General features: G+C 41.6%; 3 protein-coding genes across 5 annotated transcripts; 1 reads left to right on the forward strand and 2 right to left on the reverse strand.

Moving 5' to 3' along the window:
* Positions 1-5,779: 5,779 nt before the first annotated feature.
* Positions 5,780-29,576, reverse strand: LOC139449764 (RNA-binding protein 26-like). Of its 3 annotated transcripts, none has more exons than XM_071231293.1 (22): positions 28,991-29,576; positions 27,245-27,363; positions 26,698-26,879; positions 26,073-26,152; positions 22,717-22,931; positions 22,345-22,563; positions 21,523-21,633; positions 19,408-19,665; positions 19,050-19,223; positions 18,542-18,712; positions 16,023-16,147; positions 15,408-15,647; positions 14,632-14,769; positions 13,700-13,861; positions 11,479-11,553; positions 10,858-10,923; positions 9,944-10,036; positions 9,276-9,395; positions 8,383-8,601; positions 6,938-7,021; positions 6,512-6,640; positions 5,780-5,898 (listed from the first exon to the last, which is right to left on the reverse strand). In XM_071231293.1, exons 1-22 carry the CDS (start codon positions 29,047-29,049, stop codon positions 5,806-5,808), a joined length of 3,132 nt encoding a protein of 1,043 aa, XP_071087394.1. In that variant the 5' UTR covers positions 29,050-29,576; the 3' UTR covers positions 5,780-5,805. The 3 variants fall into 3 exon arrangements, with proteins under 3 accessions (XP_071087394.1, XP_071087395.1, XP_071087393.1); XM_071231294.1 differs by having other exon boundaries at positions 6,938-7,024; positions 9,276-9,380; positions 28,991-29,575; XM_071231292.1 differs by having other exon boundaries at positions 6,938-7,024; positions 28,991-29,575.
* LOC139449781 (ATPase family gene 2 protein homolog A-like) lies at positions 29,443-58,003 on the forward strand. Its single transcript, XM_071231309.1, has 15 exons — positions 29,443-29,681; positions 34,498-34,765; positions 37,284-37,342; positions 38,256-38,801; positions 40,382-40,511; positions 40,729-40,785; positions 42,555-42,675; positions 43,615-43,749; positions 45,756-45,873; positions 45,996-46,129; positions 48,742-48,951; positions 51,104-51,237; positions 51,860-51,986; positions 52,863-53,027; positions 57,490-58,003. Exons 1-15 carry the CDS (start codon positions 29,501-29,503, stop codon positions 57,664-57,666), a joined length of 2,562 nt encoding a protein of 853 aa, XP_071087410.1. The 5' UTR covers positions 29,443-29,500; the 3' UTR covers positions 57,667-58,003.
* A 5,127-nt stretch (positions 58,004-63,130) lies between these two features.
* Positions 63,131-64,276, reverse strand: LOC139449768 (zinc finger protein 726-like). Its single transcript, XM_071231297.1, has one exon. It carries the CDS (start codon positions 64,274-64,276, stop codon positions 63,131-63,133), a length of 1,146 nt encoding a protein of 381 aa, XP_071087398.1.
* Between the last annotated feature and the right edge of the window lie 7,813 nt (positions 64,277-72,089).

The raw sequence follows: 72,089 nt of genomic DNA on the forward strand, positions 1-72,089 counted from the left end.
GCTCACTGAGATACCATGCCGCAGTTTAACATGAATACCCCACTCAGACACAGTATACTGACTCCGAGCCGACCAGTCCTTGTTTTAGCCCCTTAATGCCGAGCGCCAGACAGGGTAACAACAAGTACAATCTTTTGACGTCTTTTTGTATGACGCGGCCCGGGATCGAACCCTGGACCTTCCGCTCTCCGGGCGGACGCTCTACCACAAGACCACGGAGGCGGTCTGTCATTAACAGAGACAACGGGCTACGTGGGGCAAAAAGGACGCCGTTATGTATTTTGGTTTAAAGGAAAATTTGAAACCAATATTGTACTACACAAGAAAATCGTGTTCAGGTAGATATTTATGTTTGTCCATAGGTCAATTCAATATCGGCGACGACGACCAATATTATTAAGCAAGAGAGGGAGGTCGGTTGGGGGTATCGCCGCTTCGAACGGGTAGTCAGTCGCAAGTGCGAGGTGTGGCCGTAACAAGAGGGTATGGTTTGTGGGACAGACAGTTGTTTCACTATTAGGTCACTGGCTCATAACTGTGTTTGTTTGTTTAACGCTACACTCGACGGTGAACTGTAAATAATAGTCTGGACCATACAATCCAGTGAATGACATACTGATCATCGATCTACGATTTGCAAGCCTGCCCAACGGATTCCGTTAGTCTCTTCTTACCACAAACATGGGCTGCTGAAGACAAATTCAAACCTTGACCTTCACAGGCAGCATAGGTGTGGAACGGAGAAGATGAGATCATACTCGGGGCTTTGAACCCGTGCTTCAATAATAACTAGAACTTAACTGATCCGTTTAACTCTTAACAATTGACGTGGTCATCTGCAGTCTCTGGCTAATACATTCTTACCGCATATGGGACCCATCATTTTATATTCTTGGGGCGGGGGGGATAGAATTTAAAAAAAATAATAATCGAAAAACATAACTACACTCCACTGTATCAATAATTTGGAACTTTATTTGTTTAGTTGCTTTTTATAGGACAATCTTGTGAATTCGTTCGCATACCTCGATTTACCTATTTAAGTGTCAGAAAACCGAGACAGTTGCAAAAGGGTCCGTAACTGAGTGAGTGAGAATGGTTTTACGCCGCTTTTAGCAATATTCCAGCAATATCACGGCGGGGGACACCAGAAATGGGCTTCACACATTGTACCCATGTCGGGATTCGAACCCGGGTCTTCGGCGTGACGAGCGAACGCTTTAACGACAAAGCTACCCGACCGCCCCCCGTAACTCAGGAATCGTTGGTTCAGGGACACCGATTTTCAATTCTTATCAACGTCATCTTTGGTACCGATACACTATTAACAGTGGTATAAGTATTTTTAGTATTCTGACATTACAGGGGTAGTAAGGAAGGATGTTATAGACAATCGTTTCATGCACGGGATTTAAACAGAAACTAGTTTATGATCGTACTGTTGACCACAGGAGGGAGACGGCCATGACAGCTGCAGGAGTCGACTCTCTAGTACAACCTATGCCGGTCTTAGATGCGACCAAACAGATCAGATGATCAGGCCCGGTGACATGGTCGATCGCATTTAATCGTACCCGACAACTAGGGTCGTGACTCAAAATGTCAATCACTGCCCAAGATTCTATCATTTGCAGCCAAAGGTTATATTGCTGCATGTGCCTACTTAAAAAAACAAAAACAAAAACAAAACCAAGCCATCAGGAAAAGTCATATCCACCCGACCTGGGGTAATTCGGAAATGGAATTTTACCTATTTATACCCCTCTTTGGGTTCATTGCCATTGGATACCTTTAGCTAAGTGAAGAAAATATGTTAGGTATCTCACAAATTATCAAAAGGCACCAGTTCACCACTAGATTGATCTGTTTAGCAAGTTTGATCAAGAAATATTAAATGGTTTTGTAGCTCTGCTCTGGAAAAAAAGCCCTCCCCTCCAAGTTGTCATCAAGACAAAAAAATATAAAATAAAATAAAAATGGCACAAGTTCACCACTAGACTGATCTGTATAGCAAGCTTCAACAAGAAATATTAACGGTTTTGGAGTTCTATTCTGGACAGGAAATCTGAAAGCAACCACTATTCCAAAAAGTGGGGATGACAATGAAACAAAACAAACCTGTCTCATGTAGCCAATTTTTCGGTTATGTCACCCTACCATGGCATGGTAGCTTAATGAGGGTGAAAGCCTTAACTGATTACACTCTTGACCACCTTATCAAAAACAATGAGAACCTGAAAGGTGCTTTCAGCGAAATCTGCTGATTCCGACGACTGTCTCTCAAACAAGCACATGTAGATCCTATGACAATGTATGTATAGTAGCACTGTAGCAGCATGCGATCTCCCATTCCCGACATCGTCACAGCATACAAGATGAAAGGTCTCTTCTCATTTCTTGTTCTGTATCCTGAGAGGGCTGTTGATATGATTTCATACCTACCTTTTTTTTTATTTTATTAAAAAAAACACCACTCTCTCATTCTTTCTGGTTTGTTTTCATCAAGTTTCAAATTTTCTTTTGGGAAAATTTGTTTTTTGGGTGGTGGTTTGTGTCCACATCTTTTCATTTATTATGATTTTATGAACAGTGTTTTCATTTTCCACATATATGTACATTACAATATTTTTTTTTCAACATTGTATGCATATTCTCATTTTTTCTTAGACTGGATATGTTTCTTTTTTGCCATCAACGTTTGTTTTCATTTTTTTTCTTTCCAGTCTTGGCTCATATTGATTTTCTTCTTTTCAAATGCAAACAATGTTGAAGAAATTTCACAGATGACAATTGTGTAGTTTTACAATGTACACATCAATGTAAATGTTAAATTACAAAACAAATGCACAATAGCTCAAGATGTCATACTCAATACTGCTCATATGAACAAAAATCAACAATTCAAAGAGTACACACTTGCTTCCTCCACTCACACACACAAACCTCATTTACAGTTACACAGCTGTACACAAAGAGGCGAATGGTATCAACAAGCAAAGCAACATATTACTTAAATAAAAACGTACAAAATCATATTACCTAAACATGCCCCACTAAAATCATACGGAAAGGGTTTAAGATATTTGTGTAACATTTCCTGCATAAAATACTTCAAACCTGTATAAAATAATTTTCTGATATTGTCTCAAAAAAGTGTTTTTTTACCAGTTTTGATTTCTCAGAAGACAGTCACATTTATATGTGTTCGTTAATATACAAAACATAAATTGGCATTAGTTGTACTGATAATAGTGTTCACATGATACGAACTTAATATGAAAACATCTCCACCAAACCCTGGCAGTTCACTAAACAACTCTGGCAGAATAAAAGACATTTGTGGTTGCAGTATCTCCTCAGTGTCTACATTACAAAAACAACCCTCTTGAAAGGCACTTGGAAACATTTACAAAATAAGCTAACAGTTTGAAAGCTTCTGCAATCAACCTGCACGTTGCCCCACTAAGGTTTCAACAACCTTGATTTATCACATTCAATCCGTTTTCTTTCTAAAATACATGTTAACCTTGCCAGCACACAGCACAAATTACAATGTCTATTTTCGTTGTAATTCATAAGTTACAGAGATCCCTTGAGCAGGCTAACTCTTGGTCCTGTACATCCCTTGACTGGGTTTACACAAAGTCCTGCACATCCCTTGACCAGGCTTACATGAGGTCTTGCGCATCCCTTGACTGGGCTTACACGAGGTCTTGCGCATCCCTTGACCGGGCTTACACGAAGTCTTGCGAATCCCTTGACCGGGCTTACACGAGGTCCTGTGCATCCCTTGACCGGGCTTACCCGAGGTCTTGCGCATCCCTTGACCGGGCTTACACGAGGTCTTGCGAATCCCTTGACCGTGCTAACACGAGGTCTTGCGCATCCCTTGACCAGGCTTACACAAGGTCCTGCACATACTTTGACCGGGCTTACAAGAGGTCCTGTGCATCCCTTGACTGGGGTTACACGAGGTCCTGCACATACTTTGACCGGGCTTACAAGAGGTCCTGTACATTCCTTGACCGGGGTTACACGAGGTCCTGCACATACTTTGACCGGGCTTACAAGAGGTCCTGTACATCCCTTGACCGGGCTTACAAGAGGTCCTGTGCATCCCTTGACCGGGCTTACACGAGGTCTTGCGCATCCCTTGACCAGGCTTACACGAGGTCTTGCGAATCCCTTGACCGGGCTTACACGAGGTCCTGCACATCCCTTGACCGTGCTAACACGAGGTCTTGCGCATCACTTGACCAGGCTTACAAAAGGTCCTGCACATACTTTGACCGGGCTTACAAGAGGTCCTGTACATCCCTTGACCGGGGTTACACGAGGTCTTGCGCATCCCTTGACCGGGGTTACACGAGGTCTTGCGCATCCCTTGACCGGGCTTACACGAGGTCCTGTACATACCTTGACCGGGCTTAAATGAAGTCCTGCACATACCTTGACCCGGGTTTACAAAAGGTCGTGGGCATACCTTGACTGGGCTTACATGAAGTCCTGCACATACCTTGACCGGGCTTACACAAAGTCTTGCGCGTACCTTGATCAGGCTTACACAAGGTCCTGCGCATACCTTGATCAGGCTTACACAAGGTTGTGGGCATACCTTGACCAAGCTTACACAAGGTCATGCGGATACATTGACCGGGCTTACACGAGGTCCTTGCACACCCTTTGACCCGGCCTACTCTGGGTGCTGCACATGCCTTGACCCAGCTTACACGAAGTCCTGCACATGCCTTGACCAGTTTTACCCTAGGCCTAGCTCATCCATTACCTGGCTTAGTATGGCTAATCACTTATGATTGTTAGGCCATTCTAATGTCACAGAGTTGAATGACACATTGAACTTGAAGTATGAGATGCAGGATCATGACTTTGTTGCCATCCTCTAGTCCAACATTAACTGAGACTACATATGAAAACATTTTGTCCATCCATTACTGATTCTATTCCAAACACTGAAAGGCACCTCACTCTTCAATCCTTACATACAAGAAACGGGACTATAATTTTCTTTTTCTCACAAATACAACCACATATCCCCCACACATTCAAATAATTTTGTGATACACAAATGAATCAAGACAGTGAAAATGAAAGCCTAGGTACTTCGTCATGCAAGAGATCCAAATAAAGTCACATAGTTTCTGTTACAGGTTTAATGAATGCAAATGATCTTATCATCCTTGCATGTATTATTACTGTTCAACCAGTATGTTAATGCAATGTTTAAGTCCATGTTGAGATGCTTATTAATGCAGCGAAACCCTATTTTCCCAAGTGTTCCATTCCCAGTTTGAATAACAAATTTTCTGAGTATCACGTCCCTTTGTACACACGTAGATGTTCCAGCAGTGATCATCATGAAAGCAGGGTTTCCAGAATACTGGGCTAAATGTACACTTGAATGCCTGTGGTTGCAGACACATCTGCATGTAGCTGTGTCAGGACACTCACATATGCATGTGTCCTTACATGAAAGCCAGAGTGTGAATGTGTCAGTGCATGACCACTCGTATCCTATTGAACTCTTCATAGGGTCATCCCTCTTGTTACGGCATACCCCAAACGCATAAAAAATATTACTATGAAAAATGACAGTGTCCCTGTCCAAAGCTGAGCAGTTTATAAGCAGGTGTCTTTGCATGCATGTAGTGTAGGTGTCCTTGTGTGCATGCATGTGGTCATGTGGTCTAGTACAAAACAGGACGCAGTAAGTAATAACAATTCAGCTGCACTTCTTCACCACCTCCTGATTCTTCTCTGACATTTGGCCTTGACCTTTCTTGAAGACTACCTCCTCCATGACCGAGACTCTTCATCCTCGTCCTCCTCATCGTCTGCCCCCAGCAGTCCCGCTTCATCCAGTTCTTCCTCAACCTGACTCTGGTAACAGCATAGAGTGAGTGAGTGAGTGACCTGGGTTTAACGCTACTTTGAACAGTGTTTCGACACTATCACAATGCATCAGGTAATGTGGTAGGATAGCTGAAAGTGATGTAGCCTCTTGATGCTCATAACTTACTTGAAACCCATGAGAATCATTACAAGGACGGATATGGTTCCAATCATCAGTTTGGGTTTGCCTAAAGGACAACTCCCACCAGCAAATTTCGATTCCTAAGACCACATTCAGAAAAACTAAAGGTGGACTCATGCTGGATTTTATTGCTCTAATAGATGAGCTGAATAATTACTCTTTGACCATGTGAGCAAAAGAATTGCCAATCACATTCAACATGATACACCCCAAGTGATTTATCTAGGAATTTTAACTTAGTGCTCCTGGAAGCCATCAAATTAGTGAGTGAGTGAGTGAGTGAGTATGGTAATATTCCAGCAATATCACAGTGGGGAACACCAGAAATGGGCTTCCCACATTGTGCCCATGTCGGGAATCGAACCCGGGTCTTCGGCATGATGAGCAAACGCTTTCACCACTAGTCTACCCGACTGCCCTATTCTACTATGAATATGACATGCAGTTGTATAGAAGTACCTCATCTTCATCATCTTCCTCCAAAGCTCCGGACAGACTGTCATCACTGACTACGCTGACAGTCCTCAGCAGTGGAGTGAACCACTGTATATTCAGAGGCTTCTGGTACTTGTTTCCTCGACTGATGGCCTGCAACACATTTATCTGTCAGACATGGCACAACACAGGATGTCATTTCAAGAATATTGTCAAACATGCATTGGCTTAGATGGAAACATCTGCTCTCTTTGTCTTCTTAAATTTCCGCTAAAATAGCTCAATATCTCAATATGAACTTTATCAAAATGAAATAATAGGACCAAATGGACCATGTAGTTTAACTGAATGTTTTTGAATATTATTAAAAAAATAAAGAGGGATAAGCTAAGAATTGACAAGTCTTTAAACATCTTGACAAAATGTTCATTAAATTACACAATGACTCACTTTCTCTGCATCCTTCCTGGTTGAGAACGTAATTATTGCACTTGGAATGTCATCATTGTAGTCCACTTTCTCGGTCATGCAGGTCTGCTGCAAGCAACATGCACATCAACATGAATCAATGAGTCCTTCTTTTAGCCCCTTAATGCAGAGCACCAGGCAGGGCAACAATAGGTACCATCTTTTAATGCCTTTTGGTATGACGAGGCTGGGGATCGAACACCCAGCCTTCCGCTCTCCGTGTGGCGCTCTACCACTAGACCATGGAGTGGTGCGACTATTTTGTGTGACTTTCAGCAGTATCCAAGCTAGATCACAGAGTCTTGTAATCATCAGTTTAGGGCAGGCAAAACCAGTGGTTGACAACATGAGCAACAATCCACACTACTGTGGTACGATGACACTCAATCAGCAAGGTCACACAATGTAACCATTTAATACACATTGGCGGTCTTAGGACCACCCGAAATTATTTGTGTTTTCTTTTTTTCTAGTTAACAGTGAGTGAGTGAGTGAGTGAGTGAGTGAGTGAGTGAGTGAGTGAGTTGGGTTTAACGCCACTTTTAACATTATTCCAGTTATATCACGGTTATATCAGAAAAGTCAAACTTGCTGCCATGGAAACAGGCAAAAAATGAATTCTTAAAATCCCTAAATAGCTAAAGGCATCTGTTGATAATCTGATCTTTGTGTGAGCACGGTTTCAAGAAGAGTACCTCTTGGCGAAGTTTAGGAGATATGGTGAGTGAGTGAGTTGGGTTTAACGCCGCTTTTAACAGTATTCCAGTTATATCACGGTTATATCAGAAAAGTCAAACTTGCTGCCATGGAAACAGGCAAAAAATGAATTCTTAAAATCCCTAAATAGCTAAAGGCATCTGTTGATAATCTGATCTTTGTGTGAGCACGGTTTCAAGAAGAGTACCTCTTGGCGAAGTTTAGGAGATATGGTGAGTGAGTGAGTTGGGTTTAACGCCGCTTTTAACAGTATTCCAGTTATATCGAGGCGTGTCAGCTTAATGTTGGATCAAAGCCCGAAGTGATGCAGGTCTCAGACGTTTACCACTTCGGTGAAACCCACGAGCATGGGTATGGTGCTAACAAATCTAGAGACATAATAGGAGTGAACCAGGATTCAGCACACAATCATAGGTTTCTGGCGTGCCCAAGGGACGCAACTCTGTGGCGAATCGTGGCGCCTCAGACGACTGGGGCACCTGTGCCCCCTTCTAGTTAACAAGTAATCCTGACATAAAACAAGAATAATGCCAAAGTCCAATATAAGCAATACGTGATTAAGCATTTGCTCTAGCAATATAAAAACAGGTGATCTGTACCCATGTGGCGTGAGTAGAAAACGTTTTCTCCTCTCGGCTACACAGCCACCCTGTCAACAGTAAGTAGTCAGTGATTAAATCTAAATCCTACTACACTGACGGAAGTCTTACACTGAAAAATTGTTTGATCTCTTCCTTTTCCTCCAGATCAAATCCCTTGATCTGAAGCGTCCTTGGGCGTTTGTCTAATGACAGACTGCCAGCAGCAGCTCCTCTCCCTCTCCCACGACCCATCCATGACCCTCGACCTCGACCAACTCCTCTTGTGACCATGCCGCGGCCTCGACCCCTTCCCCTTCCCTTGCTGTCCAGGAGACCCATGGCAGTTGCCTAGAAGACAAATGAAAGAATGTGTTTGTGGGTATTATCTAATGACTCTCAGCAATATCAAATGAAAGCCTGTAAATAACTGAGCCTCAAGATGCCTCTTATTGACATCATAATGCTTAAGTTTGACAACATTTAATCATGGGGTATCCTTAAATCACACAAGCAAAGTATCAACATCAGTTGAGGATTCAACAGAACTTAAAAACACTTGGCTGAAGGTTAACTCTGAATAGGTATTGTTCCATACTCTAGAGAGCACTTATTCTAATATTATTCTCATGGTGTTGATGAAACTCTACAATTGGTTAAATATTTTCTTATTTCAACAAAATGTTCAAAACAATTTAAGTTGCACATAAAGCTACAGTTTCATATTTGTTTGTTGGTTGGTTGTTTTAATGCCGCACTCAGCAATATTCCAGCTATATGACGGTGGTCTGTAAATAATCAAGTTTGGACCAGACAATCCAGTGCTTGACATCATGAGCATTGATCCATGCAATTGGAATATGTGGTCACCCAGCAGTGAAAGGGTACCTGTTAGGATGAGAAGGAGAAGCTGAGAATGAAAGTCTAGTGCACACTGATACATTGACCAGGGTATAAATAAATCTGTAAAGCACCTTTGAGCAATATTTTTTGTATTATTAAAACAACTGCTGGTGTCTACCTACCTCCCGGGTAAGTTCCATCAACTTCTTCTTCAGCAGTGTCGTGTCTTCTCCGTTCCCAGTCTTCGTCATCAGCTCCAGCTCAGTGTCTAGGATCTCACGCCGAGCCTGTTGTAAAGAATGCTTTGTAAGCAGAAAATTCTTAGTATGACTTGAATTGTTGCATAAAAACATCTTGGGTGCCAATACAAACGAGACGACAGATCAATCTGTGAGACCATATAGTCCACATCATTATAATTATCATTAAATATCAGTTAACAATGAATGCATACATAGAGACTATTATCATGATTATATGAGCATGTGTTATACCACTAGGCTTTAACCACTAGGCTACCCCACCACCCTACCTTTAGAAATCACAATTGTTGAAAGACATCAACTATCTTCAGCTGTGATGTAGTTTCTAGCCTTACCTCATTCTGACTTAATGTCACAATAAAGCTCGAATGACGTCAACAATACACTAATGCACATGAAGTGATATTTGCACTGGTGCACATATGATTTTTGAGAACTCTAACCTATCATGAATAATGGGAGTTATTCTTGCACTTGATGATGTATTAATGTATGTACAAACAAGTCCCCCCACTGGTGACAATTAAAACATGAATTGCCTGCGTGATGTTGAGATCAGCCAGTATCAGATTAAGAAGGCTAGCTACCTGCTCAGGGCTCTTCACCAGCGACATTCCCCCCATCTTGGGCATTAGCTCCATCTTCAGCTTGTCTATGCAGCCAGACACAGCTTTTAGAGTCTGAAACATTGTCATGGGGCAAATGGTCCATAAACAAATTATTCATCCATTATTTGCACATTTGATATGATACGATATGGGCCTGTTTGTTCTGTTAATAATAAACAAAACGAGTTTGTTATTTACAAAGAAACACATTTCCTCAAATCTTCTTACGTCTTAAAATACCACAGGTGAAATGTCCTAACTCATCTAAAAAACAGTACTTCCAGATCTTGACAACTTTAAATAAAAAATGTATGTCAAGTCTGGATTATTAAGTAAATATGTATTAGTAATGATGTTTCACAATATCCTAAGATGACCTTGACCTTTTATAGACACAGCAACAATATTACATGTGATAGGATTTTTAATGATACATGCAAACATAAAGTTACATAGCCGCAAAGGCAACCAGGCCTCAGAAACTGGCAATGAAAAAAAAACATGTTTCGCCGACCTTGACCTTTCACTAATCTTGACCAAACATTTTTAAAACAAGGCCCCATCCTAAAGAAGGTATACTAAGATAATCATAAACGCTAGAGTACTTTCTGGGAAAAGTCGTGACCTGGACCTTTTCATGACAGGTCCTAAAAGAATTCCCATTCCCAAGGGCAATTTTGGAAAAAGTCAAAGGAAGAATGATCTCTAATGTCAAAAACATTTGTGTGGTGGTCATTAGAAAAATCATTTGAACCTGCAGTCCAATTTTCCAACCAAGCCTACATGCAGTTCCCATTTCACGGGACTTTTAATAATCAGCTTGAATAATTTCACATCAACTAATGTCTGCTACTGTGAAGGAAAATCCATGTGGCAAATGGAGAAACTCTCACAGTCATGATAGCACTTTTGTCTTCAACGCTCATTGATTTGTTCTTCTCCATCTTTTCAATCAATTTCTGAAAAAGAAATTAGAACATTAACAACAACTGCATGTGATACCAGTTGCTGCAACAGATGACACCAACTTGCATATAAACAATGTGGAGACAAATCACAATTACATAAAAGCTTAAAACTTAGTGAAGACAACCAGCAAAGGTTCAGTGCGAGGTTATTATTTTGGTTTTCTTAAAATAATAGTGAGTGAGTGAGAATGGTTTTACGCCGCTTTTAGCAATATTCTAGCAATATCACGGCGGGGTACACCAGAAATGGGCTTCACACATTGTACCCATGTCATCAATCGAACCCGGGTCTTTAGCGTGACGAGTGAACGCTTTAACCACTAGGCTAACCGACCACCTCTCTTAAAATAATAATTCCAATTGATGTTTAACACCATATTCGATTTCAGAACATTTTCAATGAGATTACTCTGATCAAGCCATTACCAAATGTGAATGTAACTTGTATGGAAATTATACATCTAAAAGGACATGCAGAAATAAATGTACGAACACTTTCTGAAGTGTCAATTAAAGTTTCACTCCTATATTTATGTCTAGCATTACCTTCTGTTGCTCTATCTGCTTCTTCAGCAGCTCCTGCTTCTGTTGCTGAATCTCCAGCCGCTTCTTGGCAGCCTCCTGAGGGAAGATAAGGAGTTGGGTTTAACACCTCTTGCAACAAAACCATGATTATCGCGCAGATAATCATGTTGGTCAGCTTGATCATGTTGATGTGGCAGGAAAGCCTGACGGGATGCAGGTCTAACACCTTTAACATCTTGGTGAAGCCAAGGAGCACATACATGATGCTGACATACCAAGAAACACAATCATGGAGAACCGGGATTCAAACCCAAGATCATGGGAACAATAGATATCATTGTTAATAATTTCTACCTCTATGATGAAACCCAAGAGCATAGGTTTAATGTTGACAAGTATTTGTCACAGAGTGACGAAATATCCCCCGCCTGTACACCATAGTACCAAATATGAAGACAATCCAGCGATTAGTTCTTGAGATATTGTGGCAACACCGTTTTCCAACTCCAAAAACAGATTTGCCTGCTGTGACCTTGAAAATGGGGTCAAGGTCACCAAATCTGACAGGTGTCTGCGGTGTCTGTATATACACTATAGTTCCAAATATGAAGACAATCCAGCGATTAGTTCTTGAGATATCGCGGCAACACTGTTTTCTAACTCCAAAAGCAGATTTGCCTGCTGTGACCTTGAAAATGGGATCAAGGTGACCAAAACCGACTGGTGTCTGCGGAGTCTGTATATACACCATAGTTCCAAATATGAAGACAATCCAGTGTTTAGTTCTTGAGATATCGCGGCAACACCGTTTTCCAACTCTAAAAGCAGATTTGTCTGCTGTGACCTTGAAAATGGGATCAAGGTCACCAAAACCGACTGGTGTCTGAGAAGTCTGTATATACACCATAGTTCCAAATATGAAGACATTCCAGAGATTAGTTCTTGAGATATTGCGGCAACACCGTTTTCCAACTCCAAAAGCAGATATGCCTGCTGTGACCTTGAAAATGGGGTCAAGGTCACTAAAACCGACTGGTGTCTGCGGAGTCTGTATATACACCATAGTTCCAAATATGAAGACAATCCAGAGATTAGTTCTTGAGATATTGCGGCAACACCGTTTTCCAACTCCAAAAGCAGATATGCCTGCTGTGACCTTGAAAATGGGGTCAAGGTCACCAAAACCGACTGGTGTCTGCGGAGTCTGTATATACACCATAGTTCCAAATATGAAGACATTCCAGAGATCAGTTCTTGAGATATTGCGGCAACACCGTTTTCCAACTCCAAAAGCAGATATGCCTGCTGTGACCTTGAAAATGGGGTCAAGGTCACCAAAACCGACTGGTGTCTGCGGAGTCTGTATATACACCATAGTTCCAAATATGAAGACAATCCAGTGTTTAGTTCTTGAGATATCGCGGCAACAAACAGGTGGGACGTACGGACGGACGTACGGACGGACGTACTAATACTATATCCCCCGCTTCGCGCTTTCGCGCGGCGGGGGATAACAATCCACGAGATCATTATCAAGGACACTGAAATGGAACCCATCATCCTGGCATACCTGAGGTTTGCAACTCTGCAAGCTAACTGTGCCACCTTAGTCCCCTTGTAAAGGGACATGTGGTTAATTACACGGCAATAGTTCCGAATCTCAAATCTACTTCAAATAGAAGAGACTCAAACAACTGCAAAATAGGTGCATACTTACAAAGGAGCAAAATAATATTTCCAAAGCATTACAATTACTACAACAAAAATATGGGTCAGAAATGTACTCAAGGAGTATTACAGTCTTCAACTTTAGCCGCTAGCCTGAGTCAAATAAAATTTTGTTTCGTCTAGTAAGCTCAGCTAATAATAGTCCATGTGATAACTCAACTGCGTAGAGCCATGTTCAGTCTAGTGACTCAAAAAGTGAGTGAGTGAGTGAGTTTGGTTTCACGCCGCTTTTAACAGTATTCCAGTTATATCGCGGCGTGATGTGATGCAGGTCTCAGACGTTTACCACTTCAGGGAAACCCACGAGCACGGGTATGGGGCTGACAAACCTAGAAACATAATCGGGGCGAACCGGGATTCAAACCCGCAATCATAGGTTTCTGGCATGTTCAAGGGACGCAACTCTGCACAGCGAATCGTGGCACCTAAGACGACTGGGCCATCCGTGCCCCCTCGTGACTAAAAAAGAAATCCCACAGACTGAAAGTTCTTGCATCAAGTCTCTCCTTCACACCTTTTTTAACCCTTCTGCCTTCTTGATGGCCTCAATTTTGGTCACAAAGTCCGCAGTATTGACCGCTGTTGGACTTGAGAGAGAGGCCTTTGTGTGCTTCAGAGCTTCTGCATTGAATACTGTCTTCTTCAGGTTGCCCACGGATGATGTGTACACAATACCCTGTAGGAACAAAACGTTGCTTTTACCTCACACAAAAAGCCAGTTCAAAGGTTCTGATGTCTAGGACAAAGTAAATGAATGGAATCTACTTGAAACAACTCATAGCTGTAAAACAATTCATCAAAATATCAGTAATTTAGCTTGGGCATGTAAGCATGTAGCTTGCCATTTACTTGGCCATGGGCCAACATACAAAACGATATGGGCATCAGTGTTCTGCTGGGAGCATTACAGCATTGAATAACCTCACATGGGACACACACGAAATGCATAAAACACATCAGACTCAAATCATAGTATGTAATAAATGATTTGTTTGTTTGTTCATTGTTTTCACCGCACTCAGCAATATTCCAGCTATATGACGGTGGTCTGTAAATAACCGAGTCTGGACCAGACAATCCAGTGATTGACATCATGAGTATTGGCCCACGCAATTGGGATAAGATGACATGCATCAACCAAGTCAGCGAGTCTGACCGATCACGTTAGTCCTATTCTACCCTGGATCTTCATTGGTCATGTAATAAATGAATAGTTTCAAGACATGACATAGAACATGGTAGAATGGGATTATCATGTGAAGGCACCTAGCAAGCAGATTTGGTTGCATACTCCCCATGGAGTTGGGACTGCAATAGGAATGCACATTGATTAGAAAACCTCAATAAAATAAAGGCATGCGCTTATTCGTACATACTGTCAAATCTCTTGTCATGTTATTGGCCTATTAATATGATTTCACATGGAAAAAGCAATCGTGTCTCTACCTTGTCTGTTGGTGATTCAGGGTTTTTTGTCCCCGAGTTGTTCAACTTGAGTTTACTGGCTGGTGGTACACCGAGACGGGCTCGAGCTGGGATGCGGAGCTGGTCGGGAGTTGGCAAACTTTCTTGGGTGGTTGAGAACTGGAGAGAAAGAGGAATTATCAATTGATTTATGATTGCATTCCTTGTGTAGGGCCTACAAAAACATGTGGTCTCCATAATATATGCCTTGGCCTCCAGAATCATGTAACGTGGTCAATGTGAAGCTTGCTGAACACAAAATCAAGTTTGAAATTAATATTGAAACAAGAATAGCCTGATATTATGTTCTATTCATTTGTTGGATAAGGCCATGCTCAGCAATATTGGCCCAGATAATCCAGTGATTGACATCATGAGCATTGATCTGGGATACAATGACATGGTGTTGACCAAGTCACCAAGCCTGACCAGCCAATCCATTTATTCATCTCTTATGACAAGCATAGGTTGCTGGGGACCTATATCCTTACCAAACATTTTCAAAGTTATATCCTAATGATAAAGCTGAAAGATCTAGGGGGTTGGGTTATAAGATTTGTGAGTGAAATAATGTTCACTCTTTATCATGGCGACCTATAAATATACTGTCTGAGCCTATCAACCAGTAACTAAAGCATGATCAACGATCCACTCCTTCAGGGCAAACCTACAATCAACAAGATCGCAAACATCTAAAAGATGCAACACTGTAAACACCGAGTATTCACACATCTAAATACTGGACATTGGCCTGTTACCGTAACAAGGACCTTCTGCTTGAGATTCTCCTGCTGCTGCTGCTCATGCTTCTGTATGTTCTGAGCCTTGAGCACCTCCGGATCCGTCTCCACGGGTTTCTCCATCTCCTTCTTCTTGTGCCAGAACACCTTGATGAAACGATTGTTGAACACCGGCTCGCTGCTCTTATAGGCAGCATGGGCTTCACCATTGTTGCTGAACGTCACTAGAGCTCCCTCGGGGTCTCCCTCAAAGCAAATCTATAACCAGAGCACCATCATTCTCACACTGGGGCATGTAGCATCTTAGCATAGGAGATTCAGCAAATTCTGCATGAACGTCTATGCCTATACTGGAAGTGGCTGTGTCACAAAGCATGTAAACTAATGATGCCACACCAGTATTCTTCTTATATATTCCCAACAAATCTCATTGATGAGACTTGCCTGTTATGAAAGTTGCAGGCCCCGCATTACTCAAGCCTCATAAAAAAAAGAAGGTTTTTTCTTAAAGACCATAATTCCATACTGATTGTAGATAATAATTATTTATAGAGACTCCAGTAACTAAATGTGACCTCGTAGAAATAATCTTCTAAAGTTCTAAATCTGCTCCTACTACTTTGTGCACTGTACCTGAACATTAACAAGTGTTCCAAACTTTCCAAAATGCTCGTTCAGTTTGGCAATGTTGTTGAATTCCTGTGGGACTTTTCGTACTTCCAGTGTAGCATTTTCATTATTATATTGTCGTCTGAAACCTGCAGGAAAAAAAGATGACATTTATTACAACTACTCTTACATATTCTATCAGCAATATAATTAATTAACACTAAAAGAGCTTTATCACAATCCCCTGCCTAGTGCACATTGGGATTTTGTTTGTTCATATAGTAGTGAATATAAACTATAAAAAAAAAAGAGTCCTATAAAAGCCTTAAGAAGAAATAGGCACTTGGGTCGCTTTGTGTCATTAAAAAAAGTAATTAAATCTGAACTAACACACACAAAAGGTCCCTTCTCTGTAAAAACAACTCAGTCTTGATAAGTCTTAGATAAGGCTAAATAAAATAATAGTCTTGCTTCTCAGGCACCAACTGCATCATCATTAAGTCTTCTGCACGTTTTGTTTTTATTTCCATTTTCAAAAAAACATAAAAATCCTATTAATTAAACACAATGCACAAAAAAAATTGAAAATGGAAACAAAAACAAAACATGCAATTTACTTTATGATGATGTGGGCAGTGCCTGAGAACCAAGACTGTTATTTTATTAGCCTAAGCTAATTTCAGCACATGCAACAGTTTAGCATGCAAACTTTCATTCAAGTAACTTCAGTAGTTTCTGAGAAAACATGTCCCCATTGCACACACAATGCACAATGTAAATAACATGAATAAAGGGCAGTAACTCCGTAAAGAATAATTTAAGGCACAAACGACGGGAACACCAGAAATAGGCTTTCACATTGTACCCATGTGACGGCACGACTCGGAAAGCTTTAACCACTATCATAAACCTATTCATTGGGATCGCTATTAAGTAAGAGACTTCTTTCTATAGGCATTAAAACCTATTGAGGTTTTACTTTCCAGTCGGGTTAAATCTCATAAACAGGGACGTTCTAATGTCCCTGGGATTTTATATAATATCCCAGGAATTTTATAGGATATTCAAGTCATATTTGCTATAATATCACAGGGATTTTATATAATGTCCTGGGTATTTTATAAATATAACTTCAGTTCAGATTGTAACATGTAATGAAATGTAAAATCAAATGACAAATGTTTCCTTTATATTCCCGAGGATCGAACTCGCGACCTTCATATCTGTAGTCCAGTGAGTGTACCACGATCTGTACCCCAGCAACAGATATTTTACGCTCGCTTCCTAAGGTTCATGGAAAGTATGTTCGAAACATAAAAATGTTGATAAATGTTGTTTTAAGTTTCTATTTTCGCTTTATAAGTACATGTATGAGAAAACAATTTCCCTCGCCCCCTTGGTTTTTCCCTCTCCCCAGGGCATGCTCTGTCTACCAAAACCTCGTGAGCGTGTTTCCTCCAATACGAAAGCACGGAGGAAGGGCCATGACTCTGTAAAAACTATATCAACGACACAAATTTTCGAAATTATTCAAGATCATGACCAGTAAGAAAGGTGTGTAAAATTTCATTTCTCTGACTTAAATAGTTTTTGAGAACATTTGTCCCCTTTGTGAAGACGGACGAACAAACAGCATGGGATAATGATCAACTGTACTCAAGTCCCTGTGGGGATTCTGGATTAGAATAGGTTTCCAGCAATCTATGCTGGTTGTAAGAGGCAATTGTGACTTGTTCGATTGCATGCCTTCGTACCCAGACAGCATGGATAGTTGCTCAGACTATCGATCATTGGATTGTCTGGTCCAGTCTCAATATATGCAGGCCGCCATCATACAGCTAGAGTCTTTAATATCCATCAAACAACACACACAATAGATACAGGATCCATTGGAAAAGTGTTCATAAGGCTTGAATTCATTTTGCATATGCAATATTAATGACAAATGATAGAAAATATACATTGATTGATACAACATAAGCAAATTACAAACATAAATTTCAACAATGGTCATATTAGATTTGCTTCATTGGACATTCAGCAATATGCTAGCCATATGACGGTGGCCTGGAAAAAATAGTTTGGACAAGACAAACCAGTGATTACTGAGAGACATTCCACATCATCAGGTTAGTTGACATATTACCAAGTAAGTCACCAGACCTGACAACTGATCTATTAAGATGCCTCTTAGTCCGGACTATTAACGATTTTATAGTGCTAGCCTACTGAGATACAATGCTGCAATTTAACATGGCTACCCTACTCTGACACTGAAAACTGACTCCTGGACAATCAGTCCTTGTTTAAGCCCTTAAATGCTATGCACCAGGCAGTGTAACAACAGGTACTATCTTTTAACATAATGTGGTATGATGCAACCAGGGATTGAACCCACAACATTCCACTCTTTGGGCGGACACTCTACCACTAGGCCACTGAGCGGTCTCACCGCTTAAGACAAAAATAGGTCCGACAACTGTAGGACCAATTAACCTAAAATCCCCACATAGATGTGGACACAAACATTATATATGACATACCTCCTAGCCTTCCATAGTCAAATGGTTTCTTTGCTGGAGACATGTATCCTCTGCCCCGCCCCCGGCCCCGCCCATAACCCTCCATCATTCCATGAGTGCGCTTCTGAGGAATCACTACTCTTGATGACACAGTGGGATGTGGCGGGGAGTTGGACATCGTCTCATTCTTTCCTGAGATAAATACACACACACTGTCAAATATTTTCAAAAGCTACACAAGTTTGCTATGATGCATTCTTTATTCATGTAATTGAAATTGAAATCATATTAACTTCTAATTATGCACCTCACGAATTAGATACATTTGTATGAAGTATATGAAAATACATCTTCTTAAAAAATTTGATTTCAATATAAGGAAGTTAAGGATTAGTTTGATGTAAACATGCAAGTGTTTTGTTGTCATGGTGAGTTAACATGAAATACTGTAAATGTAAAAACTTATTTTGATAAATTCTATTGTAACAATCTTGGTATGGGACTTCAGAGTAAGACATGCAAACTTTACCTTCCAGTTCTTCTGGTGGGGACTCGGGGAGGGTGGGGACCTGGACAAGATCCCTCTGTCTCTGTGCCTGGGGGTTGAAGAAAGGTGCTTGGGAACGAGGACCCCGCTGGTTTCCCCAGAAACCTGGAGGTGGACGAGAAGTGAGTGCAGGAGCTTCTGGATTGTAACCCTCACCTACAACAGGTGGAAAACAATAATTAACTGACGATTTACTTTTTGCAAGACTACTGAACAGAGTCAGACCTTCTTATGCTTCAGCCATTATGCTAATCCATAAAACAAGTAAAATAAAATAAGAATTATCATAAGAATAGTGTATCAAATGTCTTGTTTCTCAAAAAGTAAAAGTGAGACTTACCACCAGGCCCTGTCCTTGGTGGATGGGACGGCATGTGTCTTGTCCCCATAGTTCCTGGGGGTGGGGGGCCGGGAGGGGGAGGGGGCCCTTGGCCCGGGGGAGGTGGGAACTGTGGGCCTCCAGGTACACCTGGTGGAGGTGGTGGTGGTGGTCCTGGAGGTGGTCCAGGTGGCGGTCCAGGCGGCGCCCCTCGACCTCCAGGTCCTGGGGGAGGGGGACGTGGGCCAGAGCCGGGTCCGGAAGTCGGTGGCGGTCCTCCTGGCACAATGATATACAATTGACAGAATTAGTGCTATCAACCAAGTCACCGAGTCCAACCAGCTGATCTATTAAGTTGCCCCTTACGACCAGTGTAGGTTTCTGGGGACCAATAAAACTTAATTTCCAACCCCGAATCTCAATGTTAACACTGGAGGAAGACTAAAATGTCCAAATATGCCTGATGGCAGAGTGAACACTGCCACATTTGTACAGTGACTTGAGTGTTACTACAATCAGCATTCTGTGCATTCACGCATGCCTGGAAAACCATGTCTGGGCCAAGCAAACCAGAAAATATTTCATGCTTTTCTGAAGGACATAACGACACAGCGAACTATCGATGTATTGCAACTGTTTTCCCTTAGATTGTACAATATATCAATAGGAATATTAAAAAAACACTGATGTTATTGTCGAAAGTATGCATAACAATTGGTTGCTTCAATAATCGCAATCAGTGATGATCAGTTACGAATAAAACATGAATTATAAGGAAACTCAAACTTTTGAATTTGAAACCTGCCATATCTTAATTAGCAAGAGTTACTTCCCTTTTTTTCTGAGTAGCAACAGGGAGGAAAATGCCTGACTTTGACATTGTCAGCAATACTTTATTCATTTCTATTACTTTGACTAATAAAAGTTTTAAGTATTTTTACTGCTATCATAATACTATTGTACTAGTTGACAACCATTGCAATACGATCACAGTAGTGAAAATAGCCCCAATAGTCATCCCTACCAACTGTTTATACAAAATAATCAGGCCAGATTACACATTGTTTGTTTGTTGTTTAACGCTGCACTCAGCAATATTCCACCTATAGGATGGGGGTCTGTCTGGACCAGACAATCCAGTGATGGACATCATGAGCATCAATCCATGCAATTGGGATATGATGACATGCGTCAACCAAGTCAGCAAGCCTGACCACCTGATCATATTAGTCATCTCTTATCTATGACAAGCATGGACCCGAGAAGATCCGGGGTAGAATAGGTCTTCAGCAACCCATACTTGCCGTAAAGGTGACTATGCTTGTCGTAAACGGCGACTGACAGGAGCAGGTGGTCAGGCTCGCTGACTTGGTTGATGCATGTCATCAATCCCAATTGTGTGGATCGATGCTCATGATGTCCATCAGTGGATTGTGTGGTCCAGACTTGATTATTTACAAACTGCCGTCATATAGCTGGAATATTGCTGAGTGTGGCGTTAAACAACAAACAAAACAAAACTATGACAAGCATAGTCACCTCTTATGGCAAGCATGGCTCGCTGAAGACCTATCCTCTAACCGGATCTTCATGAATCAGATTACACATTGTTACCCTCTGATTCTCATTATTGCTAACCCTTACAACAAGAATGGGGTAGAAGGATCTATTCTGCTCTTGAATCACAAAAGAGTTAAAAGATCTGCAAACACATTTTTTATCAGTTCCTGTCAAATCCCAGTGATAAAGAAATGAAAGGCCCTTTTATGCATAAAATGGGTAGAGGTGAGGTCAAGGCATAAACAGTTATTCATGATGTTTTTGTTCATTTTCTTTCATGATGGGAGTCCACAATGTCCCAGCTATATCAATGCGGCATGTAAATAGATCAGTCGGGCAAACCAGTGACTGATAGCATGATCACCTCCTAGGAAGTGGGGATACAATGACAAGCAATCAGCCAATCCACAAAGCCTGACTAATGATACCCATTTTAGATGGCACTTTAAGACAAGCATGAGTTACTGGAGACCTATTCATGATGTAACAAGGTCAACAGCCCTTGGAAAGTAACAGTAAAATACAATGGCTCTGTGTTTACACAACAAATAAGGTCCAACAAGCAAAACTTCCTACCGAGAGATGGTGGAGGAATGGACATGTTAGGTATAGCTATGTCCTCCACAACAACCGGGTCAAGGCCATGGTCAAACGGACAGAGGTCACCACGCATACAAAATCCCTTTTCTGAAACAACAAGATACAGTGCATTATGTACTGGCCAACAAACTAAGACATGGACATATCAATACAAGAAATGAATGCATGTCATCAATGATTAATGGAGGACTTTTGGATAATTAATGGACCCTGAGACTGTTTGTGGCATATAAGTTTGAAAGTAAAGTTCTGAGACCTAAGTTGGGATTTAAACAGTCAAACACTGATGTGTCAGAAGTTGACGTTCACCAAAAATGATGAATATTGAAGGAATATGCAGGGTCTAAGCTTTACTTGGAGACAACTGTATGTTCAACATATAGGTGTTTGACTGAATATACTACTCAACATTTCCTATGGATCACACCTTTGACTAAAGATGACTCTTTTGGTCCTTAGAAAATGTTGATAGGTATATTACATGCTCAAGTGTCCCCAGAATCCCCTAAGAGACGAACCAAGGGCCAACTGTGCCCTTTGAACCTCAAACATGGGACTTGCAATGGGTACTGGGTGAGTCCCCACAAGAATAAAACAAATGTTGATAGGTATATTACATGCATCTACATGGTTAGGAAGATCTGCCCCAGAATCCCCCAAAAGACTAGCCAAGGGACTAAAGCGTCCTTTGAATGATGTTATCCGGAGTCCCCAAAGGAATAAAACCATGGGGCACTAGGGACCTGACATTTTCTGTAGACCCAAGACAACAGTTGCAAGATTCATCAATAACTCTACCATCATAGTCTCTGCATCTAGGTCGGGACCCAGGTGGGCCAGGTGGGCCAGGTGGGCCGGGGGGTCCAGGCGGCCCGGAAGGAGGTGTGTCTCCTTGCTGCTGCTTGTCTGCATGGGCAATTGATGATGCTACACTCTGAATGGTTGGGATGGCACTTGCATTTGAGTATCGGCCATTGTCCAGGGTGGGAGTTGATCCACGACTGTCTGGCTGGCGGCCTGAAATGATAGTTCACCAGTGATGTCATGTATCTGATATTCCTCTTCCCCTAGCTGTTGAAACTATCCCTTTCTTCACATAATCTTGCTTAAGATAAATATTCCAAACTGCAAGTTATGTGATAAAAATTCTATAAAAGAAAATGATCCTACCCTTTGACCTTGACCGGGATCGAGATCTGTTTCTGCTCCAAGACCGTGACCTCGACCTTGGACTTCTAGACCTATCACGTGATCGGCCACGACCTCTCGGAGGTGACCGTCTGTCTCTTCTCCGAGGGCTGGGCGTTCTGCTGCGTCTTCTACTGTAGCGCCCTCTGTCAGGGGAGTATCTAGACCGGTCATAGCGATGTCTGCGATCATCTCGCCTAGACAAAAGAAAATGCGTACAAGTACCTACAACCTGTAAGCCAATGGTCCTCTGACCAATATCAAAGAGAAACCTTCTCGTGTCGCCTTAGTAATGATTAGTTGTCCATTAATTTCTAGTTCAGCAAATATTCCAGCCATATCACAGCAACTTGTAAATATCTGAGTCTGAGCCAAACAAATCAGTGGGTAGGGCACAATGACACCCAAGTCCAACCACATGGTTTATTTTAGTTAGACCATCCTGGAATAGGTAATAAGTAATTGAGGATAATTCTTCTCTAGTGTGACTCATTGCATTTAACTTCTTAAATTCTCTCCTCGTGACAGACCTGTATTAATAGTGATATTAATGAAGAGATTAACAAACAACAACAACCCTAGTGGTATTGTCATCTAATATAGCTTTGTGTGCACTGACCTACTTCCAGTATCAGTGAAGGTTCCACGTGACCCTGTGAAACAAGCTTGCCACAGCCTGGCTACAAGTCAATTAGCTTCTCATACACATCAAAAAGTAAACCATCAGATGTTCTCAAGACAAAATCACTGCTGGCATGTTGGAAAACAATTTAAAAACCTGCGGCAACTAAAGAGTGACGTAACCTTGCCTATGTTCGTGACGAGGGCGGCAAAAGAGAGGCGGGGAGCTCACTAGGCGCCGCGACATGGAAGGAGTGGGCAATTTTAGGTTGGTAGGTATCAGGTAACCTAATGGGTACTCTGTCCTTGTGGAATACTAGCATGTTCAGATCAGTTGAAAAGGCATGAATATCGCCTAGCCTGCGTTCTGAAGTAAGAGCCACAAGAAACACATTCACATGTCACTAACCTCAATGGAAGAGAAGAAAGAAGTTGCAATTGAGGGCCACAAGGCCAATCAAGTACAAGTGACATATCCAACCGCACGAATCCTGTCAACTTCCGCTAAAAAGCACTGTACAAGAGGGTGGTGACCCTTAGTAACACCACTGACCAGGTTGTGACACGAGGAAATAGCTGTCGAGTAGCCCTGAATGGTGGCGGGAGCTTATCCTTCATCCATAGAGGATTGGAGAAACTCAGAAACTTGGATAAATACAGCAGATCATACAGGGATCATCTATCCTCATACTGAATGTTAGTGTAGTCCTGCCTTGAAACCAATATACATGTTTGCAACTGCCAGCGAAATGCATTGATATTGCAAACGAGAGCAGAGAGCGGCCAAGCCACCCATTGAATCAGTGGCTTTGGGTGAGTGAACGAGCCTTGAGCCTCAGAGCTGAAGAACCTGAGAAAACCTCTCACCATAGATGGGTGATAAACAGGAGCTGTCAAGTCGGCTTGATGAGCAACGGAGTGAGAACCTTCGGAATTATGGGTTTCGGGAGGAGGAAACACCCATAGGGTCATCCCGATCCAGTTTAACAGAAAGGCATCTGTCTGTCTCCAGAGCCTGATCAGCTTGGATCCGAGAGCAAAACATCAGAATCTGACAGTTCACCTCTGAGGCCAAAGATCCACCTGAGATGGAGCTTACAATATCTGCAGAGAACAGAACATACTCCTGACCAATATCCACTCATGTGGAGCATAAGACACCAGACTGAGTGCATCCGCCCAACTCAGTGTCAGTCAGTGATTTTCAAACCACAGTGTCCAACCCAGAATTGAAAATCAAGGGGGACTTGTCCCCACATCATGTAGAAAATAGGAGGGATTTTGAAAAAGCAGGGGGATAATTGCTTTCTTCAAAAATGTCTTCTTTTGTATTATTTACTGGAACATCATCATATAAAAGTGTAACAGATCAGAATAAAGAACTGAAATGAATAACAATGCTTTGTGCTTTTTGATTTTGATTAAAAAAGTCTGTAATTCTTTTGTTTTGGCGCGACATGGTCATTCACTATTCAAAAGATCGTCTGCTATGACAGTCGGCGATTCATATTGTGTGATTTCAGAAACGAAACTAAAACGAATTAAAATGCTCAAAAATATTTTCAGAACTATTCAAGATAGAATATTTATTGTCTTTAAACATCTTGTCAAAGGTTTTTGATTACTAAACAACAACATACAACATAATTTTTATCAAAGTTTTGATACGTTTTCTACTAAAGTAAATAAATTTCGTTTCCTATGCCAATCCTATCAATAATTTATTCAGCAACCCAAGGGACATCACTCGTTCAAATTTCCGGTTGTTATCGATCGGTCTTCGACAGTTGTTTACAATTTTGCTGTGATCTGTCTTTCTTCATTAATTGATTAAAGATTTAGTGAGTATTGAATCTAATGGTAGGGATAAACAGCTGATAAAGTAAGTGACTATACAAGAAATTACTGTGCACTACAGATCACGCTTTGATTTTTTTATGAGGGGCGATTTGATTTTTTTTAGCGTGAATCGCGCAATCGTGCGGCCTGGGTTGAACACTGAACTATAGTTGCATGTGTTGTTATAGTTGACAAGGGAGATTGCAGTATAGTGTTTTTATCTAAGAGAACAAAATGGCTGGTGTATGTCTGCATTACTCAGTGTTGTCTCAACAACTTGACAAGATGTGGCTCCATGTCTCCATTTTGAAGGTGGGGATATATAGTTTTGCATTCAGTGGCTTCTGATTCAGTATGGGTCGGAAGCCTCCATCTTTTTTGGCCACCAGGAAGTATATCAAACAAGTTTCCTTGCTGACCCTGAGGTAATATCTCTATAGCTGCCTTTACCAAGAGCTCGGCAACCTCTGAACAAAGAACTTCTGCCTTTGTCTGCTCCACCAGATTGGGAGTAGAGCCAATGCCCTGAAAGGCAGGCGGATGACCTCGCCAAGTTGGCAAATGGTTGTCCCTGACCGTGGACGAGATCAAGGGATTGTTGGTATCCCTCTCCCATGCTGAGGCACAGAAGGAGAGATGACCACCAACTGGCACAGACTGAAGCAGACTCTGACATTCATAGTTTTGCCCGCACTCTATGAAGGTCATACTCCAATGAACTTACACAAAGTGAAAGTCAATTATTAATGAGTCTCCCTAGAAAATTACCAAAAAATGTTGCCATGTCAAAAGTTATGTGTTCTCTTGATACATTACTGACATACCATTCAACAAAATACATCATACATGCTTTACTCAAATCTGAAACCATTTCTTACATGTCTCTTCCTCTAGATCTAGGACTTGCTGATCGAGATCGTCTTCTCTTGGAATTGTCCCGACTGCCATCATCAGATATCTGGACAACAATATTGAAACATGGTCAATGGTCTTTCTCTGGCACCATACTATATCAATGTGACATTTGAAACAATCCTTGGGACACTTTTGGCAACAATGTAATTAATGTCCCACATATACACCGAGTATATATATATATATACACACACTACTTCTGTCTCTAAATCTAAGTAAAATAAAATCGAAATAATCATTTACTTCTAGCATTCCAAATTAAGTGCCCTTGGTAGACAAATTGGGGGAAAAACAGCATTGTTTTCATCATCTTCAATGTGCTTAGTTTCCTAAATTCAGATGTATCTTATCACTGCCATACCATATGACTACTTTTACTTGTTTACTGGTTCTGTTATCAGTGAAATGCAAGCAGTCTCTGCAAAGACATGACGTTAGTCTTAATAACTGTTATAATATGAATTGGGTCATTTTCAATTCAGGTTTGAGATTTGAGAAATGTGAATGCCATTTGCTGCAGATGGAGCAGGTGTAGAAAAAGCCTGAACAATGCAAATAACTAGGAACAAATTACTTAATCTGTGGTACCTGTTTTTCTGGCCTGTCTTTCTTCTTGTCAGCTTCTGGTGGTATGATCGGCAAGTTGTTGGTTGTCTGACTAGGGACTGTAATGACTGCAGGTGTGTTGTTGACAGTATCAGGCACTATAGATGCCAGGTAGGATTTTGATTTCAATGCAGTGAACAGTGTTTCTACAAATGCCTTTGTCTCTGAAAAATGTCAGTAAAATTGGGGTATGAAATTCAATCAATGACAATTACAGACAACAAAGTTCCATAAAACAAATTGCTGTGTGTAACAAGTATGATATGTATCCCGATGCTATGGATGCGATAAAATTTTATCCTGATACACTACATTTATTTTATAAATAGATATTCCATCTTATCGCAGGTGAATCACAACCCCCAAGCAATTGTTTTTAAATTTTAGAGATCAAAGATGGAATATTGTAGGAAAGAAACAAATAGGCTAGAAGACATTCTGAATGTTAATTGTTATGCTATTTATAGCCAATATAAAATATTAGTGAGTCAACGCAAGCTGGTTGTTGAACAGTTGACTGTTGACATACTTGACTGCAAAAAGACATCAAGCTGGTCCATACAGATGTCCTTGAGTTCATTTTCTGACTTTTCTTTCTTGACCAAAGCCAATACATAGCGAGATAAGGTGGATGGGTCTGCATCACAGCTGTTGAAAGAAATGGACACGATAATGATGGACAAGCATCATCATCAAAAGTCATAGGACTAGACAATTGCCCATGGGCAGTCCCACTATGTTTAAGTCAAGTCACACAGCTTACACAACTTAACTCTTTTTGTCTGTTCACTCAAAATTAAAGATATATATGTATTAACTATGATGTATATCACTATCGGAGACAACATAGCATTAGTTTATTAATTTCGATACACCATTTACTGTAAGACAAAGATTTGGTTGTATATGACGGTGTATCTAGAAATGGGCAATAGACTGGAGCACAGTGCCTCTAATCCCACCACATCCTTAAAAAATGTAGAGGCAGATTAACATGAAGGTCATCATGGTCAATATATAGTAAGAGTGTGAGGTATTACTGGTATATTGGTATAATGATGTTCACTCTTTTCACAATACGTATCACAATGTCATTTCTTAATGCTCAGTATATGGGGATATTTCAAACAGCAATTTTTATCATGTGTTTAATGATTAGAATTTCCCAATTATCCGGGTAGTGCATTCGGAGCGTGCATTCGTGCGTATTTATTGAATAAGTAAACATTATGTTGTTCTAGCAGCTTGTTTTGTTACATTTATGAACTTTAATTCATACAATGGTGTTTCAAATGGCTTCTCAATTCAAAAATTTAGAATTATACAATATACTGTGATGCGTACCACAATACGACCTTGTGCATCGTAAAATATTGTGATACACTTCCAACCTCAAATACCTATCTCTAATATATAGGTGGCTCAAAACAGTTGCTATGTACTGATCATGTTGATCCAATTCACTTTCAGTCATCCAACATCTGTTGATCACTAATACTACGTAATAGTAATACCTAGTTACGAACCCCTCCCAGATGGTTAGAATGCTATTTTATTTTCACTTGTCCACAAAACTAATTTGCATCTAACTAATGGTAAAGGAGGAGTCCACAAAGATATATAGCTGGTCATACATAAATAGGCTATTACCAGTCTCAGATTAGTGATCTAATGTTAAATGTCAAACCCTGTCCAGTAGTTTTTGTTCTTATGAAGCATGATGATAATTTTGCACCAGACTTTCCAAGCTGTAAGAACGACCGTGAACTTCCAAAACCAATGTATTTTATCAACAGTAATGTTCCTGTTTCTTGCAGCCACATTACCTCAGAATACTAACAGGATAAGAAAACCCATGTATATAGGTTGGGCATAACAGGTTCATAACTTTCAACGAAACATTCAGTCAAATAATGTGATGTACTTGATTCATGGTTTGGGAAGAAGAGGGTATAATTATTTATACACTATTCTTAAGATGCCCTCTAAACGAGCTTATAAAGCCAATTGCAAAAATAGATTCAAAATAAGAATGTTACTGCGGGAGGGATTCTTAGGGATGTAGTTGCGAGCAGTAAATGTTTTCGCAGTTGTACTTGTCGAAACATAAGACTGATTTTACATTTCTGCAACAAAATATGGACGTCTCGATGTTCCACGCGAATGTATAGTATAAACATACATGGAGTGACAACGTAGACCCCATTAAGTAAACAAATCCCTAGTTTCTAATATAACATGTTACAGTCACTATTTCGACTAGGCTAAAACTCACATTGGATCCAGTGTTTTCGATAGCCACACTTTGAAAGCATCCAGATTTTCTATAATCATTGTGATGTTCTGCTACGTTAACGCCTAAACTTGCACATGCGGGTCTAAAATATGGCGAATACACAACAATCGACAAGTTCCTCGTCAGGAGACGATTACATGTTTCCTCATACTCCAAATAACATTTTCCGAACGTTACAACTGCTGAAGAAACTCGCCGAATATGGCTGCTCACGAATCTCGTTTTAGGTCACGTGACAAATAACTGTTTTCTTCCATCCGTCTCCCCAGGGGGTAATTAGGTCATATTCTCATCTTGTCAGCTATAAAGGTACCGCCGATTTAATCAAGACAATACGAAAAAGTGACACGTACAGTATTTGTTTATATAACGGCCCGTAAATTAAAGGCGGTAAACGAGATTTCGTGAGATCATAAAAGTGTCATGGCTGCAACCATGTGTGTTTGGGATAATACGTTTTCTTTCACGTTTTTAACTTCATAAACAGAAATGTCGAAGAAACAGAAAGGTCGAAAGACCGAGTGGACCGAATGTGTGAAGTGTAAACTAATTGTCAGTGATCGTGATGTCAATATTCACAGAGAGCAATGCGGCGTCCAAAGTTGCAGTCATGGTTTTGTGAAAGACGGTATTTTGCATGGAGTTATCTCCCCCTTCTTGGCTTCAGCAGGTGGGCTCAATGAGTGAAACAAAAATGTGGAAGAATTACAAAACTGTTAAATAAAAAAATATATTTAGATTCATTTCAATGTTTCTGCTGATCCAAGTCAAGCAGCTTCCCACATATCATTTGACCTGTCAATATAGAAAACCAAACAAATTAATAGATCTATTAGAAATCCACCATAGATCTATATAAAAAAAATCAATATTAGAAATCCACACAGACAGCTTCATCAAGCATGGATGCATCGTTTTGAAACGGGTTGCATGTTGTAGTTTAATCATGAGTTTGCACACAATGCATAGAAAGATGAATGTCGGGAGGCAGTCAGAGTGTTGTGACCACTTCTTGCATTGGCCTGTAGTACAGGCTGTACTCTTAATAAGAATACCGTAGACATCAGCCACATTTGTCAATGGGATGTTAAATTATTTTGCTGTACTCCATTTATGTGCTGTACATTCATAAAACAATCAAACATCTCATACTTTGTCAGGTATGTGTATAATTATAGGCAGTGTTTGAAATTCAAGCAAAGTCTGTGTTTACAATTAATGATCAAGTGCCCACATTGTGGTAATGATGGAAGCTGAATACTTCATAAATGTCATCGTTATCATTGCCTCATTGTGGATGTTAAAGGGACACTGATCTCTGACAATTCACCAGGACTGGTTGTGGCCTTTGAATTGTTATTGTTTTTTTCCTGTGGATATCTGGATGATATACCATAAATCTTGACTTGTTCGTGACCTGTGCTGTGCCAACCCTAAGCACATTTATTGCTTTTATTGATAGTATAAGGGTATATCGTCACATTGATCAGCAAAATGAAATACATTTTTGTCTTGGAAATAATAAGGAAATGTAGGTAGCTTTTAGGGTAGCATCAGTAAAGGTGACAAAGGTTTAATAAGACACTTGCTTCGTACACAATTTTGACTTGTTATACAAACTAAATATTTCACCTGAGCATTGCTCATTTTATCGTGTATATGTTTATGTCAATGTGTTAAATGACTCAAATTTTCACCAAGGCAGTTTTGTTAACGCCTAAATGTACAGTTATTTTACTAATTGGCTATAGAAATGTGTTCATTAACAGTTCAAACATTTTGATGTTTGATTTCATCACCCAGTGACTGAAAATAATAGGATTAAAAGAAAATGAAAGACAAAGGTCATTTCTAATTGTTTTGGCTTCTAATCCTAGTATAATTAGTCCATTGTGATGTTTTTAAGCCCTGTTGAACATGTCAGTAGTTTTGAGTCAATCTGTTAAACAAATGGGCAGATTTTTCAGTCAATTTGTAAAATGTCTTAAATATTTAGACATTTTATGAATTGCCCGAGTGAATCACATTTTACACATTGACTGTAACATATACACACCTACAAAACAACAAAAAAACCTTCTGAAAACAACAACTTAGTGTTGTCTGTCTTGCGTCAAAGAACTTCCCAACAAAAACTGAATGATTATGTTTAATGCTACAGCATATGAATGAAAACAAATTGCAAATATCGTAATTTCAACCGACCAAAGTCATATATATGATATTGGGCAGTTACGTTGTTCGAGGAATGTATCCGTAAATATCCACATAAGGAATGATATCCCACATGTCTTCATCTGTACAAAGAAACTTGTTCGATGTCAAATGTTTTTTGAACAACCTAATATTTTAAAATATATATAGCGTTCTTGGATATTTTAACTTGTGTTCCTTTCTCGACTGATCACATGTTTCAAAGTGTTTCGCATTGTGGTCAAGTCTCCTTGGTCAGCTGAGATAGTACACATGACAACTATGTTCATGATGTCCATGTATCTTTAAAAAAATCCTTTGAGTTAGATAACAATGAGCTTTCGATCAACATATTATCTGTAAATCTTTTGAACAAAAGATGTTGCTTTGACATCGCCAGTTCACACCCTGTCAGATATGGGTGCATTCCGTCCGCTTTAATAAACCTACACATGTAAACAGTTACTTTGGACAAGTCCACTATGCAAGATAACAGCGATTAATCAATCAACATATTTTCTGTTAATCCTTTGATGGATGGTTTTTTGTAACTCAACTGATCATTCCTCTCTTGCTGCGTTTTCACATGCATATTACATAACACATATGTCACCCTGACTTCAGACTTGGATTTAGATGGAATAATTACCCCAGATACAGGGACTGCCAAATGGGAACCTTTGTCAGGTAATCTGATTAGTGCTTCCACTAATTACACCTGTAATATATTCAGTAACTGAGCATCAAGTGAATGATGACAAATACAGCAGTGTAGGATTATACCAGGAAACATGGCTGACAACAAGGGAAAAGAGATCATATTTTATCATATAATGGGTAGGTTTCTCGGCAGGATAAAGCCAACGGATAAAAACGATATCCGTTGGGGTCATATGCGGATAGAGATGCAAATATCAAAGGTCAAGTAGGACTACTTTCGCTGTTTATAAACAAACATGGTGTCGCCCTCGTCATTCGGCGATCGAGTCAGAATTAACCATCGGGAATCTGGATAAACTACAGGGATATATCAAAAAAACAGTCTAACATACTGAAAATCAGTGTCTAACTGTGACGTAGCTAAGGCATTTTATAAGTTTTGGCAACTTTGGAGATATAAATTTCGAAACAATTTTGCGAGGGCACGAGGCCTAGCCAAGCGGGATGAGTAGCCATATCTGTGCTTGTAGACCTCTGCGGCTTAAAACCTTCTCCACAAATTAAAGTAGTTGGATATTGCCGAAATATGTTTGAATTGTTACCTTGTTTCGTTTAGTCGCTGTGTGTACATCTGACTACACTTCTTAAGGTTATACCAGGACAGACCGACTGTCAACAACGTTTGACCGTGGCCGTGACGTCTCATAGACTAGGGTTAGAGTAGCTTCCCTTTGACAAAGGGCAGTTACTCTACTTGGACAGACCGATGAATTGCTGCTAAAGGCAATTAAAAACAACTGCTGTTTTACGTATATGTTGCTTCGCCACTGTATAAGAAACAGATTTCAGTTGGAACTATATTGGCTACTGTCACTGTCCTACTGACACATCACTTACCCTGTGACGTAATAAATATTAATGCGCCCATTCCAGGAAAACTCGCAATATTTCGGTAACGTTTGTGAGAGAGGGAAAGCGATTTTAAAGAACAGAATTAAAGAATGACATTATATGATAAAGAGGTTATCACGCTTGTGTGTTTGGGGATGGTAAATATCCTGCATTAGGAATAAACACTATGTATTTTGCTCGCCAAGGCTCGCTAAATACAATGTTTATTCCTAATGCAGGATATTTAGCATCCCCAAACACACTCGCGTGATAACCTCTATATCCATGCAATCTAAGATCTGAAATGCTTTCACTGCAGGGATACTTCAAAGCTTTTTGGGGCGGTCGGGTAGCCTAGTGGTTAAAGTGTTTACTTGTGACGCCAAAGTGAGTGAGTGAGTGAGTATGGTTTTACGCTGTTTTTAGCAATATTCCAGCAATATCACGGCGGGGTACACCAGAAATGGGCTTCACACATTGAACCCATGTCGGGAATCGAACCCGGGTCTTCGGCGTGACGTGTGAACGCTTTACCCACTAGGCTACCCGACCGCCCCTCACGCCGAAGACCCGGGTTCGATTCATGACATAGGTACAATGTGTGAAGCCCATTTCTGGTGTCCCCCGCCGTGATATTGCTGGAATATTGTTAAACGCGGCGTAAAACCATACTTACTCACTCACTCACATAAAGGATTTTTATAAAACTATAAGCATCACAGGTATTTCCCATTAACGACATCTGATGAGCTTCTGCCGTTCTCTTTGTCTGTTTGTTTAGGTTTAAGAAAAATTAATTAACGTTTGCCCTTAGTAATATCAAAATCTTCATATGTCAAGGGTAACAAATTAGTGTTCATATAGATATTGCCTCAAAGTTTATTTAGCCCAGGCTCTTGTCTTGCCCAGTTGCATTTGCGAGCAAATTGGCTTGCGGCAGCTAGTGAGCCCTAACAGACAAGTGTTAAAGAACGGAGAAGAAGCCAGAGATTGGTGCCCCTTCAGAGAAAAAAACATATGTAGACATGCATACCTGTAGATAGATAGTTTGATAGCTGCCATAAACATTTTTCATTCACAGGTTGCATTCTGTTTGATCAGTTTGATGAGCTCTTTCGAAACATTAAGTACTGTTAAAAGGGATAGAAATTAACTCCCAAAGCAAACATGCCGACAAGGCTAGTCATGCTAGTGGGAGTTTCTTTTCTGCTAACCCTGCAATATGTTACTAATCCTTTTAAAAAAATGAGACTTTTAGATTTGAAGTTTTGATGTGACATAAATACATTCAAATATTTAGACTCGGTCAGAATATATAGATCGGGTGAATACAGAAATTTAGTACATTATTCACTACGTGAAAGACTCAAAACGATGTGTCAAATGTATAGCACAGTGATTTGACAAGGGGAATCGAGAGGACGATAAATAGTTCGTAGCATGTGTCAAAACTTACAGGCCCTACGGTTTAGTAGTATTATAATTTAATTAGCCAAAGGTAATTTCAACTAGCCTTTGGCCAAAGGGTGAGTATTAATTTCCATCCCTGATGTAGAGCTAGGTTTCTTGAGATGTAACCGCTCTAAATTAAATTTGGAAACCGAAAGTGCAGCATTAGGGTTCCAATGTTAAGTTGATCATGGTTAAATCCACAGGTCACCTAGCTCTATGTTGAAGACACAGTAATACCCTGCTGATTTCGATGTATGTTGTTCAGTACATGCTTTCTGTTAATCTTACAGATCTGAAGGTGCCAAAGACACATGAGGATAACATTATTGCTGTACATCCCAGCACTATGCTACTATGTGGCCTTGCTATAGGAAAACCCTGTGTCATCAACTCCAAAGTTGTGAAGATGTGTTGGCCATCGACTGTTGGGAGTTTAACTGGTGTCTACGTTGATGAGAAAACCTTAGCTGACATAGGCAGCAGCAAGGAGGATGTCGTCACAGTGGAAAGTTTTGGTGGGATGGAGGCACATGTTGAAGAAATTATATTAGAATCCAAGTAAGCATGAGTTTGAGTTACAAATATGCTGTACAGTAGCAGATGTTATTATAACTTACAGTGAGGATTCTGTGTTAAAATTGGTCCCCAGCATACTGTGCTGGCTGTAAGAATAAGAAACGAATTTATGGATCAGGTGGTCAGACTTGGTGACTTGATTGATAGTGTGTCATCGACTTTGAAGGCATGGATCATTTGCCTCAAGACCGCCTCCGTGGTCTAGTGATAAACCTCCTGCCCGTAGAGCGGAAGGTCCAGGGTTCGATCCCCGACCGCGTCATACTAAAAGACGTTAAAAGATGGTACTTGTTGTTACCCTGTCTTGCGCTCAGCATTAAGGGGCTAAAACAAGGACTGGTCGGCTCAGAGTCAGTATACTGTATCTGAGTGGGGTATTCATGTTAAACTGCGGCATGGTATCTCAGTGAGCTAGCACTATAAATCGGCATCAGTCCGGACTAGTACAAGCAGCCACACAAACACACACACGTACATGCACATCGCTATATAACTGCAATAATCTTGGACGCGACGTTGAACCCAATTTCACCTCACCTCACCTCATTGTTCACAATGTCAATCACTGGATTGTCTGCTCCAAACTCGATAATTTCAAGTTCGTCATTAAACAAGAAATAAAAAAACAAACAAACAAAACTTAGCAGTTTATTGTGCAGGGACATTTACTTTTACAAACAATTTCCATTCGACATTTTCAAAGTGAGCTTTAGTTAAAAAGTATTAGGACCATGGCCTCTTTCCACAAAGTGATCTTGGCGCTACAACTGTTGTAGTCAGTGTAATTTTATGGGAGTTATGATAATATATGCCGCGAAGATTGCTCTGTGGAAATACTCAGGCTGACAGTGTAGAATTATAAACTGGTGCATACATGGATCCAGAAGTGCAATGCAGGGGTGACCACTCTATTTTTTAATGCATACCTGGTACTTAATATGTGGCCATATGATAAAGGTGGGTGAAATGGGGTTTAATGTGTTCAAGATTATTGCACTAATGGGACATGTATGTATGTGTGTGTGTCTGCTTGTGCTTGTCAAGAGTAATGCCAGTTTTATAATGCTATTCTTCTGAGATACCATGTTGCAGTTTATCATGGATACCCAGGCATGGAAATAATCCAAGAACGTCAACCTGCCCAAATAGTGATAACATATAGCAATACCCCCAAATGTTTGAAATTCAATTATCACTTAGGATACCTTCAACATAAACTGAATTGGTCTTGGCTGACGGGCTATTGCTAATTTCTAACCCTGGTACCCCATACAGACACAGTAAACTGACTCAGAGCGGACCTGTTTTTGTTTTATCTCATTAATGCCAAGTGCCAATCAAGATAACAAAAGTATCTTTTGATGTCTTTTGGTATTACACGATCATAGGACCAAACCACAAACCTTCTGCCTTCTGAGCAGACACTCTGTTCTTTTGAAAAAACCCATAACTAAATCATTGTTTCAAAAAATAATTTTATAATATACTCATCGACAAAAGAAACAGGAATGCCTTACATGTTGGTTGATATATGAAGAATTACGCATATTCAAGAGATGTAAGATTGGTTCAATGCACAAACGAACCTACTGTTATGTTGTGTGAACCGACGCTCATTAATGCATCACATGTGACGTCATAGATCCATGACTCGAGATGCACTATTTGTCTTGTGCAGGACTAGCGTGTAAAGTTTGGAAATCATGTGCAGCATATTGGGCAAGAATAAAGATGTACTGTGGCAACACTTGACTGCTTCTTAGTTTTGTCATTAAGTGGTACACATTGGAAACCAACATACTTCTTCATATATGGTTTGCGTTTCTTTTGGTGGTGAGTATAGTTAACTGAGATGTTTTGGCTAATAAATGCCCAGAGCTACAGATAAGTTGCGTAAAATACCCCCCAAAACTATTCAAAACCCAATTATTTTCAATTAACCTTGCGTACAGAAAAACATGCATTAAATGAAAAACCCAGTTGTTTGAAACAAGCTCACATACCCATAAGCATACCCCGAATGAAATACCCAATGAAGCTCTTTCAACATGGGTACAACGGAGCTAATTTCCAAGACAAGATTACGAGCTAATTTACTTTCTGAGTCAAGCCTATATTTAGAAACATTATATACATGTTTCTTTCTTTTTTAAATCTGAAAATGCTTACCGATTCGAGTGATGAAAGATGAGTATAAAAAATATTGGGTTGCCCAATGAAAAATGTAATAACCCAATTGAATTAGAAACCATCAAGTGAAAACTCAATTGCTCCAAAAGTTATCTGGAGCTCTGAATGCAAATTGTTTCCCCAACTTTATCCAATGTTTTATTTTATTTTATCTTCACACTGACCTTTAGTAATATCAACTACTGATAATCATTTCCACAGAATTTGAACTTAGGAATGACATTCAAATAGTTAAAAAATTTCATACTGCAAAAACATCATTGTGGTATTTTCATTGATATGATGTTGGTTTTTGTCTGCTTTGTTGCAGAGAATGGAGACCAGTTTACTCTGATAAAAACTGCAGAAACAACTTCAAACATAAACTGTGTAAGTTACCATTTGTTTTTTTTCAAAACAACATTCAAAGAGTATTTGATGTGTTAATTTTATAATGGTAAATATTATGAACATTTGAAATACTGATTTGTAGTTAAGTATTATTATACTGTTCAATTAAAGAAGGAAATTTGAATTTGATAGTTGAAAGTTATGCCGCTCATGACATTATTATTGAAATGAGTAGGCTTGAGATTGTAGTTCCTAGGTTACAGATTATAGTCTGTTTGGAGGTATTTTATATATCCATGCATTATAACAGGATGCTAATGGGCTCCTCCATAGAGTGTAACATGTGAACTCTCAGCGATGACCTCATCCTTGTGTGAGTGAGTGAGTATGGTTTTACGCCGTTTTTAGCAATATTCCAGCAATATCACGGCGTGGGGCACCAGAAATGGGCTTCACACATTGTACCCATGTCGGGAATCGAACCCGGTTCTTCGGCGTGACAAGCAAACGCTTTAACCACTAGGCTATCCGACCGCCCCCATCCTTTTATGACCATGGTAACTTTGGACTGAACATGTCACAAGAAGATGTTAGTGTTTTCTCTCAGATTTTCTTTGTTAACACACAGAGAGGCAAAAAGAAAAATATAAATACTGTCGGGGTATGCTTATGGTTTCCTATGAAATAAAAGATATAAAATACACACTAACAAAATCATTTTTAAAAAAAGCATATTTTTTTATTATGCAGCATTTTTTATTTTGCAAAATGGACAGTAGGCTAATGTGAAAAGTAAGAAAATATATTGGTGAGGCACTGATTGGAGGAGGGTGGACCATTAACTTGAACCCATGACCAGTAATATTGTGAAACCATATTGTGAAACAATAGACCAAAGTGAATATTAAAACAATTCCAAACATCACTAACATGCTCATGCATTTTGTTTCAGTGAACAGATTTTTGTGTGAAGGAAATACAGTTACATTTTCATATTTTGGGCAGCTTTGTGAATTTCAAGTAAAATCCTTGAAAACAGTGGTTCATCAACCATGTCATGTTGAAGTGACACCAGTCAGTCAGCCAGATTTGTCCTTATCTGACAGCCTTGCCAGTCTCAATTTATCAGACATTTCATTCACTGAGTCGAAGGATGAATCCAGTCAGTCCGACTCCACCTGCTCCAGCATGAACGAATCAGCTTCAACACCCAAAACACCTGACAGTAAAACCAGCGCAGGGGAAATCATCAGTCCGCGATTGTTCCAAACTCCCGTTATTGATAGAAAACGGAAGTCAAGGAAATATGAGAAGTTTTGTAAAGTTGTGTCAAGTACAAAGGTGACTATAGTGGATGCCAGTGTTAGGGAGGATGTCGATGTTGCACGCGATGCTGGAGTCATCTTGGATGACATCGGAGGCTTGTCTGAGCAAGTGAAACAGATAAGGGAGATGCTGCAGATTCCGCTAACGAACCCGGAGCTATTCAAGTCTTATGGTGAGTCCTTTATGAAAGATTGCTTGTAATATGCATGGAATTGTGTAATTATATGCAGGGTTTTACACGACGCACGCTTGCCCTAAAAGGCGACTATGCTTGTTGTAAGAGGCGACTAAAGGGATCGACTGGTCAGGCTCGCTGACTTGGTTGATGCATGTCATCGTATCCAAATTGCGTGGGCTGATGCTCATGATGTCAATCACTGGATTGTCTGGTCCAGACTCGGTTATTTACAGACCGCCGTCTTAAAGCTGGAATATTGCTGAGTGTAGCGTTAAACAACAAGCAAACAAACACGATACACTGCACACAAATGTATAGAATGGAGGTAAAAAGATCAATATTGCATACCGAGGCACTTACATAATAATATTCATTGTACCTAATTGTTGACAAAGGTCCTGTAATTAAAGCAGTTAGCAAACCTTACACTACACTACATGATTTCTTTACTTTACAGGACCCTAATATTTCCTGTAGGGACCCTTGAAATTAATTATTGGGGGTCCCCTGTTCGCTTACTTTTGTAGGTCAAGGTAAAGCACTGTATATATGAATGGCGGTCATTATGATGCTGATGATAAAAAGGGCAGATGGTGGTGGTGGGTGGATGGTTGGTTGTTGGAAACAAGTGGGGAATACGAGGTTAGAGATGTTGTTATTGATGATGGTGATATTGATGTTTTTGATGATACTTCTAAATGTGTATATATATATCAGTGATGGTGATGCTGGTGAGGAGGATGTCGGTGGGTGGTTGGTTGTTCGTAACTAGTGGTGACTGATGTTGTTGATGGTATTGATGATGGCAATAGTGAATCTGATGTGTATGATGAGGCTTGTGACGCTTTACTGTGTTGCTCTTCAAGCAAGGTGAATTTCTTTAACTTTATTACATCTCTCCATACTCAGGTCATATCAACCACTACTCTTATTTCATAATGATTTGCCATAGGCTTGACAATACAAAGTTTTGATTTCAGCAAATTTAGTTTTCCATATGACATCAGAGATCCAGATAAACGAGCAGACTTTTTAATGCAAGAAATAACATAAGAGATGAATGGTGAACACTTTCCATTTTAGCACTTCTAAAGCTTATAGCATTTAACAGAGAAAATGTGTCTGAAAGTTTTCTAGTGCTCGTAATTTTGCCGCCATTTTGAAAAGACAACATGGGTTACCTCCCTTGTCTATTGATTTAAGGGTTACGGTGATTTGAGTGTGATAATACCATAGCCTGGGTCATTGAATACTCAAGGCAAAGGTGCAAATATTCAATTACGCTCCTTTCAGGAAGATTGTCTTTTCACATGTCAAATACACCTTTCAACACCTGGTAATCTGAGTGCAGCCTTGAAATTTAGTGTTGCATGCAGACCTCATACCATTTGATGTGTAGCACAGTGTAAATGTTAACTATTGATATTTTGTCTTCTATTTTATTGATGTAATGCCATTAGATCTTTGATAATTGTGATCCAACGTTACACCATTATTCAAATGTACAGGCTGTTTAGAAAATAAACAAACAAATAAACAATTGTCAGATATGCTGAAGCTTTTTCATGTTTCAGGCCTTGTACCCCCAAGAGGTGTCCTGATCCACGGGCCGTCCGGCACAGGGAAGACCCTGTTATCTCGAGCAGTGGCAGCCAGCCTCAACATCAACGTCCTGCAAGTTACAGGACCACAGATCTGGAGCAAGTATGTCATGGCGGCGGTGATGATGATGATGTTGATGATGATGATGATGACGATAATGATGATGACAGTGAGGTTGACGATGTTGATGACAATAATGTTGAAGATGACAATGATGATGATGCTGATGTTCATGATGATTGTTGATAACAAGTTGATACTTTGTCATAAAATCACCACTTCATGAAGCACCATGGGTAATTAAGTTCTTTATTCTCAGATTCTTTGGAGAAACAGAAAGTAAGCTGAGGAATATTTTCAAGTCTGCCCAAGAAATGTAAGTAAAAAATCAAAATAGGTTTGTTGTGTAAACTTGCTGAGTATCTGTGAAGACAAAATAAGGTAGCTGAATACTGCTTCCTCATCTTGATGTTGAGGGAATGAACAACATTATTCCAGAATATTCAGCTGAAGGCAAAAACAAATATACTCTGGGACAAATTACTTTCAATTGGTATATAGGTCAGTGGTTGTGCACTTTGTACACTGGGTCTGTGACCTAAGGCACTGCAATTCACTATGCAGAGATGCGTCCTTCAGGTTTGCTATTATCCGATAATGACAGTTTAGAATCCCAGACTCATCGAAATCATGTTCCTTGTTCTGTCAGCCTCACCTGTTTGTGTCAAGGACAGTCTGGTTTAGAATTGCTTCACAGTTACCTGTGCTTATTGGAAGAAGTAAATTATTGGAGTATGTGATCAGACTCAATGACTTAGATGATTGTCTGACATCATAACTTGATGATCATTGTAAGTATCACTGGTTTGTTTGGTCTACACTTGATTATTTACATGTCACTAACATATAGTTGTGATATTGCTGACTGCAGCTTTTTACAACACAAGCAACAAACACATCTGTTTGTGTTTCACATACTTCACTATTTTATGCTCTTCTTTTTCTCCCGAATAGGGCTGACACACTATGAACTGACTAAAAATAATGTTCAGTAACAGCTAAAGATTTAATTCTGGTAGTTTTGTTTGTTAATCAAAGAATAAGGTAGTAGGATAAAGTCTCTCACTGGTAATGTGAAATTTGAAAGTTGCTGAAAACATTAAAATATGGCATGAAAGTTGCCAGTTCAAATGATGGACAACTAGCCTAGCATGTTTTCTTTCTTACACTTGCAAGTACACTTCATCAAGTACGTAGTATATTCGAAAGGCTTAAATGTCTGATAAAGGTGATATTTCCAACAGGAGAAAATCCAGCTATAAGCAAGTCTGTAACCCACAAGTCATACCGTGTTTCTACACCTTGGGTCAAATACTGTTTCCTGTTCAGATAATACAAGAATGCCCCTGAAAACCTATAATCAGCCATCTTCCCGAGGCAAGCGTGTCCACTAGCCTGTATCAAAGCCTAGTTTCTACAAGACTTTGATAACAAGACTAGTGGATGCTCTTCACTCGCTGAAGATGATAATCAGCTTCTTTGTCACATTTTACCCCGACCAATACATTTAATGTTGTATTAGTCTCGAACTATTGGTCTTGAAATGAGAAGTCAAGTCCTCATTCATTTGAACTTTCATAACAATTTCTTGCACTATGCGGATCCTGTGTGTCAAAAATAGCATCTGTCATACCTTTCCCTTTCAAAATCCTTTCAGTCGTCTAACGCACTGCAATTTGCTGTGCAGGGTCAGTCCCCTGGGCATGCCAGAAACCTAAGATTGTGGCTGTGACTCCTGGGCCCACTTGCACAAAGCGATCTTAGCGCTAAGATGATCTTAACTCCCATACTTTAACATAGGCTTACGATAGTCTTAGCGCTAAGATCGCTTTGTGCAAGTGGGCCCAGCTGGTCTGCCCAGATTATGTTTCTGGGTTTAGCAACACCATACCAGTGCTCGTAGCTTTTACCAAAGTGGTGAACGTCTGAGACCTACATCACTTTAGGTTTTTCTCCTACACGTAGCTGTGATATAACTGGAATACTGTTAAAAGCATCGTTAAACCAAACTCACTCAGTCACGCTCCTTGACAAGACAACAATGCTGTAAGTTCTTGTAAGTTGGTATAAAACATGGTGTTGCAGGGCCCCAAGCATCATTGTAATAGACGAACTCGATGCATTGTGTCCCAAGAGAGACAACTCTAACAGTGACCTTGAGAAGAGGGTGGTCGCCAGTCTGTTGACCCTTATGGATGGGATCGATGTGGGTACTCCGTCCTTTCCTTTCAACCTCAGTCTTAACACATTTTCACATATTGCACCTATTTGTTGTGTTTGTCAAAAAGATTCCATAGTGATCCTTATCATTCTTGATGATGTTTATTTAAGAAATAAACGACTGCGCATCCCTGAGTGGTTTATTCTCCCTGCAGTGTTTTATTGTTCAATCAACAATGACCATGACTTGTTTATTTCTTATTTGAGATATCAACATTATTTACAGCCTCTTTCAGGATTATGATAACATGTACAAGTTATAAAAATCTTTTCTTATATTTTAATAATGATGACTCTCAGAAATATTGGTCAAGTCTGTTTTATGCATAGGTGCATATTTCCTACATATTCTGAGACGATTATTTACAGGTCACCGTTACATAGCTGGAATATTGCTGAGTGCCATGTTAAACAACAAACACACATGCACATACTGTGAACAGGGAATTTTTTGTGACTCAATCGCAAAAATTAAAAACGCAAAAATAAGTATAAATAATACATACATACTTTATTCATTGCAACCCATCATCAAATGTTGAAATCATCAACCAGAACCACAAGTTACTCTTTAAGTTAAAAACACAAATGAATGCAGAATGGTCACACAATACATCACAAATGACAGTGTAAACAGACCAAATAGTGTCACTGCTTGATTGTGTCAGTGTCCTTTGCAATTTTGTCCACACAGGAAACAAGCCATCTTGCGTAAATCGGTTTCATGACACTGGTCATCTTTCCGGCCAACTCAGATTAACTAGCTTCGGAGAGAAGCTGTCTATTGTTTGGTAATCGAGAGGTCATCTCAACATGGCAAAAAATATCTCGTCGCAGTATTGTCTTTGGTGTGGTATTCACAATATTTTAACGGCGCAGAAATAAAGCTTTTTGGAAAGAGAACCTGTCAAATTTTCTATTACAGTGCAGCAGTGACAAGATGGTGGTTGTGCTTGGGGTGACCAGTAAGCCGGACGCTCTCGACACTGCCCTGAGACGCCCTGGCCGGTTTGATCGGGAGGTAGAGGTGGGGGTCCCCACTGCCAGACAGAGGCTAGAGGTGAGTACTGGGATGTCGTGGTCGGTTTGATCGGGAGGTAGAGGTTGGGATCCCATCTGCCAGACAGAGACTAGAGGTTGGTACTGGGATGTCGGGGTCTGTTTGATTGGGAGGTCGAGGTTGGGGTCCCATCTGCCAGACAGAGGCTAGAGGTTGGTACTGAGATGTCGTGGTCGGTTTGATCGGAGGTAGAGGTTGGGGTCCCATCTGCCAGACAGAGGCTAGAGGTTGGTACTGGGATGTCGGGGTCTATTTGATCGATAGGTAGAGGTTGGGGTCCCATCTGCCAGACAGAGGCTAGAGGTTGGTACTGGGATGTCGGGGTCTGTTTGATCGGGAGGTAGAGGTTGGGGTCCCATCTGCCAGACAGAGGCTAGAGGTTGGTACTGGGATGTCAGGGTCTGTTTGATCGGGAGGTAGAGGTTGGGGTCCCATCTGCCAGACAGAGGCTAGAGGTTGGTACTGGGATGTCGGGGTCGGTTTGATCGGGAGGTAGAGGTTGGGGTCCCATCTGCCAGACAGAGGCTAGAGGTTGGTACTGAGATGTCGTGGTCGGTTTGATCGGGAGGTGGAGGTGGGTGTCCCCACTGCCAGACAGAGGCTAGAGGTGAGTACTGAGATGTCAGGGTCGGTTTGATCGGGAGGTGGAGGTGGGTGTCCCCACTGCCAGACAGAGGCTAGAGGTGAGTACTGAGATGTCAGGGTCGGTTTGATCGGGAGGTGGAGGTGGGTGTCCCCACTGCCAGACAGAGGCTAGGGGTGAGTACTGAGATGTCAGGGTCGGTTTGATCGGGAGGTGGAGGTCCCCACTGCCAGACAGAGGCTAGAGGTGAGTACTGGGATGTCGGAGTCGGTTTGATCGTGAGGAAGAGGTTGGGGTCCCCACTGCCAGACAGAGGCTAGGGGTGAGTACTGAGATGTCGTGGTCGGTTTGATCGGGAGGTGGAGGTGGAGGTGGGGGTCCCCACTGCCAGACAGAGGCTAGAAGTGGGTACTGGGATGTCGGGGTCTGTTTGATCAGGAGGTAGAGGTGGGCATCCCCACTGCCAGACAGAGGCCAGGGGTGAGTACTGAGATGTCGTGGTCGGTTTGATCGGGAGGTAGAGGTGGGGGTCCCATTCTGCCAGACAGAGGCTAGGGGTGAGTACTGAGATATCGTGGTCGGTTTGATCGGGAGGTAGAGGTGGGGGTCCCATCTGCGAGACAGAGGCTAGAGGTGAGTACTGAGATGTCGTGGTCGGTTTGATCGGGAGGTAGAGGTGGGGGTCCCCACTGCCAGACAGAGGCTAGAGGTTTGTACTGAGATGTCGGGTCGGTTTGATCGGGAGGTGGAGGTGGAGGTGGGGGTCCCCACTGCCAGACAGAGGCTAGAAGTGGGTACTGGGATGTCGGGGTCTGTTTGATCAGGAGGTAGAGGTGGGCATCCCCACTGCCAGACAGAGGCCAGGGGTGAGTACTGAGATGTCGTGGTCGGTTTGATCAGGAGGTAGAGGTGGGGGTCCCATCTGCCAGACAGAGGCTAGAGGTGAGTACTGAGATGTCGTGGTCGGTTTGATCGGGAGGTAGAGGTGGGGGTCCCCACTGCCAGACAGAGGCTAGAGGTGAGTACTGAGATGTCGTGGTCGGTTTGATCAGGAGGTAGAGGTTGGGGTCCCCACTGCCAGACAGAGGCTAGAGGTGAGTACTGAGATGTTGGAGATGATTGCTGTTATGGCTTTATCTGGGAAATGTTTTAAATGAATGGTTCTTAATTTAATGGTTGTTGAAAGGTTGTTATTAGAGTGTCAGTTAAGTTGCTATGTGTAGTATTGAATGAATGAATGAATGAATGAATGAATGAATGAATGAATGAATGAATGAATGAATGAATTGTGTTAAAGTTATTAAAATATATGATTTTGTGAGAATAAGCATCAACATTTTACTCTCATTGGAAATAAAATACAACTTTAGGCACTGATGTGTATAATGTAAATTTGATGGACTTCTGTTATCACATGTGTCAGATCCTGGAGAAGCTGTTGAAGAAGACCCCAAACACGCTGACCACAGAGGAGCTGACGGATGTTGCTGACGCTGCTCATGGCTTTGTAGGGGCTGACCTGGCGGCCATCTGTAAAGAAGGTAAGGTTCTCATTTCAATGTGATCTGTGATGTCAATATCATGCCTACTGATCTGTTAACTGCAGAGCTTGTTGCCTGGTATCAAGGGAGATAACCTTTGCAACCTTTCTATCCTTTTGTAGCTGGCTTACATGCAGTGAAGAAGAAGATGCAGACTGGGAACAAGCAGCTGGTGATATGCAGGGAGGATGTAGTGTACGCCTTGTCCACTGTCCAGCCCAGTGCCATGAGGGAGGTGCAGCTGGAGGTGCCCAAGGTAATTAGTGGGGACAAGGGCAGTTCATCAGTGGAGACAGGTCATTAGGAGGAACGTCATCCTGCAGGTGATAGTGGGGTCAAGGGGAGTTCATCAGTGGAGGAAGGTCCTTAAGAGGAATGTCATCCTGCAGGAGATAGTTAGTGGGGACAAGGGGGGTTCATCAGTGGAGACAGGTCATTGGGAGGAACGTCATCCTGCAGGAGATAGTGGGGTCAAGGGGAGTTCATCAGTGGAGGAAGGTCCTTAAGAGGAATGTCATCCTGCAGGAGATAGTTAGTGGGGACAAGGGGGGTTCATCAGTGGAGACAGGTCATTGGGAGGAACGTCATCCTGCAGGAGATAGTGGGGTCAAGGGGAGTTCATCAGTGGAGGAAGGTCCTTAAGAGGAATGTCATCCTGCAGGAGATATGATTAGTGGGGACAAGGGGGGTTCATCAGTGGAGAAAGGTCATTGGGAGGAACGTCATCCTGCAGGGATATGATTAGTTGGGACAAGGGGAGCTCATCAGTGGATACAGGTCATTGGGAGGAACGTCATCCTGCAGGGATATGATTAGTGGGGACAAGGTGAGTTCATCAGTGGAGACAGGTCATTGGGAGGAATGTCATCCTGCAGGGAGACGGTTAGTGGAGACAAGGGGAGTTCATCAGTGGAGACAGGTCATTAGAAGGAACGTCATCCTGCGGGGAGACGGTTAGTGGGGACAAGGGGAGTTCATCAGTGGAGACAGGTCATTAGGAGGAACGTCATCCTGCAGGTGATAGTGGGGTCAAGGGGAGTTCATCAGTGGAGGAAGGTCCTTAAGAGGAATGTCATCCTGCAGGAGATAGTTAGTGGGGACAAGGGGGGTTCATCAGTGGAGACAGGTCATTGGGAGGAACGTCATCCTGCAGGAGATAGTGGGGTCAAGGGGAGTTCATCAGTGGAGGAAGGTCCTTAAGAGGAATGTCATCCTGCAGGAGATAGTTAGTGGGGACAAGGGGGGTTCATCAGTGGAGACAGGTCATTGGGAGGAACGTCATCCTGCAGGAGATAGTGGGGTCAAGGGGAGTTCATCAGTGGAGGAAGGTCCTTAAGAGGAATGTCATCCTGCAGGAGATATGATTAGTGGGGACAAGGGGGGTTCATCAGTGGAGAAAGGTCATTGGGAGGAACGTCATCCTGCAGGGATATGATTAGTTGGGACAAGGGGAGCTCATCAGTGGATACAGGTCATTGGGAGGAACGTCATCCTGCAGGGATATGATTAGTGGGGACAAGGTGAGTTCATCAGTGGAGACAGGTCATTGGGAGGAATGTCATCCTGCAGGGAGACGGTTAGTGGAGACAAGGGGAGTTCATCAGTGGAGACAGGTCATTAGAAGGAACGTCATCCTGCGGGGAGACGGTTAGTGGGGACAAGGGGAGTTCATCAGTGGAGACAGGTCATTAAGAGGAACGTCATCCTGCAGGAGATAGTGGAGACAGGTCATTAAGAGGAATGTCATCCTGCAGGGAGACGGTTAGTGGGGACAAGGGGAGCTCATCAGTGGAGACAGGTCATTAAGAGGAATGTCATCCTGCAGGGAGACGGTTAGTGGGGACAAGGGGAGATCATCAGTGGAGACAGGTCATTAGGAGGAACGTCATCCTGCGGGGATATGATTAATGGGGACAAGGGGAGCTCATCAGTGGAGACAGGTCATTAAGAGGAACGTCATCCTGCAGGAGATAGTTAGTGGGGACAAGGGGAGTTCATCAGTGGAGACAGGTCATTAAGAGGAACGTCATCCTGCAGGAGATAGTTAGTGGGGACAAGGGGAGCTCATCAGTGGAGACAGGTCATTGGGAGGAACGTCATCCTGCAGGAGATAGTTAGTGGGGACAAGGGGAGTTCATCAGTGGAGACAGGTCATTAAGAGGAACGTCATCCTGCAGGAGATAGTTAGTGGGGACAAGGGGAGTTCATCAGTGGAGACAGGTCATTAAGAGGAACGTCATCCTGCAGGAGATAGTTAGTGGGGACAAGGGGAGCTCATCAGTGGAGAAAGGTCATTAGGAGGAACGTCATCCTGCAAGAGATAGTTAGTGGGGACAAGGGGAGTTCATCAGCGGAGACAGGTCATTAAGAGGAACGTCATCCTGCAGGAGATGGTTAGTGGGGACAAGGGGAGCTCATCAGTGGAGACAGGTCATTTAGAGGAACATCATCCTGCAGGAGATATGATTAGTGGGGACAAAGGGGGTTCATCAGCGGAGACAGGTCATTAAGAGGAACGTCATCCTGCAGGAGATGGTTAGTGGGGACAAGGGGAGCTCATCAGTAGTCGAGGAACCCCATCATCTCAGAAGTTAATCAGTGGGGAGACAAGAGGAGTTATGTAGTGGGGACAGGAGGCAACCAGTAGTGGTACAAGGGGAACTCAATGAGAGGTGATGGGTGCTCATAGGACGGGGTGGGTTGACTGGGACATGGAGTTCCAAGGTGATGGGATCTCGTGGGTTGTGGGAGCTCTTTGCAACAACATGGAGTTCAGAGGTGACAAGAGTGATAGTTGAGAGACGAGAGCTCATCATGACCAAATAACAAAAATTAAAAATACACTGTCTTCATTCTGTGTCCATGCAGGTCCTGTGGTCAGACATTGGTGGCCAGGCCGAGTTGAAGTTGAAGCTGAAACAGGCAATAGAGTGGCCCCTAAAACACCCCGAGTCCTTCCAGAGGCTAGGCATCAACCCTCCCAAAGGCCTGCTCATGTATGGGCCCCCAGGATGTTCCAAGACTATGATAGCTAAAGCTCTGGCCACAGAGAGTGGCCTCAACTTTATTGCTGTCAAGGTAAATGATACAAAATTTTGTCTATAACAATGTTGAGAGAGAATGTATTGTAGCAAAAAGGGCAGTCATAAAAATGTTAAAACATGCCCTCTGGAATATGTGTGTGCCAACATCTTTGAAATGTTTTTTTCCATCATGAGCTTAATTATAAGCCTTCTGTGCTGTTTCGCAAGTGATATGTCCTGTGTATATCTAGGGTCTGTAGTTGTTCAGCATGTGATATATCCTGTGTACATCTAGGGCCCCGAGCTATTCAGCAAGTGGGTGAGGGAGTCTGAGCATGCTGTGAGGGAAGTGTTCAGCAAGTAACATAACCTTTGTACATCTAGGGCCCCGAGCTGTTCAGCAAGTGGGTGGGGGAGTCTGAGCGTGCCGTGAGGGAAGTGTTCAGGAAGTAACATATCCTGTGTACATCTAGGGCCCCGAGCTGTTCAGCAAGTGGGTGAGGGAGTCTGAGCGTGCCATGAGGGAAGTGTTCAGCAAGTAACATATCCTGTGTACATCTAGGGCCCCGAGCTGTTCAGCAAGTGGGTGGGGGAGTCTGAGCGTGCCGTGAGGGAAGTGTTCAGGAAGTAACATAACCTGTGTACATCTAGGGCCCCGAGCTGTTCAGCAAGTGGTTAGGGGAGTCTGAGCGTGCCGTGAGGGAAGTGTTCAGGAAGTAACATATCCTGTGTACATCTAGGGCCCCGAGCTGTTCAGCAAGTGGGTGAGGGAGTCTGAGCGTGCCGTGGGGGAAGTGTTCAGCAAGTAACATATCCTGTGTACATCTAGGGCCCCGAGCTGTTCAGCAAGTGGGTGGGGGAGTCTGAGCGTGCCGTGAGGGAAATGTTCAGGAAGTAACATAACCTGTGTACATCTAGGGCCCCGAGCTGTTCAGCAAGTGGGTGGGGGAGTCTGAGCGTGCCGTGAGGGAAGTGTTCAGCAAGTAACATAACCTGTGTACATCTAGGGCCCCGAGCTGTTCAGCAAGTGGGTGGGGGAGTCTGAGCGTGCCGTGAGGGAAGTGTTCAGCAAGTAACATAACCTGTGTACATCTAGGGCCCCGAGCTGTTCAGCAAGTGGGTAGGGGAGTCTGAGCGTGCTGTGAGGGAAGTGTTCAGGAAGTAACATAACCTGTGTACATCTAGGGCCCCGAGCTGTTCAGCAAGTGGGTAGGGGAGTCTGAGCGTGCCATGAGGGAAGTGTTCAGGAAGTAACATAACCTGTGTACATCTAGGGCCCCGAGCTGTTCAGCAAGTGGGTGGGGGAGTCTGAGCGTGCTGTGAGGGAAGTGTTCAGGAAGTAACATAACCTGTGTACATCTAGGGCCCCGAGCTGTTCAGCAAGTGGGTGGGGGAGTCTGAGAAGGCCGTGAGGGAATTGTTCAGGAAGTGGGTGGAGGTCTGAGTGTGCCGTGAGGGAAGTGTTCAGGAAGTAACATATCCTGTGTACATCTAGTGCCCCGAGCTGTTCAGCAAGTGGGTGGGGGAGTCTGAGCGTGCCGTGAGGGAAGTGTTCAGCAAGTAACATAACCTGTGTACATCTAGGGCCCCGAGCTGTTCAGCAAGTGGGAGGGGGAGTCTGAGCGTGCCATGAGGGAAGTGTTCAGGAAGTAACATATCCTGTGTACATCTAGGGCCCCGAGCTGTTCAGCAAGTGGGTGGGGGAGTCTGAGCGTGCCGTGAGGGAAGTGTTCAGCAAGTAACATAACCTGTGTACATCTAGGGCCCCGAGCTGTTCAGCAAGTGGGTGGGGGAGTCTGAGCGTGCTGTGAGGGAAGTGTTCAGCAAGTAACATATCCTGTGTACATCTAGGGCCCCGAGCTGTTCAGCAAGTGGGTAGGGGAGTCTGAGCGTGCCGTGAGGGAAGTGTTCAGCAAGTGGGTAGGGGAGTCTGAGCGTGCCATGAGGGAAGTGTTCAGCAAGTGGGTAGGGGAGTCTGAGCGTGCCATGAGGGAAGTGTTCAGCAAGTGGGTGGGGGTCTGAGTGTGCCGTGAGGGAAGTGTTCAGCAAGTGGGTAGGGGAGTCTGAGCGTGCCATGAGGGAAGTGTTCAGGAAGTAACATAACCTGTGTACATCTAGGGCCCTGAGCTGTTCAGCAAGTGGGTGGGGGAGTCTGAGCGTGCCGTGAGGGAAGTGTTCAGGAAGTAACATAACCTGTGTACATCTAGGGCCCTGAGCTGTTCAGCAAGTGGGTAGGGGAGTCTGAGCGTGCCGTAAGGGAAGTGTTCCGGAAGGCTCGGGCTGCTGCTCCTGCTATCATCTTCTTTGACGAGATAGATGCCCTGGCTGTGGAGAGAGGGAGGTAGGTAGCCACTGGACTCATGTGAACAGACATTACTACCACAACAATATGTATAAGATAATTTTTCATGCAGTTTTATATGAAATGATTCTTGCATATTCTTAAATGCCATTCCATGTGACTTTTGGCAGTTTGTAAACAAAGTTTCCACATCTGAAATACACAGAAATAAGACTGAAAAGAACACCCTGCCTTTAACAAGTTCAGATGCCACCAATTAATTGGAACATGCTTATAGCTGCTAGTCTGCCTGGCCCATACTTGATTATTCATGGACTGCCATGACATGTATCTTATAGCTGGAATATTGCTTACCCTGATATAAAGTGAAAAACAAACTTCCTACCCAGTTCATCTGGAGGCAAAAGTGTGGCTGACTTTGTGTCAGTCTAATTCATGTCACACCTGCTGTTCCCAGCTCATCTGGAGGCAATAGTGTGGCTGACTTTGTGTCGGTCTAATTCATGTCACGCCTGCTGTTCCCAGCTCATCTGGAGGCAATAGTGTGGCTGACTTTGTGTCAGTCTAATTCATGTCACGCCTTCTGTTCCCAGCTCATCTGGAGGCAATAGTGTGGCTGACTTTGTGTCAGTCTAATTCATGTCACGCCTTCTGTTCCCAGCTCATCTGGAGGCAGCAATGTGGCGGACCGTGTTCTAGCACAGCTGCTGACGGAGATCGACGGAGTTGAAAAGCTGCAGGATGTCACCATTGTTGCTGCCACCAACAGACCGGACATGATAGACCAGGTGGGAATGCATATTTACGTATGTTGTTATACTGCACATGGAGGGCGCTGATGATCCATAACTTTGTGTTTTGAGATTGTATTCAATGCCATAATATATAACAAAGCATTAAAACGTCTTCGTTTTCTAGGTCCTTTTATCAGTGAAATACAGGTTCTTTCTATAAAGCCATACAAATTAGTTATTAGTGTTATTATTTGTTTCCAATAAGGGAAGTTTTAGGGACATTTTCACATTAAGGGCTGAATATCAGCCTCTGAGCAGGTCTAGATAAATCCCTGGAGGATTTGTTGATCATAGCTTTGAATCCCATTTCATTATTTACCCTGGACTGTTGGCACCATATCCATGCTGGTGGCTTTCACAAAGGTGGTAAATATCTTTTACCGGCTCTAGGCTTATCTCCAACATTAAGTTAACATGATATGAGATATGGAAAATAATATCTAAAGAGGCATGAACCTCAACCACCTCTTCCAACACAAGGGGCGGTCGGGTAGCCTAGTGGTTAAAGCGTTCGCTCGTCACGCCGAAGACCCGGGTTCGATTCCCGACATGGGTACAATGTGTGAAGCCCATTTCTGGTGTCCCCCGCTGTGATATTGCTGGAATATTGCTAAAAGCGGTGTAAAACCATACTCACTCACTCACTCTTCCAACACAAGAAGATTTTAAGCTGTGTACAGTGCGAGGCTTAATGAGCTGGCTGGTATAGTGTGTCATCATACCCATTCTAGATTGATGCTCAAACTATCAGTCTCTTGTTTGTCTGCTCAGGGCGCACAAATACCATGTAGGTGGACCTATGAAGCTGACATATTTTTCTTCACAATGTTTTATTTCATACAACATACAATATAAAAAGTCTTATCACAGGCCCTGCTGCGTCCAGGGAGAATTGATCGGATCCTGTATGTTCCCTTGCCCACCCCAGACACACGGAAGGAAATATTTCAGCTGCATCTGCAGCGGATGCCCGTTGACGAGGATGTGAATGTGGATGGTCTGGTTGAGGAGACCGACAAATACTCAGGGGCTGAGGTATGTAGTCCGAAAATTAATCTGATAGAGTTTTGTGTATAAGTCATTGTCGGGCGGAGTGCTTCTCAGGCCGCACAACTACTTTGGTATTTATCCTTTCAATTATATGTTTGTGGAAACAAACAAATATAAATATTAAATTTGACATTTATTTTTGGTTTCTAAACATTTTGACTAGTAAATTGTGTTATTCTATGGAACATTCTAAGATGCTTCACTAAAAGATCAAAGGCCCCGACTGTAGTTTCTTCCTGCGATAAAGTTCACTGTTTGAGTTAGCCATAGTGGACTGACATCATGATGCTGTTTAAGTTACCTCCCCTGCTATCTAATGTATCCTTGGAAACATTGTTTTTTCATTCCTGTCCAGCAAGATGGTGCATCCACATCATTTTTCAGTGAAATAGTTTCTTTATACTTGTCAAATATTTGAATATTTTTATGTGGGAACAAACATGGCAAGATGATGTCAACCATCTCTCATGCTGCAGATTATCACAAACATATTCAAACCACTGTGTCAGTATTGTCTGAGGCGTATGTTATGTCTGTCAAAGGAATGTGCAATCTTTGAAAAGTTTCATAACTCATTCACATCGGTTAGAGTATCATTTAGCGCAACCAACTCGGTAAGCACATGGCTTGCAGTTGCTGCAGTCTGCTAATTTTAGTGGTGGAAATAAAGTTGCAGCTTGTACGACAGAAAACACCGCAACTCACAATAACCAGCGACACCAAACTTAGGCGATGTTTACATTTCTTAGCTCGACCCCACAACACACCTGTAGAATGTTTCAAGTCATGTGTTTAATTTGAAGCCAAATAATATAGAAAAAATTAAAATCTTACTTCTTGCTGCATGGGATTATGGCTATCCACACATTGAACAGATCATTTTAGTGGCATTGTATCATGTTCAAAACCTAAGTACGTCTCTTAATGTAAGGGTGCAGGCAATTCAGTTAATGTAAGGGTGCAGGCAATTCAGTTAATGTAAGGGTGAAGGCAATTCAGTTAATGTAAGGGTGCAGGCAATTCAGTTAATGTAAGGTGCAGGCAATTCAGTTAATGTAAGGGTGAAGGCAATTCAGTTAATGTAAGGTGCAGGCAATTCAGTTAATGTAAGGGTAAGGGTGCAGGCAATTCAGTTAATGTAAGGTGCAGGCAATTCAGTTAATGTAAGGGTGCAGGCAATTCAGTTAATGTAAGGGTGCAGGCAATTCAGTTAATGTAAGGGTGCAGGCAATTCAGTTAATGTAAAGGTGCAGGCAATTCAGTTAATGTAAGGGTGCAGGCAATTCAGTTAATGTAAGGTGCAGGCAATTCAGTTAATGTAAGGGTGAAGGCAATTCAGTTAATGTAAGGGTGCAGGCAATTCAGTTAATGTAAGGGTAAGGGTGCAGGCAATTCAGTTAATGTAAGGGTGCTGGCAATTCAGTTAATGTAAGGGTAAGGGTGCAGGCAATTCAGTTAATGTAAGGGTGCAGGCAATTCAGTTAATGTAAGGGTAAGGGTGCAGGCAATTCAGTTAATGTAAGGGTGCTGGCAATTCAGTTAATGTAAGGGTAAGGGTGCAGGCAATTCAGTTAATGTAAGGGTGCTGGCAATTCAGTTAATGTAAGGGTGCAGGCAATTCAGTTAATGTAAGGGTAAGGGTGCAGGCAATTCAGTTAATGTAAGGGTGCAGGCAATTCAGTTAATGTAAGGGTGCAGGCAATTCAGTTAACGTAAGGGTGCAGGCAATTCAGTTAATGTAAGGGTGCAGGCAATTCAGTTAATGTAAGGGTGCAGGCAATTCAGTTAATGTAAGGGTGCAGGCAATTCAGTTAATGTAAGGTGCAGGCAATTCAGTTAATGTAAGGGTGAAGGCAATTTAGTTAATGTAAGGGTAAGGGTGCAGGCAATTCAGTTAATGTAAGGTGCAGGCAATTCAGTTAATGTAAGGGTGCAGGCAATTCAGTTAATGTAAGGGAGCAGGCAATTCAGTTAATGTAAGGGTGCAGGCAATTCAGTTAACGTAAGGGTGCAGGCAATTCAGTTAATGTAAGGGTGCAGGCAATTCAGTTAATGTAAGGGTGAAGGCAATTCAGTTGATGTAAGGGTGCAGGCAATTCAGTTAATATAAGGGTGCAGGCAATTCAGTTAATGTAAGGGTGCAGGCAATTCAGTTAATGTAAGGGAGCAGGCAATTCAGTTAATGTAAGGGTGCAGGCAATTCAGTTAACGTAAGGGTGCAGGCAATTCAGTTAATGTAAGGGTGCAGGCAATTCAGTTAATGTAAGGGTGAAGGCAATTCAGTTGATGTAAGGGTGCAGGCAATTCAGTTAATATAAGGGTGCAGGCAATTCAGTTAATGTAAGGGTGCAGGCAATTCAGTTAATGTAAGGGTGCAGGCAATTCAGTTAACGTAAGGGTGCAGGCAGTTCAGTTACTGTAAGGGTGCAGGCAATTCAGTTAACGTAAGGGTGCAGACAATTCAGTTAACGTAAGGGTGCAGGCAGTTCAGTTGATGTAAGGGTGCAGGCAATTCAGTTAATGTAAGGGTGCAGACAATTCAGTTAACGTAAGGGTGCAGGCAATTCAGTTGATGTAAGGGTGCAGGCAATTCAGTTAACATAAGGGTGCAGGCAATTCAGTTAACGTAAGGGTGCAGACAATTCAGTTAATGTAAGGGTGCTGGCAATTCAGTTAATGTAAAGGTGCTGGCAATTCAGTTAATGTAAGGGTGCAGGCAATTCAGTTAATGTAAGGGTGCAGGCAATTCAGTTAATCTAAGGGTGCAGGCAATTCAGTTACTGTAAGGGTGCAGGCAATTCAGTTGATGTAAGGGTGCAGGCAATTCAGTTAACGTAAGGGTGCAGGCAATTCAGTTAATGTAAGGGTGCAGGCAATTCAGTTAATGTAAGGGTGCAGGCAGCTTAGTTAATGAGCCCATCAGTTTTCCCTTTTGAGGATTTTCAATTTACGTCAAAGGTCATTACACGTTTGACTTAAAACCCAGCTCCAATAAAATTTAAGTTGAGTCTTAAATTCGACATCTTAGAAAAGTAATGATGTTTGGTCTACCCCCATGTGTAGTGTAATAACGTAGAGCGTCCTCATGCTGTAACTATAAGAGTTTAGGGCAAAATTATGCTTTATTACACTACAATTGGGGGTAGAGCAAACTTTTATTTCTCAATTACATGCATTATATTGAAAGTCAGAATAGGACCCTATTAGATCATGCTTGTCATAGATGCCAACTAAAATGGGGAGTTGGTGTTAGTCTCTTGGACTGTGAGTGTGTATCATCATACCAGGACGATACACTTTGTTGCTCTTACTACCTGTCACTCACTCAGTTAAAGGTAATCAGAATCATTCCATGCCCTTTGAAATCTTTCAGGGGAGGTAACTCAGACTGATTACCTCCCTTTTCTGTAATGGTAAACTCGTCAGTGGATCATACCATTTCTTATGTTAAATTGTTGCTATCTAATAGTGCATGCAGAACACTATCAGCTTTTTTCAGTAATGGTAAACTCGTCAGTGGATCATAGCATTACTTATGTTAAATTGTTGCTATCTAATAGTGCATGCAGAACACTATCAGCTTTTTTCAGTAATGGTAAACTCGTCAGTGGATCATAGCATTACTTATGTTAAATTGTTGCTATCGAATAGTGTATGCAGAACACTATCAGCATCATCAATACTTCATAGGTTTGTTTTTTCTACGTTCCACAATCACACTAAATACATGTGGCCACTGTGTAATCACAGGTTTTGACAAGTGAATCAAGCCGTGTCCTGGTTTAAGTGAGGGGCAATAACTCTTGTGCAACAAGTGCTGTAGGCGTGCGGCCTTGACTCTACACTAAGCTTCAATGTGAGGCATCGGTGGTGTTCACACTATGTTCATTCACGGAGTAGGGCTAATTTGATTTCCACCAGTTATACACAGCCTCATTTCATAACCTGGCTGAAAACTGACATGTCACTGTTACATCACAACTCAACCCGATGTTTTCTTCGGGCGTTAAGCAACGTAGTGTACACAAACTCATGAAGCCTGTCAAGGTGGGAATATGATGATTGGCAAGTAGGAATAAAACAAGCAGCAAGTCGTAAATCAAACAGCAAAAAGTATTATTGACTCAACCCATTTCTACTGCCTTCAGGCCACCGCTATGAAACTCCTGTTGTGAAAAGCAGGAGAGCTTGTACATCTTTTGTCCGAAATAGTGTCTCACTTTTGAACAAATCTTAAGTTATTTTATACAGGTCTATGTTTATGTTGCCCAGTGCTGCTTAAAATCATTTCTTGTCTCCTTTTATTTAAACATAACTCTTAATTGTTTGTATGTTAATGCCATATCTTATATCTATGCATCTATTATGTGTACTTTATGCATCTAACTACAGTAAACTACGGTTATAATGAACTCAAAGGGATCAATAATTTTAATTCGTTTTGCAGGTCTCCGCAGTGTGTCATGAGGCAGCACTGTTTGCTCTACAGGAAGACATCCACAGCTCAGTTGTGCGGCACCGACATTTCACAGAGGCTCTGTCCACAGTGAAGCCTCGCATCAGTCACCAGAAGCTGCTGTTTTATGAGACATACAGTGAACTGAGTGGCCTGCATGCTGTATAACTGCAGCTGCCAAGTGTTTCTTGTGAGGGTCGGTGGTTAGATCTCTAGCCACGTCTTTAAAAGATGGTACTTGTTGTTACCTTGCCTGGAGTTTGTCGTTGAGGGTCTAAAACAAGGACTGGTCGGCCTTGAAGACAGTATACTGTGTCTGAGTGGGGTATATCCATGTAAAACTGCGGCATGGTATCTCAGTAGGCTAGTACAATAAAATTGGCTTAGTCCAGACCAGTACAAGCAGCCAAACATATACAGCATGTCGCTGTGTGTGTAAGTGCAATAATCTTGAACATGACGTTACACCCATTTCACTTCAAATCACTTCTGTGTCACACAACACAACACACACACACACACACACACACACACACACACACACACACACACTGTCCGAGGAAATTTGTGCTATTCAATATTCAATATCTATGTGAGGACACACACCTTAGACACCATGTATGCAACTGTAATTATCAACCAGGGTGCCATTTCACAAAAGCCTCTTAGCGCTACGACACGGTTTATGACCCTCTTTAGGATCTCCTTATGACCGTTTTACGAAAGCATCTTAACAACATCGTAAAGTCAATCTTACACTAGGATGTCGCAAGACCTTACGACATCGTATTTACCATAGCCATGGGACCCGGAAGTGAAAGGGCACCCTGGGTCATACCTGAAGAAGCAATAATATCCATTGTCTAAAATGGGGAAACGCACACCATGTATGCAACTGTAATTAGTTTCATGTGTCTCTGAAGAACTGACAAGATCGCCTGTCTGAAAAGAGTATATCTCAACACATTGTTTCTATTCTATCATCCAATATTGGTTATGGCAGATATCGCCTTTTTTTAAGTTTAAGCCACATTTGTTTGACGAAACAGTTGTTTGTTTGTGCCGATATCTCTGGCGGGACGACATGCCTATTGTATGGTCATGGCATCACAGTAGTTCTACATTTGCACCGTGCTGGCGCGCAGGTGCAGGAAAATGCATACAAAAACACATTTATTTTGCAGAATGATTTTTTTATGATAAACACAATCTCACCCTTTGTGTGTCTATTCGTGTTTTTCTTGTTCATCTCCTTGGGACATTATCCCAATGATTTCAAGATGGTCTGTACAGTACTCATGAGTTCCAAATGTACTTCAGACCCTGGCTACTGGCTAAACAATTGCCACTCAAAAGTAAAATACTTTGTTTAGAAATATATGAATTCAAAGTCTAGTCTGTATAAAAACGATTATTAGGAGAAATTACTAACAACAAAACTTTATTCAAAGAATCTTGTCATAGTTTTCAGTCATATTTGACAGGTAAAGGGAATACGAACACAACAAATGAGCAAAATGAAGTTTAAAATTTTGACATTTTTAACAAAATATATTCTTAAAACCAAGTTTATTTTTTTTTTAGAAGCTGCACAATCTGTTAAATGCTACTTGTTGGATGTAGCTTTGGATTCTTATATGGTTTGCGTTTCTTTTGGCAGTGAGTATACATGTGTACTGTTCAAATTGGTACCTCTTCATTTAATAATCGGGGCGGTCAGGTAGCCAAGTGGTTAAAGCATTTGCTAATCATCCCGAAGACCTGGGTTCGATTCCCGACATGGGTACAATGTGTGAGGCCCATTTCTGGTGTCCCCTGCTGGAATATTGCTAAAAACGCATTAAACCATACTCACTCACTCACTCACTCACTCACTCACTCACTCATTCAGTAATCCAGACTTCAGATTGCGAGATGGGTTGTATGGATAAGTGAGATTACCTATTATGTAATCAATGTGGAATGTTATGTAAGCAGCGTGAAGCATGTGCTGTTTACATGGTTTAGTTAGGAGGTACCAGGTCAAGTGTAGGGGACCATAACTCGTCCAGTTCTGCGACACCTCTGCCTTCCTTATCCGCAAGAAGGACTTGGACAAATTACGGATGATTCACAATCTCTCCGTGTTCAACGAGTGATACCTGGAATGTCCTGTATGATACCTGTATATCCTTATGACCGCAATGAGAATGGTCAGGACCATGATCAACGTCAACTATTACCTGATGAGTCTCGACCTGCAGGATAGTACCTGCATGAACCTTTCCATCCCTGCGACAGGCGCTTCCTCGGGTTCCTTTTCGATTGTATCCACTACCAATGGGTGGTCCTCCCATTTGATATTTCAACGTCCACATGGTTATTTACCAGTATCACCAACCGAGCGACCCACTACTACACCTGAGGAACATCTAGTTCGAGGCGTCAGTCCACGATTGTCAGCTGAACCATTAGGACTCAGCAAATCATCCACCGGGATTTCGACAGGCGCCTTCTCCATCAGCTGGGATGGATGGTAACGGACTTGAAGTCAGAACTCACACCATCATTCCAACTTCAGTTCATAGGAGGCCTGTTCAAGACCGATCAGAATGTAACTGCTCCATTGGACAGCTACCCTCTGCTACCCGCTCTTCAAGGCAGTTGGATAGCCTAGTGGTTAAAGCGTCCACTCGTCACGCCAAAGACCCGGGTTCGATTACCGACATGGGTACAAAGTGTGAAGCCCATTTCTGGTGTCCCCTGATATTGCTGGAATATTGCTAAAAGCGGCGTAAAACAATACTCACTCACTTAACAGACACTCTCCCTTTACCAGTAGCGAGTGCTTCTGGGGCTGCTCATGTCAGCTCAGAGGTTGAATTTTGGTGAGAACAATATCTCATTTCTGTTGTAGATGTATCAATACTTGAATTGTTATTATATCTGTGAATGTGTCGATCCAATGCTCCTCTGTAGTACTAGGTTATCACCTTCAGAATTAGCAGTTCATTACAATATCAAACAGGTTAACTTCAGTTGTCCTGAGTCACCAGCAACATGAACCTTATAAAACTCTAGAATACCGTTCTCAGTCTACCAAAGGACAAACAACACTGCGTGTCAGGATTTTGTTCGCAGGACTAACTGATTGAGTGGAGGGCCTTTCAATAGCGTCAAGGGGGCACTGGTGGCCCAGTCGTCTAAGGCGCCGCGATTCGCTGTGCAGAGTTGCGTCCCTCGGGCACGTCAGAAACCTATGATTGTGGGTTCGAATCCCGGTTCGCCCCGATTATGTTTCTAGGTTTGTCATCACCATACCCGTGCTCGTGGGTTTCACCGAAGTGGTCAACGTCTGAGACCTGCATCACTTCAGGCTTCGGACTAAGCTGACACGCCGCGATATGACTGGAATACTATTAAAAGTGGCGTTAATCCCAACTCACTCACTCACTTACTCAATAGCGTCAAACAGTCTACACCCTTTATAATATCCAAAGCAATGAGCCAAAATATTGCATTTACAGTAAAACAAGTATTTTACATGATTGGATTACATGTCAGAGGTCTGATGTTCTTTGAGCCTGGTGTTGAGGGGTCTAAGGGGTTCTCCAATGTATTGGTGGCCACAGTTGCAGGGGATCTGATATATACGTCCTTTGGGTTTGGGACCCAGACCCTACCAAGCCCCTGTCTATCATCAGATTTCCCGTCTCATCAAGAACAAAGCCAGGATATGTCACCTTTTCCAGCGGCAAAACCATTAACACCCATGAAAAAATCAATGGCAGAAGCACCAGCAGCGTAAGTCCGAACCCCAGAGGATGTATATGTATTACAGGGAATATGTTTACTACTCAAAAGAAGTTAGGGAACACTGATATGTTTGCACTTAAAATCTAAAAGGAACTGAAGACGAAGACGTGTAGTAAATTCAATAATGACCGAGTATACAGTAAGAAAGAATCATGAACAATCCACTACATTTCATAACTTGAACAAGTGTTGATGTCCATAATGTCACTGGGGTCAAAGTTGGAAATCCAGGCCATGAGAGAAAAGTCAGTAACGAGTGTGTTCGCCCCTAGCAGCCACACGCAACACAGCAAAGCCTCATGGATGTCACTAATGTCTGTTGGACTAACATTTAACCTTCGAGGAGCTTCCCGCTGTGAAACATTCTCATTTAGCCACCCAATACCCCTGGCTCGTTCTTCAATCGTGAGGTGTCGATGTTGTGGCATGTTGAACACAGAGATGCAGTTTCATAGCGACCTGCCTTGATCACCCCAAATTCGCACAAAACTTCCTTGTGGCTCGTGCTTCATGAGAATAAGTGTGCGAATGCACGATCTCCATTTTTACGGCAGCTACGAGGAGTAGATTACAACAACAGAATTCCATGAAAATGAGTGCTGCTCAAAATGAACGTTGACGAGTCCAGTATGATTCAAATTCTTTGTGCTGGTCATGAAGTCACTTGAGTAAGAATAGTCTTCAATATCAGTACGTTAGCCGCCGATCAGGAGGCCATTTACCAAATTCAAAAGGAATCGAATGAACAGTACTACAAAATCAGTGTTCCCTAAATTGTTTTGACGAACATAATTATATTCCTTGAATATTTCAGGGAATATATGTAATGTCTGAATTCACTCAGAGAATATACATATTCCCTAACATTTTCAGATATTATACATATTTCCTGATTTAAACAACACGTCTTTTAGACATGAAAATGCGGGAAAATATTTCATTCATGGTTGTTAATAGAATGAGTCTCCATAATATCAATAAACCATTGTTAAAGTGTTTATTAAAAAGAAAACGTTTGTACAGAAACACATGGGCCACGTGGCCTACAGTAGAACTCAATATACATGTTTTGAGTGCATGTGCCATGGTATATAATAAGTATAATCATAGTAGACATGGTATATACAATTTCTCTCCAGATGATATTTTGGGAAGATAAAAATCCTTTCCTCACATTTATCACAAGAAAAACAATAAAACGAATGTGACTCAGTTTATTAAATGAAGCTACTGAGAAAACTCTGAATAAATATTTCCATAAATAGAAATAGACAACTACATATAGGATATATGTTTTCACATATTTTTTTCAGGCTGTGGCTTTTCAACATACAAGACTTAAAAAGAATTATGAATATTTACAAACGTTTGCCGATACTAAATATACTTCAAATTGATGAATACTTCCAGGGAGAACTTTATTCGCAACATTCCTTACACGAGTGCATTTTACGTTTTCACCCATAAAGTATTATATCTCGAAACCAAATATACTGACAAACTGAAAAAAGATAAAGTAATGAAGACAAGCTTAAGATTATCCAAACTTCACTCGACTCTCCGATGGACAAGGTTCAATGGAACCCACTGCTGGTGCCTCAGCCATGACATCACTACGACATTGTTTAAGAGGAGCGTAATACAGTACTCATTTAATAGAACTGTACACGTGCCCCTCTACACACAATCCAGGGTCATATCATGGGTTCGAATCCCAGAATCGCCCTGATTTATATGGTCATTAGCTTGCATGCTATTTGATCTAAACATGCATCACTTCAGGCTTGACACGCCGTGATGTGACTGAAATACTCTTCAAATCGGCGTTAAACTCAGCTCACTCTGTGTCTCCCTCATGGAGTCTCATATGTTTCTTCAGTGCCCCCGATTGACTGAATTTTCGTCCACATTTGTCGCATTGAAAAGGTTGTAATCCCGTGTGACATCTGACATGTGTGTTCAGGTTTTCTTTTGAAGAAAAGGCCTTCTGACATACCTGGCAAGCGAACGGTTTCAAGGCAGAGTGTACTTTCATGTGGGTGTTCAGGTTTTGTTTATGAAGAAATGTCTTATCACACACCAGACAAGAGAACGGCTTGACGTCGCCGTGCACACCCATGTGTATTCTTAGGTAGCCCGCCGTCGCGAAACATTTCCCACAGGTGTTACAGACGAAAGGTTTTGCATCACTGTGGACATTAGCATGGCGATTAAATTGGACAACGGAGGAGAAGGATTTCTCACACTGGAGACATTTGTATGCATTTAAACCTGTATGGGATACGAGATGATCTGTCAGCCGGGAACAATATGTATACACCTTCTCACATAATCCACATCCAAATGCAAAGTCGCCCTTCTTGTATCCTGCATGTGTTCGTATATGTTTATACAAATCCCCAGTGCTGTGAAACGGCTCCTTGCACATCCCGCATCTGAAACATTCCTTGTCGTGTATCACCTTGTGTTTGTCCAGGACATCCTCATCTACGAAAGACTTATTGCAAAGCCCACACAAAGGCAAGGCATCTTTAAGATGTGTTGCTTTGTGTTTTTCCCGCGCACTCTTTGAAGCAAAAGCTTTCGGACAGGTATCACACTTGTAGGGCTTCAGCCCCGCATGCATCTCCATGTGTAGTTTCATGTTCCCTCCGGCTGCGAATCGCTTGTCGCATACAGGGCACTGGTGTGGCTTCTCCCCTGTGTGGAGCTTTGCGTGTTTCGTAAGGTTGCACTTCAGTGTAAACGCCATGTCACACACATCGCACTTAAACGACCTGACGCCAATATGGGTGGCCATGTGATTCTTCAGACCCGACTTCTGGGAGAATCGTTTCTCACACACTTCACATCCATATGGCTTCTCTCCAGTGTGTACTCTCGTGTGGATGGTCAACTCCGAGGGTTTGGAAAACACTTTGCCACATGTTTCGCAGATGTGGTCTATGCGTTTAGCTTTTTCTCTTTTCGACTTTGGTGCCATTTCCAGTTTCCCGCACCTGCATATGTAAATATAGTGTGTGTATATGTGGACTCCCTGAGTGAGTTGGCTGAAATCTACTTAAATTGGCACGGTTATGAGGATAGACCCTCAATTATCAACCGTTAACGTATGTTTATATGCCTGTGGTGTATATCACACTGGTTTGTAGATAACAATACGCCCGTTAATAAAAGGAATATTCTGATTTATGAAGCTGGAACAAAATACGAACAGAATTATTTATTGTCAGCTTATCGTTAGTTTTAAGTCGAAGACGTTTCACGATTTGGTAAAAATCACGAGCACGTGAACTGTGTTGACAGGCAATGGATCATATATATTCAGTCAAGTCTCGTTAATCCGACAATCGGCTTTATTCGGCACAAATGATGGGAACCGATTAAATAAGTGCTATTTGGAACCGTTAACAATGTAAAACAACAATATGAATATTTCCTTTTTCGTTTTATTATTGCCAAATGTTTAAATCGTTATCTAACGTGTAGTTGTCCAATTTTCGATCACGAACGTTGATACTACCAAATTTCGTTTATCCGACATACTCGTTAATCCGACATAATCATAATGCAACCAACAATGTCGGATTAACGGGACTTGACTGTAATCAGGAATAATGGATAGCTAGAACCCAGGAGCAGCTGACCCTAGCGCGGGTAATGGCCACATTGTGTCACACCAATAAGACCATTCGTGACAATACTACAATGGTGTGCCCCGATTATGTTTCTAGGTTTGTCAGCACCATACCCGTGCTCGTGGGTTTCACCGAAGTGGTAAAAGTCTGAGACCTGCATCACTTCGGGCTTTCCTCCCACATTAAGCTGACACGCCGCGATATAACTGGAATACTGTTAAAAGCGGCGTAAAACCCAACTCACTCGCTCACACACTACAATGGTGTGTACCTTCTCAATAGATTAGGGGCGAAGAGGTAGCCTAGTGGTAAGAACGTTCGCTGTTCACTCACTCACTCTTTACGTATATTCCCGTTCAGAACTACTTTAAACCTAAGTCACTTAATATTATTTTATAATTTTATTTTTATATCGGGGTTTGTATCTGATACTGGCATGATGAATCCACAGAGCAGTATCTACTGGATACACGGTTTTTGCAACGAATATAGAAATATGTGTAAACTGAGCCACGTCGGGATCCCGGAGAAGTTGAGGCCCACAATAACTTTTAACAAGAGCCGACTACCGCTGAGTTTAATCGCATGGTCAGACTCGGTGAAATACCTGAGTGCGTGTCATCATTCCCCAATAGCATTAATAGCTGATCACGTTGGCAGTCACTGGGTTGTCTGGTCAAGAATCGATGATTTATAAATGTCCGTAATATAGCTGGAATACTTCCCGCAACGACATTCAACTAAGTTCACTCCATTACCCGTATGAACAGTCAAAGTATTTACGGTATATATTATCAACCATTGACTCCTCTTCTAACGTACTAATAACGATTTGAAACGGTAATCTTTCTCCGTGCACTTCTTGCATGATTAAACTTATATTGTATGTAACATTCAGTTGCATACAGAAACATGTAACAGTGAACTTCTACATATCTGACAGCAAGTTAGGAGGTTGAAATCAGAATAGGAAAAATTGTCTGAATTGAGAGAATGCCTTCTCATCTTGGTAAACAACGATTTATTCTGATCAAACATGTGATAGGTGCATATTTAAAAGAGGACAGTTATCAATTTAGAAATTGATTTTATACTATAGTCAGGGTTACATGAATAGCCACCCCAGTGAAGAGTGGATATTGTGTCTCATGTAGAAACACCATTATTCCAAGCAGTCACTTTGACGCACCTGATTTCAACTTACCGTCGTCACCAGCGAGAAGAAATAGAACAGACTGTTATGTTTCCGATGACTCGCCTTCTAACCCGACGTTACAAAAAAGTATATATACGCTGTGCACATCAGAGGACGGATAGAGTAGCTGGCTTGTGGTTTGTTTTGGCAATGAGATCGCACCCTACTTTACAATTGCTCCAACGGCTTATGGGTTTGGTGTTTGAGCAGTAGTGTCAGGGTATTAGCTTGCAAGGAAGCCGAAGGCTTGTGGTTGGAGAGGGAATACTTCGAGTTCCATTATATCTTCTTGATTGACAGGCATCCGCATGTGCATTCATCATGCACGATTCACTTTGCCGGTCCCTATTGTTAAGGTATGGAGGAAAGTGATCCGTGATAAACCCCCACCTCACCTCACCTCACCTCACCACGGGAAATTGGGACGAATCCTATGTTGACTTTTGCAACCAACGACAACCCATATCTGTCAGTCCCCTTTGGATTACTACACACCCGTGAAGATCCGGAGTAGAATTGGTCTTCTCTTGCCGTTAGAGACGACTAACGGGATCGGGTGGTCAGGCTCGCTGACTTGCTTGATGCATGTCATCGTATCCTAATAGCTTGGATCGATGCTCGTGATATCAATCACTGGATTGTCTGGTCCAGACTCGATTATTTACAGACCGCCATCATAGCTCGACAGTTGCTGAGTGAGGCGTTAAACAACACAAACAAAATATTACTACAATAGCACACTATTCTCGCTTACATTAGCTTAACATTTCAATTGTATATGATTGATTTTTGAATAACGTGAATTAAGTTTACTTTTTAAGTAATATAGACACAATTCAGTTGTCATCTTATTAAAGTTTTAATCCGCTGGTTAAAGTTCAAGACGATGTCCATTGGTCCACTAGTTAAGAGGACCCCACATGGCTGTTTCTAATTGGGTCGACCGAGGCAATATTGAGAACTAACGTCTTTGTAGAATGGGAAGCTAACGAAACTTGTTTGCGAAAAGCTGCTTTTAAAATAACATATATAAAATTGAACGTGTGGATGTAGAAATTAACAATACATTGTCTATATGGGAAACAAACCTTAGATTTGAATACACGCGTATTTGTTCATGTTATGAAACCACATTGGAATAATACTTTGCAAGACAGTTGGGATAGTGAAATGAAAACATTCTATCCTTTAAAAGAGTAAATTAAGACAGGAATTTCAGACTGCTCGAAATGACATCCATACAAAATTACAACCAAAAACGAATTGGTCTTTGCTGCCTGAATTGGGATTGATTTGTGTGGAAAGAATGAGGCACTGCATAAATTTGGTGAAACGATGAAAAGATCGCAAAAACACAACCACGTGAGAGCCTGGCACCGAAACACACCAACATGACATGCACGTGCAACATCAAGCCAGCACTACAAGAAGTGTTATCAGATACACGGACCAACACGTAACCTTCCAAGATCCGGTCGACCACGGATACATACTAGAGCACAGGACAGATTGATACGGCTACGTCACTTACGTGAAAGAACCACCACGTCCACCTCTACAACTACGACAAGAGAGAGAGATATTTGGAGATTTTACGAGCGCTTCAGCCTCTGGCTATTTCGCACTCGGGGCAGACGGTTCTTATAAAATATGGAATAGTGGGAATAAGTGTAAACGTCTAGCCCAAAAAACTGTAAGTGAAGGGGGATAAAGTAATGAGAAGAGAGGTTGGGGTTTTAGTGGCCATAGAGAGCCGAAGAGGGATAAAAAGTTCTACGTTAGCCAGGTTTATTTGGGGTATGATAACTATGGTAGATAGAGTGATAGAAGTAATCAGTTAAGCTGATGTATAACTACTAATAATAAACGTAAATATTTTATAGAGGGAAAAAATAATGGATAATGTAGGTAACCTAGGTTAAAAACAGGGGCCTAGCGCGGGGGGTGGGTGGTGGGGGCAAGGCTGTGTGTCAGCGTGATTGGTGGTAAGCTTGTTTTGTCGGCTATGGGTGGATGGCTGGTTAAACGGCTATAAAGGTACTATGTATGGATATGTGGGTTTGAAGCGCGGACGTCGGAGTAGACAATCCGCGCTTCGGGTTGAGTGCGCGGACGTCACTGGGAACAACCCGCGATAGAATTTTGAGGCGCGGACGTCGTAGAAGACAGTCCGCGCTGAGAATTTCGATCCCGATCCGAATCTAGAGTTTTGCTATTAATGTTAGAGTTACCAGCTGAGTTTGTTTGGGAGGGTCTAAATTTTTTCTATTAAGTTGGTGTCTTTGAGAAAGGTGGCTATTTGTAGGTAAATGGGTGGTGGATTGTCGGGTTTGAATAGCATAGTGATATTGTTGTTGTATTTGGGTGGGAGTGAGTTATATAGTGTTAGCTGTTGTTGTTTATATTTACTGCAGGTGGTGAATATGTGTTTTATGTCTTCTATAGTATTGCAGTGAATGCAGTTTGGGCTTGTATGTCTGTTTTGCTTAAATAGTGTTACGTTTAAATTGGTTTGACTTTGTCTGCTAAAATGGAGTTTGTGTAGTTTTTGTTTTTTGTTGTTGGTTTAGTGAATAGTGTTTTGATCCATTGGGACTTACATTTTTGGATGTTATTGTTAAAGTTTTGTTGTATTATATTGTGTTTTATTAATGTTTTTGTTTCGGTTTTGCTTGTGTGAAATTGTAAAGTGGGTATTTGGTCAGTTGTAGCTATTTTTGCTGTTTGGTCTGCAATTTGGTTTCCTGGTATGCCTGTATGACTGGGTATCCATACTAATATTATTGTTTTGTTTGCTGTTTTGAGTTTTTTGTGGGTATTTATTATTTGTTTGATTAAGTCGGATCTGCATTTGGAGGATTTGTCAGCTATTTGTTTTATTGAGTTTAGTGAGTCAGATATGATGATGTTTTTGTTGTGGTCTGATGTTTCTGTTTGTTTGTAAGCTTGGAGAATGGCTAGTAGCTCTGCTGTGTTTGTATGTGTGTAGTTTGCATATTGGTATTTCTTTGTACTTTGTGTGGGCTGTGTTGTATGGATATATACCCAGCCCTGTTATTTGGTTTTTATTGTTGTATGATGCATCTGTATAGATGTGTGTATGTTCCGGCCAGTTGTCTTGGATATAATTAAGTGATATTGTTCCCTTTTCTATGTTTGTGAGTTTGTTATGCTTGTTGAATATTTTGGTTAGTGATGTGTCTGTTTCGGGGGGGGGGGGGGGGGAGGTCAAGAATGTATGAGTTGTCTGGGGGTGAGTGAGTTATGTGTTCTAGATTATGTGTTTTAATGAGATTTTGTAGGTGGGTTATGAAGGGTGCTATGTTTGTCTTGTTTTTGAACTTTTTTAGGGTAGCTGGTCTTGAGTTTTTGTATTTATGGAGTATTTCGTTGTAAATGGGGTTTTGTTGTGCCCCAGCCCAGTAATTAAGTATAGATTGATGTCGTCTAAGTTGTATCGATGTAGTGCCTGTCATGATTTGGAGTGTATTGAGGGGGGTGCCATTTCTAGTCCCCAGGGCTATCTTGAGGGCCTTATATTGTAGTGAATTGAGCTTTTTTTCCAGTTTATCTGTTAAAGAGTGGAGAACCGGAGCGGCATAATCTATTTTTGCTTGAATAAGAGTTTTGTATATGTTTAATAGTGTTTGTTTGTCAGCTCCCCAGTGAGAGCCGCTGATGGCTCTCATTAGATTTATATCTTTTTGGCAGGAGTTGACCACGTTATTGATGTGGGGAGCCCATGTAAGATGTTGGTCAAATGTGACTCCTAGGAATTTTGCTTCTTTTTGGAATTTAATGTTTTCTTTAAGGAGTGTGAGTTTGGGTGTTAAATTTGGCATATGGGTTTTTTTGAAGACAATTCCGATGGTTTTCTTGGTATTAATTTTGAACCCCCATTGGGAAGCCCAGTTTTCTACTTTCAAAAGAGTTGGTTTTATTCTGTTTTCAATTTGTTTTATGGATGTTGATGACGACCAAAATGATATATCATCAGCGAATTTTGCTGTGGTGGTATTTTTAGGAGTAGATGGGAATATGTCGTCAATCATTAGATTAAATAGGGTGGGGGACAGGATACTTCCCTGGGGGGTGCCGTTCTCAAGGGTGTGAGGGTCTGATAGGGTGTTGCTTGATTTTACTGTTATGTTTCTGTTATTTAAGAAAGAATGAATGAAGTTTAGGATTCTCCCATCAATTGCTTTATCTATTAATTTTTGAATTAGGCCTTGTTGCCAAACCATATCAAATGCTTTAGAAAAATCTATAAAAATGGCCACAGTGTATTGTTTTTGTGCTTGAGCTGTCCTAACATCATGTTCCAAATTTAAAATATGATCTAGAGTCTGTCTGTTTGCTGTGAAGCCACTTTGGTCCTCTTTTATAAGGCTATTGTTTTGTATTTTATGCTTTAGTCTGTTGTTTATTACTGTTTCCATTATTTTACATAGATGAGATGTGAGAGAGATGGGGCGATAGGAGTCAGGGTCATTTGGGGATTTCCCTGGTTTTAGAATTGGCACCACTAAAGCATTTTTCCATGTTTTGGGGAGGTGGCCAGAAGTCCAAATTTGATTGTATAGTTGAAGTATTAATTTTTGAATTTTGATGGGGACATGATTGAGAATTTTATAGCTTATATTGTCTAATCCAGTGGCTGGGGCTGTGTTTTTGCTTTTTAAGGCGTTTTGTAGTTCGTGGATATTGATGAGTTTATTTATCGCAAGGTGTGAGAGTGGTGATCTATTTTGGAATGCAGGTTGAGTGTTTATAGTGTCTTGTATGTGTTTGGAGTGGTTGGCGGAGCTGCTTACGGCCGAAAGATGGGCCGCCATGGCATTGGCCTTTTCTTTATCTGTTTTAAGTTGGGGAAAGTTGGGCGAGTTAGAAGATTTGGCGATGCCTTTTATTGCTTTAAGCTTATTCCATAGAATTTTTGAATTTTGTTTGCCCATCGTCAAAGTTGATGTAAAAGTTTGCCAATGGTTTCTTTTTGTTGCCATGATTAGTTCTTTAGTAAGATTTCTTTGTTTATGAGCCAAATGGAGTTTAGTTCTGTCATGTTTAGCCTTATTGAGAGCTTTTTTCCTGAGTTTTCTAGATTGAATAATTTCAGGGCTCCACCATGGTACTGTATTATGTGTGGGTTTTATTTTAGTGGTAGGAATGCATTTAATGGATATGTTGTATAATATATTACTAAGGTTTGTGTTGAAGGTGTCGATGTCAGTACTATGTATGCTGTGTGTGTCTATTTGGTTACATAGTGTGGCAAACTCCTGCCAGTCAGCTTTAGCAAAGTTGAATTTAGTTTGTTTTGGGGAAACAGAAGTGGGATTGGGGTCAGATAGGGGCTTGTCGGGGAGAATATTTATAGAAATTTTAATGGGGAAATGGTCACTGCCCCAGGTGTCATTGTGGGGGTCCCAAGTGAGTTTTTGGAAGAGTTGGGGGGTAGTGATGGATAGGTCCACTGCAGTGGGAGATTGTAGGTGGCTGGTCGGGAATCTTGTGGCTCTATTGTCGTTTAAGCAGATGAGATTTTTGGTGTCTAACCATTCTATTATGTATTTTCCAAATCTATCTTGGTAATTTTTTGTGCCCCACAGTGGGTGATGTGCATTAAAGTCTCCTAGGATGAGGGTATTTGGGCCTATAAATTTGGAGAGAGTTTCTAAATCTTCAGGGTTAAACGGTTTGGTTTTGGTGTGGTAGCAGTTAATTACAGTTATTTTGGTGTCATTGATGGTGATATTAGCCGCCAGGACTTCTAGATTAGGAGTAGGGATAGATAATTCTTTGTATTGAACGGTGTTTTTGATAAACAGGCCTAGTCCTCCATGGGGGGGGGGGGGGGGGCTGGCTTATTAGGTGGTCTGGTTCTATCTTGTCGAATGAAAGTGTAGCCTGGCAATTTGAAGGCTTTTTTGGGAGATAGTTTTGTTTCTTGTACTGCTATTATA

The sequence above is a fragment of the Haliotis cracherodii genome, unplaced genomic scaffold (genome assembly GCF_022045235.1).
Source record: "Haliotis cracherodii isolate W230 unplaced genomic scaffold, xgHalCrac1.p SCAF_8, whole genome shotgun sequence".
In the NCBI taxonomy this organism is placed as follows: Eukaryota; Metazoa; Mollusca; class Gastropoda; order Lepetellida; family Haliotidae; genus Haliotis; species Haliotis cracherodii.

Excerpts from the sequence above, each read along its gene's own strand:
- LOC139449764 (XM_071231292.1), bottom strand. The coding sequence starts at position 29,049 with ATGATTATAGAAAATCTGGATGCTTTCAAAGTGTGGCTATCGAAAACA. Across the intron at positions 11,554-13,699 it reads AGGCAGAAGGGTTAAAAAAG|GAGGCTGCCAAGAAGCGGCT; the intron begins GTGTGAAGGAGA and ends ATCTTCCCTCAG. Across the intron at positions 8,602-9,275 it reads TGATGGAACTTACCCGGGAG|GCAACTGCCATGGGTCTCCT; the intron begins GTAGGTAGACAC and ends TTTGTCTTCTAG.
- LOC139449781 (XM_071231309.1), top strand. The coding sequence starts at position 29,501 with ATGTCGAAGAAACAGAAAGGTCGAAAGACCGAGTGGACCGAATGTGTG. Across the intron at positions 38,802-40,381 it reads GGAGCTATTCAAGTCTTATG|GCCTTGTACCCCCAAGAGGT; the intron begins GTGAGTCCTTTA and ends TTCATGTTTCAG. Across the intron at positions 45,874-45,995 it reads GGCGGCCATCTGTAAAGAAG|CTGGCTTACATGCAGTGAAG; the intron begins GTAAGGTTCTCA and ends ATCCTTTTGTAG.
- LOC139449768 (XM_071231297.1), bottom strand. The coding sequence starts at position 64,276 with ATGGCACCAAAGTCGAAAAGAGAAAAAGCTAAACGCATAGACCACATC.